The sequence below is a fragment of the Hevea brasiliensis genome, chromosome 4 (genome assembly GCF_030052815.1).
Source record: "Hevea brasiliensis isolate MT/VB/25A 57/8 chromosome 4, ASM3005281v1, whole genome shotgun sequence".
NCBI lineage: Eukaryota > Viridiplantae > Streptophyta > Magnoliopsida > Malpighiales > Euphorbiaceae > Hevea > Hevea brasiliensis.
This window is the reverse complement of record NC_079496.1, coordinates 14,492,353-14,561,523: the sequence shown is the minus strand read 5'-3', so window position 1 is coordinate 14,561,523 and position 69,171 is coordinate 14,492,353. Positions and strand designations below refer to the sequence as shown.

The window sequence follows — 69,171 nt, the reverse complement described above, 5'->3', positions numbered from 1 at the left end:
TTAATTAATATAATATATTTATAAATCAATATCACAATGAAGTTTTAGTAATTAAATAAATAGATAAATAAATAAACATAATAAAAATTATTAAATTAATAAGTATTATAATATGCGTAAGAAAATACAGGTTAGATTTGAAAAATAAACTCCATCCTTCAACTTGGAAAAAATATTTGAATTGTAATGAGCATTCAATTGAGAGAGTTTAGATATTTATTATAAATGTAATTTTTATAATTATTTAAAATTAGTGTAATTCTACTATGAAATGCACACCTATCACATATAATAATAATTCATTCAATATTCACACGATAAGATAATTTGAAGCTACTCACGCACTCAGTATGTCACGTTAATATATAAATATGTGAGATGATCCTTTATATAGCTTTCTCAATCCAAATCTTGCTAGAGAGTTCAACTCAAGTCGAACTTTCACTAAATTCAAATGTGGGGGCTAGCGAGATCAACTCAACCCGTGTCTCAACTTTTCATATCCATAAGGACCGGGATCCAACAAGACTAGCTCAAGCGCGATCATCCGTCCAATCCATATCTATATCCATATCCATATATAACACATCCAACTTCAAATTATTCTCAAGGAGGCAATCACAAATAAATAATAATAATTAATTATGCAGCAATTAAAATTTTCTTAATATATTAACTATTTATATATATAATTAAATATTTATAAAATGCATGAGCATGCTAGATATATAATTAATATTGAAATTACAAAAATAATTAATATCTAACTCATAGACTGATAGACTTGATTGCAACTGGTCTGATTGGAGAGAAAAAAGTTAGTTGGCACCGATCACCTATAAAAACACAATGACCTCCATCAATTACTGATAAAATTAACTAATTAATTTAATTAAAAAAACAAGAATAATTTTTAAGGTCTTGTTAAAATTTCTGCGGAGTCTTCCTTATAATTGAACTTAACCCCCCTGTAATAGAACGCAACAACAATAACATACAGGTGTTATCCCTTATAATAGAACGCAACAACAACAACAATATATATATATTATCTATTATCTAAAAAAGGATAATCCCAAACCGGGTGTTATCCCTCCCATATTTCAAAGCCTTTTGAAATTATAAAGCTTTTAACTTCTTCTTCCTTGAACAAACATAGAGCCAAATGATACAACTACATCCACGTAGGATTAGTCTAGGTAGGAATAAAGCCCCTAACCAAAGAAGGTCTTAACACCTCTATATTGGCTGTCCTTCGAGATGCACAATTCTATGACTTTCAAGATTCTTTGCTTAGCTCCATTGAGTCTAGTCTTTGTACTGGTCCTATCTCTTTTGAGTGTTACCCGAATTTAACTGTATCTTTGAATGATAAAAATTTGCTTGATAGTCTTGTTTTGCAGATAAAGACTCACAATTACAAAATGCTTCCTGGATTTATTCTAGTTGCTTTGATTTTTAAAGTCCATTAAAAACAGAAGGTGTATATATACACACACACACACACACACACACACACACACAAAATTTCTCACCTACCTTTTGCATTATAAGAACAAAATACAATTTAATCTCTACTTTATTTAATAATTAAGGTTAATATTAGAATAATATACTAACAATGATAATTAAGCACATTTAACATATCATTAATAATATTGTTTCTTTTGAATTCCTTAAACACATCTCAACCAAAAGCCACTCCTCAAAACCCTATTGTTTCTTAGAATTCCTTATTCTAGAAAGAGATAGATCAACTACAAAACCCTTCCATCTCACAAACTTCCAAAGCTCCAGAAAAACTTCAAAAATCACAAGAAAGCTAGCTGCAAGAATGGTTAGCAAATCTTATTAAGCAGCATGAGTTTTGTCAGGTTCTAAGGGAGTTCCTTCCTGAAGGACCACAAAAAGATGCTATCACTGATGTTTGCTTAAAAAATGCAAAGAAAGAGATTGTTTTGCATAAACCAAAGCCACTTTCTCAAACTGTTTCTCAAAATGCTTTAACTCAACAAACTGTTTGTCAAACTAATTTAACTCCAAAGCTTGTTTCTCCAATGAATTTAACTTTAAAGCCTGACGAACCAATTGTTTCTCAAAATTTTTCACAAAATTCTGGTCCCTTTCCACAATGGTTTTCCAAAGAATCTTTCCAAAATATTTTAACTGTTGAAGATAGTTTTTATGATTCTAACCCAAGTTTGTGTGCAACAAAGTTCTTTGGCTCTTGGCATTACAAACCCTGGGAACAATCTAAAGACCCAGCTTATTATCAAAGCATTTTGATTGAAACTGGCTCAGTCAAAATAAAACACTTCCCAGAAAACTCTCCCTCTCCAAATTACTCAACTTGCACCATTATTAAAGTTATCCACTCAATGGATTGGGGACAAAACCTTTCACTTCCTAAAAAATTTCAAGCCAGATATGGGAAAAGCCTTCATGCTAACCAAACTTTCACTTACTGGGATTACCACCAAGCCTGGATAAATGCCTTTTTAATCCAAAACTCCAATTTAACTCATACTTGGCTCTTCTTCTTCAACACTGTCTCTACTTTTCACTTCCCCAGATGGTTTGCTCAATAGTGAGCATGGATGGGAGCCACACCTAAAATCTTCCTTCAGAGATTTATCAAGGGTATATCGCTTCTAAAGCCAGATATGTCCCTCCGCTAGAAGAAGACTTGTTCCATCCATTAACTCTTTTTGCTTCAAAGTTCTTTGTTCCTTAGGTTCTTGCCTAGGAATATAACTTTAAACCTGGACAACTTATTCAAGGCCCTATTCTGATCCGAAGATTCAAGGTCAAATAGTGATCTAAGTTCCAGAAAACTGAAAAGGCCTCCTTAGCAATGTGGAAAAATGGCTTCTAAAGCAGTCTGAGGATCGTCAAAAGCAACTTCCCTCCACTTCAACTTCAACTTTCCTTGTACAAAAATCTCATGCAAGCGTTCTTCTTGCCCAAGCTAAAACGGAGGAAGAATATTTCATTATAATGAAGCAACTATTATCAAGCAAGACAGATTCTTCTGCAACTTCCAGCAAAACCAGCACCTCATCAGAAGTAGTCAATCTTGGAAACGACAACGAAGATGACTGTTTCGGCATTTTCTTCGCTTTAAAGCACTCCTAAATCATCACATGAGCATAGGAGTGTTCACTTTTGGCAAGGCTGCAGAAAAGACATTTTTCAGCAGACTTTATTTAACTTCTCCACTTTAGATGGCTACAGGAAACTCTACTTTCGGCTAGCTTTTTCACTTCACATGGCTACAGGAAACTCCACTCATCCAACTTTACCAACTTTTCACATGTGTAATAGTAACTCTACCAACTTTTCACATGTGTAATAGTAACTTCCAATTATTGTACAAGACCCTCCTTCATCTATAAAGGAGAGGTTCTACCCAATACTTGGACATAATTTTTCCATAAGAGTTTTTCTTTACCAAGTTCTAGTTTTCTCCTCTCTCATCTGACATCCTTTTCCTTGTATTATTACCCTTTTAACTTTAAATTTTATCTCCATATGTAAGTAACTTTCAAGCTTTAATCAAAGTCTATTTTCTAAAAATTTTGTTCTTACTATTAATTATTTATCTATCAGTGGCTAGTTCTACCGGCCATACTTTATATTTAATTACAATTATTTTACTTTGATTGTTTAATTGTTTATCCATCAGTGGCTGATTCTATTGCCCATATTTTATGTTTTAATTGATTTATATTCTATGCTTTAATTTATCTATTTTGTTACATATTATCTGTGCTTTAATCATTATTTTGCTTCATCATCATATTATCTGTTGATCTTCCTTCTTCTTCTTTACATTAATTCTTTGATTTGTTTGTTATCCCTTCGATCTAGGCATTTATTGGTATTAGAGCCTAGGGGGAGATGGATTACTGCTCATTATCTCTGTAATTTTCTCTGTTTGATTCTCACATTCTCTTTTGAGGACTTGAGTTGGCTAGTTGTAAGTCCTAATGGTCTGGCGGTAAATCCAGGAAAGCTCATCCTACTGCAGGGAATGTGTTAATTAAATTACCTAAATCATGGATATATTTTGCAGAAATCAGTCTGTTTCCAGCTCTTCTACCTCTGGAACAGGGGAGAAGATAATAAAAAGAGAAGAATTAATTATTGAAGATTTTGAAAAGTCAATAGATAATTGGGAACTTCCTAAAGTCTAGAAATATTAGATCTATAAGCAAAGCAAGTTTAACTTCCTTAGCAAAACTGATTATAGCATCAAAACTGAAGAAAGAGATAGATCCACATAGGATTAGTCCAGGTAGGAATAAAGCCCTTGTCCAAAGAAGTTCTTAACACCTCTATCTTGGTTGTCCTTCGAGATGCACGATTCCATAACTTTCAAGATTCTTTGCTTAGCTCCATTGAGTCTAGTCTTTGTACTGGTTCTATCTCTTTTGAGTGTTATCCGAATTTAACTGTATCTTTGAATGATAAAAATTTGCTTGATAGTCTTGTTTTGCAGATATAGACTCACAACTACAAAATGCTTCCTGGATCTATTCCAATTGCCACACACACACACACACACACACACACACACACACACACACACACACAATTTCTCACCTACCTTTTGCATTATAAGAACAAAATACAATTTAATCTCTACTTTATTTAATAATTAAGGTTCATATTAGAATAATATACTAACAATGATAATTAAACACATTTAACATATCATTAATAATAATAATAATAATAATAATAATAATAATAATAATAATAATAATAATAATAATACATTTTTTTTTATAAAATCTATTGTTAATTAAAAATATACAAACTAATATTATTCCAAGTTATATCCATAACAATTTAATAATACAAATTTATATAACCTATTCTAATTTAATTTTTCTAAAATATCATTAGAATAAGTAAAAATATTAAAAGTTTAAAAGTAAATCACCAAGATAATATATTTTATTAAAATAATATTTTGAGTTTAAGAAAATAGAATTTGAAGAAAAAAAAAATTAGGGTATTACAATCTTCCTCCCTTAAGAAAATTTGTCCCCGAATTTAAACAAAAAGAGGATTAAGAAAAGAATGTGATTGGAACAAGTACATGTAACACCCCTATTGGTATAGCTTGGTATATTTCACTGTTCCGGTGACCGGTGTCGGTCTGGACAATTAATGGGATTAGGGCCACACTTAAGACAACTTGAGAAGCCATAAACACAAATAATTAGTAATGTTTAACTAGTTAAGTATAAATAAGAAAAACAAAACATAAGAGGTTAAACGAGCTGAGAGTCACAGCGATGAGTGACCTTCTCGGGAACGACTGCGAAGTCGTTTTAAACTCAAATTTCGAACCGTAAAATGTGACGCTGCGGTCCTTAGGACCATTATGAACACAGTGGAAAAGAGAAAATCACGAAAAGGAACTGTTAAGCCAGTAAAATAATTAGGTCAGGGAGCTCAAAGAAATATTGGATTATTTGCAAACCGGGATGAACCGGCGAGGGACAATTTGGTCAATTGACCCCGAGAGCTGACTCTTGACCTAACTGTCAAATAAAATCGGAGAAAAGAAAATTTCCGAATCGAGAATTAAATTAAAGAACTAATAGAAAAAATAAAAGAAAAAAAAATTAAAGTTGTCTTCTTCTCCCATCAAGTTGCCGCCCCATCTTCTCCCAAGTCCCTCCATGAAAATCCACCATTAAAGCTTACACTCAAGCTTTAATTCTTCCACTCAATCTTCATAAATCCCCAAAAAACTTCACTAAAGCTTGTTATTACAACTTGAGAAGATGATAACAAGAAGAAAGAAGAGTTAAAGATAGGGTTTGAAGGATTTAAGAAAGGTTAGTGTGCTAACTTACTATTTTACTTCTTTAAATGCATAATTAGTTGTGAAAGTGAGTTTAGAACTTGATTAAATGAAACAAATATGGGGGAAGGACCATTGCTGAAATTTCGGCCTGGTTGAAGGGAGTATGAATTGCATGAATTTAATGAGTTTGAATGAGTTTATGGACCTCCATTAGTTGATTGATTATGTTGAGAGCTTTGAATTTAGTTAATTGCAATAATTAAATGAGTTAGGGTTTGAATGTTAAGGTTTGCGAACCAAAATTTGGAGAAATGAGTAAATGGCATGTTTGACTTGTTGTAAGGTGAAAAATGGTCAAAAATGACCAAAGGAGATGTGTTTGAATTGTTGGAAGTGAAGCCAAATTCGGAGGTTGCAGCATGACTAAACCAACTTTGAAGGACCAAAACGGAAAATTTACAAGTCCAATTGATATGCCACCAATTGGGGATGAAAATAGACATAAAATGGCACAATTTTCATTAAGGAACCATGCCCAAAAACTGACCACAACCTAGTGAACCAATTGACCAAATTTGGTTGAGAGCGATGCACATCAGTACAAACTGACCAAATGAACAGTGTTTGTTCATTTGGTCATAACTCGAGCTAGGCAGGTCAAATTGACCTGAAATTTTACCAACAATTAGATAAGATATAGATCTAAAACTTTCATGAAGAACACCACCCCAAATTATGCCATTAACCTAGTCAAATTATTGAGCAAAGTTGAATTATTGAACCTGCAACTCTGCAGAATTGCCATTGAGCAGTAAAGTTCCAATGGCTATAACTCTCTCTAGAAAACTCCGATTTAGGCGATTATTGAACCGATGGAAACCTAAGACATATTATAACATTTCGTATGAAGGAAATTAGACCAAATTATGGACTTAACTTGATCAAATTATTGAATGAAGTTGGACCAAAAATCTGCTAGAACCATAGTTGCAGTATGAATAGTGCACGTGAACAGTAACTGTATTTTGGCTATAACTTGAGCTACAAAACTCCAATTGGGGTGATCCAAAAATGAGAATACACTTAAGACAATAAGGAACATTTTCTATGGAGGAAGTTTTGCCAAATTCCAACAGTAGATTGACCAATGGAACAGTGCAACTTCGGAGCATCAAAACCGAAAATTGGCAATTTTGCCAAAATGACCTAAGCTTTGAGAAAATGACCAAAACCAACAAGTTTAATGACCAAAATGTGGTATGTGGGTGAAGTTGGAGTTCCCATACCTATTAAGCCTTAGAAAGTCAACTATTTGACTTGAATAGTACAGTGAATAGTAATCCGAAACACAAAATTTAAAGAACGTCGAATTTAGCACGTTAGAGCTAGGTAATTGTGAAGCTAAATTTATTTTGGATTTATGTTAAGTTCTAGTACTGAAACATTGTAAAATTGTGTGTTTCAGTTGAAAAAAATATCGGGAAGGAACCCGAGGAACCGAGTCGAGGCTAAGGGACGACTCGCTTGAGGTTTGTGCACAATAAACCCTATTTAAGCATTTTACCCTTAAAAATTTGATTTAGTACGCATTATGAATTTATGAACTTTTGTGTTTCCACCTTGTGATCAAATTGTAACTTTGGAAATTGATTTGATTTTTGTATGCAATATTTGAATGAAATGTTTGAAATGGATTTTTGATTCATACTTAGCATAACAGTTACTTATTATTCCTCCTCCATTTATGGGGTTGAGATCGTTTATTTTCCTCCCTCTCTGGCTTGCCAGTTGAGGTTGTAGATCGGATGAGTACTCATTAGCTAGCTAGCCACCTCCTTCATTGATTTCGATTAATGAGGTTGAGATTGCTTTGTCGTGGTGTACAACACGGCATTGATCGGAAATTGTGTCATGGCTTAAGTTGCGTTTGACTTTGGCAACACTGTGTTTATGAAATTGTTTGACTAAACTGTGTTTAATAGATTATTTGACAAAATGATGTTATTATGAACTTTAACATTTGTGAAATGTGATTGAGAAACATTTAAATTGTGTTTGGCAATGAATGATTTATTTATTGCATTTTAAATTTTTATTGTGCACCACTGAGTATTTTTATACTCGGCGATAGCTTATTTTGCTGTCGCAGATAAGAGCAAGGAGAAAGCAAAGAGTGAGTCTTTGTTAAATCGAGGACTACTCTGATCATTTTGTACGGGTATTATTTTATACCCTTGTAGATAATCTTGATGTAAATATAAAAATGTTATTTGTATCAATGTAAGTTGAGCAGTTGTAAATAGATTGTAATGATATTATTTTGAACTTTCTGTAAATTTAATATTTGTATTTATGAATTTCTCATTTTATGCTTGTGAATGGAGATATTAAATATTTTGAGATGAGAAATCTTATTTTGTATTGTGAAATTATTTTGAAGTGTGTTGAACTGAGTTGATTGAGTTTTTGAAGGTTGAGAGTTGTGAAATATTTTTGGAAGTGATTTTTTTTAGGTAATTGAAGAACTGTTTACTCCAGTTTTCAAACAGAGCTTTGTCAAAATTTTTATAAAAATTGCGGCAAAATTTAAAATGGACAAAATTTTTACTAGTATTTAAGCTTGAATAAATGACTTTTAATTCTCACTAAAATGCTCACCACTTCCAAAATGTACGAAAATCGTTTTAAAATCCCTTGTAGGGTACTTAATGAGTTATCGGTAGGTGAAGTTCGGTAGTTCATTAAGTATTCTATGGGATCATGTTATGCCTTACGGAGGGGTAGGTGTGACAGTACAGATACTTGTTCCTCAAATCATACTATACCAATTTTTGTGCCTACCTCTCTTCCACTGTGCTATGACGTGTTTTCTTATGACTTCAGTCCTCATTTATCTGTCTCATCAATCTTTGCTTCCTTAAAATGTGACTTACATTCGTTGCTATGACACCATAATTTGTCCTAAACATCCCTTAATGTGTCCATTACTTGCTTATTCCTTCTTATTCTCATCCTTGTAACCAACTCTTCTTGAGCCTATCTCCTGTCCTTGGGTATTAGTTGTTCCCTTTTCTTTGTTATAGCTAGTGTTGATATATTCCAACCTACTATACTTCCACTTAATCCTTGTCTCGAGTTTTAAACTGATCATACCTGCAGTGCTTAGTTATCCATCTTGTTTATCTTCAATATTGTCCTTTTTCACCCTTGTGCCTCTTCCTTTGAATATGTCTGTCCTAACAGCATTAACTTTAACCTTCCTTCATTCTTTTCCTTTTTTTTTTTTAATATAGTCCTAACTTCATTGTTAGCTCCACTACTTTTCGAATTTTACTCTGCGATTAACTCATACCAAAACATCTTTCATATCATGTGACACTACGGTATTAACATGTTATTCGTATTATGCAACACATGCAATTCATCAGGAAATATTCTTCCTGTACTTTTACTTTTTTTTTGTTCTCACCTTGACCATCATAACATTGTCATTCCCTACTAACGTTTGTAAGAAATTGTTCATCATGGTTAGATAAGGGCTCTTGAACCTAACAGCTTCACCTGAACTAACATGGTAGTAGTAAATGTGTTTCTATCACACTCCCAAAAAAGATACTTGACACGTTCACTCTCCTTGACATAACTACATCTATTACCCATAGCCTTCCAAACTTTAGCCTCAAATTTACACATATCTCTTGATCCTCCTCTTCAACTTTCATCATCTCTTAGCAATTATTGTGCACTTTTATAAGACATCAATTATGCCTGCCCTTTGTTGTACTGTATCCCACCCGACATATCATGTTGTAATTTTCTATCGATGCTTATACTCTATTCTTCTTTCATATTATCATCATTTTTCGTGTGCCCCTTATTTCCTACCATATTTTGGAAGATACCTCTCACAAATAAATCCTCCCAGAATTAACTCCAGTCTTATTTCTCTGATCCTTGTACTTCCTAATAAGTTGTGAGCAACATCTATACCTATCTTGTTCTGTCCTGTCCTCTACTAGTGTTCTATTACATATTATCATAATGTCACTCATATTTCCTTACAAAGTTATCATGTTGGTCACACTGAGAATGTCTACCTTACCCCTTATTACAGACTCTAAATCTCACCATTATGAATTCTAACATCAAGTCTTTATGCCATTATTCCTCCTCCTTTTCTCTCATCATGCATATTTAATTTGTTAGGTTAACTTTTATTTAACTTACTACCTACTAACTTCACTTCTTTATCTGATAAGATAGTTCAAGTTATCGCTGCACACCCTCTTGCTACTATTTACTTTGGTTGCATACCTCACCCAGCGTTCCTTATACTATCAACAATCTAAAAGGTTTTGTCCCATTGCCCTTTATTCTACCTTAGGGATAAAAAATAGACAAAGTCTAATAAATTCTCCAACTCCGAGCTCCATGTTCAGGCCCCTAACACTACACTAACTATGACTTGCTCTGAGTTCTGCACTTCTAGGTTTTATAACTTGACAAACGTTCTCCCTAATGCCGTCCTTTTCTAAGCTCTCTATCCTTACTTTTCTATTTATCTCATTTACCTTTCCTTGAACTGCACTTTGCCTCCTCTGTATCTTGACTCTACTATTCCTACATCTTATTCTAATTTAGGCCTTTCAGTTTCTTCTTTACCCAACTCCTTTTATCTTACCCAAAACCAAACTTTGACTATTTTATTCTTTAGCTCTATTCTTTTTCTTGACTTAACTGTCATGTCAAGAACTTGTACCTTTTCACTGTCTCTGCCAAGTCATCTACACCTCGACGTTACTCAGAATTGGTTCTTTGACCACTCTAGCTAGTACTTCCACTGGCATTCAGGTTATCTCTCTTGCTACAATTGAACCAACTATTTTAACCTTCCTTTCTACACTCCTTCTAACTACTAATATCCTATGATTTATCTCTACTGACCTACTGCCCTTACCCTTTTCTCTGCTTAGAATATACTCTTGTTTTAAGCAGTAAGAAGCTGAGAAAGAACTCAGGGAATGGTTGTCATGCATTCATTGTAGCAATCTTTGTTCTGTTCATTAGACTACATATTATCCTTTACTACCTCGAGGAGGACATCTACAAGGATAGTATTTTCCCATTTCCACCCAATTCACTAAAACTTAAGATACTGGGTATAAACCAATCATTAAATTCAAAGCCTTTATGTCCATTATGATTTAATCACTTATGGTTCCTACAGTGAAATTCGTACCCCTCTAGGACACCTGAGCCAACAACTCTTTATATCACATACTATGGTCCCATCTGGGATGCTATTCGATAAGTCACTAATACCGGTAGCAATTTGCTATCTCTCTTGAAGGACATTACCATACTCTACAGCATAATTGATAGTAAAAGTGGTATTATATCTACTATATTGCCATAACTATGTAAGGCTATCTGCTCTCTTATCATACTACAAACTTTCCTAAAATATCTTTTCATAGGCTATGAACATCATTCGTAACCTTCGATCCCCTTTAGGAAGCAGAACCACTCTCTACATTTTATCGTTACACAAGGAGTACTATCTTTGTCAAACTCTAGGCAAAAAGTACACTGTAATGCCAAAACTATCTAACATCCCATACCTGAGACCAAATGGTCCCACTCTGCAAGTGCTACCTTTACTTTATGACTATATTGAAACCTCTAATCTTATGGCAACTCTTGATATAACTCTAGCTCAGGTGATGAGTCATTACTCTGGTTACCACTCAACTGTGATATTTAGTACTTTAGCTCAAGAGTTTTAAACCCCTAACTAGGAGTTCCAAACTCCTTTGCAGAAATAGATCTCTGTTTTGGTAAAGTTAGCTGCAAACATCCACGTAGAACACCTTAGGGATGCACATAGCTCTACACAATGATATCATGTTGGTACTATAATATGCAGCTTACAATACAAATAATGAGAGCATTGCATGGGTTACTACAGTGCGTCCCAACATACCGCATTTTTTAACCTCTTGTCTCTCTTTAACTCACTGATACTATAAACTTACTCTGACTAGGCTATCCATTAACAGCTGCTAGTAGTGCTAACCTCACCCCCACTAGGCTAGTTATATTTCCATAACTTACCTTTATGTACTCGCGCCTTGTATTAGATAGGCACGCCGCTCAGCCTCATTCTAACAAAGAAACAACATTTCTTAGAGTACGTATCCCTAAGGTGGACCTCAACATGTCTACTAGCCCAAACCCATATCATCATGTACTACACGAAAGTCGAGACACTAAATTGAAGCACTATTACACTACCTAAGGAAAAATGCAAAATCTAGGAACAATGAATTATAGAAGAAGATGAAATAGGATCCTATACTCTGACTGTGACAACTCTAAGTACACACTTTCCCATGAATCTAGAGCCTAAGCTCTGATACCATAATTATCACGATTCGATTCAACGGACCGGACCGACACTAAGACTTGAGCCACCATAAAGCCTCCCTAAGCCTGTAGAAAACTTAAGTATTCCCAAACCCATAACCAGGATCAAAATCAAAGCCCTACATATGAGCAAAATAAAATATTATATTATAAATTTATTTAGGCCAACCCAAATCGATAGCTATCAGAAATCTACTACTATGGGAGTCTAGCTCAACCCTGATACACAGCATATACAAACCATTTAATATCATTAATTTTTCATTAATTAATATAATATATTTATAAACCAATATTACAGCAAAGTTTCAGTAATTAAACAAATAGATAAATAAATAAATAAATAAATGGACATAATAAAAATTATTAAACTAATATGCACCATAACTTGCGGAAGGAAATGCAAGTTAGACTCGAAAAATAAACTCACTCCTCTTGTAATCTGAGAAAAATATTTAAACAGAAATAAACGTTCGACTGATAAAGTTTAGATATTGATTATATATATAATTTCTATAACTATCTAAAACTAGTGCAATTCTACCATGAAATATACACCCATCACATATAATAATAATTCATTCAATATTCACATGAGAAGATAATTTAAAGCTACTCACAGACATAGTTTGTCACATCAATATATAAATATGGAAGTTGATCTTCTATAGAGCTCTCTCAATCTAATCTTGCCAGCGAGCTCAACTCAAGCTAGACTTTCGTTAAATCCAAATGCGGAGGCTAGCGAAATCAACTCAAGCCATGCCTCACCCCAACTTTCCATATCCATAAGGACCGCGTTCCAGCGAGACTAGCTCATGCCATGACTACCCGTCCAATCCATATATAAATAACACATCCATCTCCAAATTATCCTCAGTGCAATAATCACAAATAAATAATAATAATAATTAAATATGCAGCAACTAAAATGTCTCTAATATATTAACTATTTATGTGCATAATTAAATATTTATAAAATGCATGAGCATACTATATATATAATTAATATTGAAATTACAAAAATAATCAATATCTAACTCACAGATTGATCGACCCGATTACAGCTGGTTTGGCTAGAGAGAAGAAAGGTTAGCAAACACCAATCACCTATAAAGACACAATGACCTCCATCAATTACTGACAAAATTAACCAATTAATTTACTTAAAGAAGCATGAATAATTCTTAAGGTCTTGTCGAAATTTTGGCAGAGTCTCCCTTATAATTGAACCTAATCCCCCTGCAAGAAAATGCAACAAAAACAATACACAGGGCCTCAGGCCCACAAGAACAATTATAATGCCCATTCGGGGCCTACAAGAAACCTAATCTAGGTCCAATCTTTCAAACTTCAGCTTAGATCCCTAACTCCTCTACCGTCTAAATGATTATTTTCAATATTTTAAAAATTATAAAAGTATTCTTGGAGGTCCACCACATTGTCCTTATATTAATCAAAGTTATTTTACTTAATTTTACTAAGTTAAGAATATTTTATAGATGTAACCAACTAATTAAATCAAGGCACAAACTACACAACTTGAGTTAGGGACTATCTTTGCAAATTCTGCTACCTGAAACACATCCGGAACTTTTAAAAATGTTAGGATCAACTATAATATTGACTATGTTCTAGGACAGATCGCTGGGCATCTGGATTAAGCAGAAAACTCAGTCCCGAGTGTCGGTGGGCTATCACCAATCTGATCAATTCTAAACGAAGCTCATAAATTATTAATAATTATCATATAATTATTTTTAATTTACAAGAATCGAAAAATTTCGAAAATCTCATCGTGCGATCTGGACCGTACGATGATCGCATTTTTTCAACTGTGTCCGATCGGAGCGAGGTTGGTACCACCTTAAAGATTTCAATGCACTGTGTCTAACGGTGGTCTTGAATCCGATCCAATGATCAGATCGTCATGGAAGCTGCTGAACCGATTTTTCTTTCCTCCTTCGTTTCTCACTATGTGTTTCCATTAAATCCGACATTAACAGCCGAAAATCGTTCTCATACCTAAGGTCTGTTGAGAGGAAGCTGTGGCATTGCTAGTCAAGGGCAAAATTACCAGAAATAGAAGAGAAAAGCTTGGCCATTTCATTTTTCTCTCGCCTCGCATAACCTTAGACGATCCACCCAAAGATTGCCATCGTTCATCATTTGAGAAACACTGCTATAGCTTGCTGGAGTTCCTGGTTGCATCGTTGGCAATGCTAGCTTAGTTGGAAAGAAAGAAAAAAATTAAGGGGAAGGGGCTGGTTGGTTGTCGGGGACGAAGGAGAAGTGGCAGCTTAGTCTGCACTTTTATTTCAACTTTTTTTTTTTTTATATATATATTTCTTTGATTGGCTTTTAATGGAAGAAGAAGCTTGTAATTGGTTGTTTTAATTGAAATTTCCCTCTTATATATATATATATATATATATATATATATATATATATATATATATATATATAATTTCTCTCAAGAAAATATCTCACCTACCTTTTGCATTATAAGAATAAAATATAATTTAATCTCTACTTTATTTAATAATTAAGATTAATATTAGAATAATATACCAACAATGATAATTAAGCACATTTAACATATCAATAATAATAATAATAATAATAATAATAATAATAATAATACTTTTTTTTTATATAATCAATTGTTAATTAGAAGTATACATACTAATATTATTCCAAAATATATACATAGCAAATTAATAATACAAATTTATATAACCTATGCTAATTTAATTTTTCTAAAATATCATTAGAATAAGAAAAAATATTAAAACATTAAAAGTAAATCACCAAGATAATATATTTTATTAAAATAATATTTTGAGTTTAAAAAAATAGAATTTAAAGAAAAAAAAATTGGGGGTATTACAAAAACAAAGCAACATATCAAAATTGAAATGTTATTAAAATTGGTAGTTCCATTATCCAACTTAATATTAATGGAATCCCAAGTTCATTCTATTCGAAATTTGGGAATTCAATAATTTCTTGTCAGATTCAAGTATTTTAGAAAACAATAAGTAGTTTTATCCATCTTTTTTATCTTCTTTTAAGGAAAAAAATTGATTTTCTTTTTAGGAAAAAAAAAATTAAGGACTTGAAAATCAAGAACAATGTAATATACTTGTTGTTCTTAGCACCTCAATTTCATAATTTTTCTGGGAGCTTAAGAGATTTTTTAACATGCAATAAAGTGCTTTTGTAAACGACAAGGTATCTAAAAATTATACATGTGTCATTTTGATAAGTTTCTTTTTTTTTTTTTTTTTTTTTAAATATCATAAAATAGGATGTTTCAATAGAGATGAACACAACTAATATGTTAGAGATGACTTAAATTTAGGGTTGAAAACTGCAAAACCAATATCATAACTTAATTACACTTTAATCAAGCGAATGTTGAAAGAATATTTGTGATATCAAAGCTCGCTAATTCCTCAATTAAACTAATATTCAAAGGTATGCACAAAGAAAAGGAAAGGCTTCATCAATTAATCTTTTGGAAGCATTTTATCAAAAGTATATAACACAAAAATATATAACACAACTCATTATTAATTAATTAGTTAGACAGAAATTGTGCTTTGCATGTGGAAAAGAAATTGTAAAGAATAAAATATAAACCCTCCTTCGAAAATTAAAGCTACCTAACTACAACTAAGAGAACAAAACTGCACGACAAAGTGGGCAGCGAGTATCCTCAGAAAGCCAAGTATCAATGCAATCTTTATGAAAAATATGGACGCAAGAAGGAACAAGCATCCTACACTTTTCTCCTTCTTTGAACTCCTCTAAACATATAGCACACTCATCGCTTTTAACGATTTTCCCATGAGCAAAGGTCGGGAATGCTTCTTCTAAGGCCTCTGCCGTCAGCCATGGTTTGGTAGGCGCAGCTGCAGCTGCAGCTGTAGCCGCCGGCACCGAATGATCATCTTCATTCCATGTTATTGCGAGTTCTATATCAATAACTCTAACTCTGCCACGAAGGTTTTTGAACCAGATATAGCATTGCAGAAAGATGAGGAAGAAAAGGACCGTTACTGCCACTAACATTGGAATCCACCACCATGTAATAATGTTAGAGCTACTGTGCGTTGACGGCTCTGTAGAGTAGGTGTAAGTTCCTTCGTTTTGGAGTGAAAAAGAAGGCAGTGGCTGCACATTAAGGGGATGCGAAAGAAGACGATGGTAACCAGGGATCCCTACCAGGATCATAATTATTGATTTTGTAAGAGTAATCAAGAGAGAGACCAATTGGGTTGATACTTTAACTTTACGCGCACACACACACACGCATATATATATATATATATATATATATATATATATATATATAAGTATATAAAAGGATTTGTATCAATGTTTCCACCTCCAGTTGGGATATATATATACATATAATCCCAACTGGAGGTGGATCGGTTTAGGTTAGGAGAAGGAAAGTCCTTGTTGGTTCAGGATAAAGAAACAGAGACCTTTTTGGACAAGGAAAGGTCATTTAAAAAAGGATAATTTTCTTCATTTAATAACCAAGAGTTGGGGCCACAGTTAATTTTAATGATTGAATGAAGTGGTTTTCTTCGCATTGGTTAGGATTAGCAAGGAGACTAATTAATAAATCATCGGTCATGTAACGAAGGTGGCTTAGAATATATGCTGAAATATAACACTGTTTCTGCCCCAAAGCTTATAGATATATCTTCCCCCTTCTGGCAGGCACCCCTAAGTAAATTTTATGTAGGTCCTGATCATTTAACTAAATGAGCTAATTTTCACTCACCGTCCTTGAATTTTGGATGTTGTATCAGTGCCATTCCCAAATTTCAATTTGTATCACAAAGCCATCTAACTTTAATTTTATATTAACTAAAGTTTCCGGCTGGATTCCGTTGGAAACTTCGAAAGGTGACTTGTACGTGCCAAGTTGACATTAACACTATGAAAAAATTCTGTCTCTCTAACACGTGACATTTTAATAATAAAAATTAAAATTCTCTCTCTATTATCTCTCTATCCTCTCTCTCTCTCCCTTCATTCAGAGGGTGTTTGATTTACCTGTTGAGTACAACTGATAGCTAATAAACACTCAAGCTGGTGAACTAGAGTGTTTGGTAAGCTTCAAAAAATAAAACTGATAACTGATAGGTAACTGATATAGTATCCATCAACTACAATTTGTATCAGCTGTATTTTTAGAGCTGTTTCTCATCAGCTGATAGCTGATTTTATTTTATTTTTTATTTTGACCATATTACCCTTTTTTTTCTTTGACTCAAAAATTAATATGATTAATATTTTTATCTTTTTCATTTATAATTTTAATATTTTAATTAATACATTTCAACTTTGTTAAAATATTTTTTTATTAAGAATATAAAATATAAAATATTTATTTATATTTAAAAACTTAAAAATTAATTATAAGTTTTTTCTTTATCAACAATAATAATTACTTTATTATTTTATCTATATTTTTAAAATTATTTAATTATTTTCTTATTTCAATAATAAAATAAATGATATAATATAATATATTAATAATTATATATTCATTTTAATAATATAATAAATGATATAATATATTAATTTAATAATTATATATTTAATTTGATAATAATATAATATAATAAATTTATAATTTTATATTTATTTCAATAATAAAATAAATTATATAATATATACATTTATTAGTCATTTCACGTAGAGTGAGCATTCGGTTCGAACCGAACCAAATCGAATTAAATTATAAAAACAGAATTATATATTTTAGAAATCGAACCGAACCAAAATGGATGAAAAATCGAATCAAACCGAACCACTTTATTTTGATTCAGTTCGGTTTAAACCGATCGGTTTTGATTTTTGATTGATTTTTTAATTTAGACTTGATTTTCAAGTTATTTGGTCTAATTTTGACTTTGGTTTGAACCTAATAACCATTAATCAATAAAATTAAACAATTAATATATATAAAATTAAATATAATTCATAAATTTTCTATTAAAATAAATTAATTCAAAAATCGATTCAATTCGATTTGATTCGATTTGAACATATAAATTACTATTCGGTTCGATTTAACCAATTTTTTTTCTCTTCAAAACCGAACCGAACTTAAATAACTGAAATTTTTATAATATAAAACCGAACTGATTGAATTTTAAAACTGAACCAAATTGACTCGATTCGGTTCGATTTTTCAGTTTGAACCGAAATCTGCTCACCCTTGATTTCATGTATAAATAGCAATAATTAAATATAGTTTTACTAAATACTTAATATAAATCAGCTATCATCAGCTACTAGCTATCAATTATCAACTAACAGTAACAACTATCAGCTAAAAGTTATCAGCTGTATTTAACAATTAAACCAAACAGGCCCTCAATATAATAAATCAAAATCAATAATAAATTAAAGCCACATGAGTTCCAATCAAACCCAATACACACAAAAAGAAAAATCAACATTTAAAAGAAAAAAAAAAACAAATGCAATATAAATCGTCATTCAACACAACACCCAAATAAAAATATAATTTCTATATTTCAATCAAACAAAAAAATTTCAATCAAACTTAGATTCACAATACCCAAATTAGTGCATGAGAGATAACCCAGATTCAATCAAACCCAAATTCATCACAATACCAGATGACAACATGAGATTTATCAAACCCAAATTCATTTACAGTGCCAAGATTCATATAAAAAAAAAGAAGCAAGAATCCAAGCACCCAAATTTGATCACAATACCCAGATTTATTTACCGATGGACACTGCAAGAACCCAAGCTCCCAAATTCATCACAAAACCAAGATTCATAAGCCTAGCTCATGAACGTGGACCAAGGTCCCAAAAGTAATGAGGTCAACAATGGAATTTTCCGGGAAGAGGCCGATGGTCTAGGGTGGCAGACTTGAGGAAAGCCATCTCCTCTTTCAAGATATAAGCGTCGACCACCAATATTAAAATCGACAAAGATGAACACTTCTCCCTAGCTAGAAGTCTCATACTCGATGGTGGTGTACTATGGGAAAAGCTCTACAGGAAGGTTGTCATCTTTGATGGAGGCATAGTGAGGAGTGAAGTGGTTGCAGTGGAAGCAAAAAGGGCAAATCCAAATCTTGGTAGCAAATCGAAGATGGAGATAGGGTTAAGCATGAAATAGCAAGTGTGGCAATTGAGGGGAGCTTAAAGGAGGAAGAGCAATTTGGGGAAGGGTTAATTGAAATGTAAACGATGGAGACTATATAGAGAGATAATGGCGAGAGGATAGAGAGATAATAGTGAGTGTGTGTGTGTGTGAGAGAGAGAGAGAGAGAGAGAGAGAGAGAGAGAATGGTTAGAGAGGGTGAGAAGATACAAAGATAATGGAGAGAGAGAGAGTGTGAGAGCAGATAGAGAGATAATATAGACAAAGGAAATTAATTTTTATTATTAAAATACCACGTGTCAGAGAAAGAAAATTTTTTTTATTATGTTAATACTAATATGGCATGTACAAATGACCTTTTGGCCAGAGTGCTCAACGGAAGTTAGTAAAAAAAACTTTAGCTAATATAAAATTAAAGTTAGATGATTTTTGTAATACAAATTAAATGATGTGTAAAAATTAGCCAGTTAAATGTCTTTTGCATCTAATATTTTTTTTTATTATTATTGAAGAGTTATATATGTATACACATATTTAAAAGAATCCCAAAGTAAGATGATATATGAGATGAGATGAGTAAGGATTTGAATGGAAGAACTAAAGTGATATTACTTTTCCACCATTATTTACACCTCATCCACTCTCTTCTTCTTCCCCCTTCTTTTGTCTCTTTAAACAAAGCCATAAAATATCAATGCTTTGTCATCCCACCCAACTCCCCCTGAACCACCCTGGTTGGCTTGTCCCGGGGAAGGGAGGAGAGTTTTCGCTTGGGCTAGTGGGCCTAGCTTGAAGACCTAAAGGGAAGGGCCACATCAGTTTAATGGGCTCAAAAGGGAAGGCCCACATCAGTTTATTCATTTTTTTTGGTTTATTCATTTTTTCTGTTAAACCAAACTGAAACCACAAAAAATCTCAAATTGGATCAAACCACCTAAACTAAAAAATTAAAGTGATTGAATTGAATTAATTTGGGTTTTTGATTTAAACTAAAAACTACGTACCCTACTTGGGATAGCGCTTTTTTGCCACCCTTCTTTTGTTGCTTTAGCAATTGCAAAAACTGAAGATGCATTGCTTTTATTGTTTCTCTTGCATGAAGAATTTTTTTAACATTTTAAAGTGTGAGAGCAAAACCAAGGTGATTATGATATGCTTTTACCCTAGTGCTTATACGTTGTTGCTATGTATATTTATTGGTTTTGCAAAACTGAAGTTGGGTTGTTCTTTATATGATTGATTATTGATTTTTAACATCTTGAAGAGCATAAATTTTTATTAATTGGTTGTGGGGTTCACTATAGATGATAAATTGTTTGATTTTGTATATTAATTAAAGGAGAAAAGAGCAGTTTTATGATGCACTATCTTTTCAAAAATTAATGTGACAGAGACATGGAGGAGAAGGAAAAATGGAAGGAGCGAGAAAGTAGAAATGGTGAGAGAGAAAAAGAAAGAAAGGAGAGAAAATGGAGAAAGGGGGCAGATGTATTATAGAAAAAAAAAAAAAAATCTCTTATATATTGAGAAAAATAGATGGAGAGATCAATGTGTAGATCAAACTAAAGCTTAGGAATGTTTTAATCTATTTTTCAAAATAGAAGAACAAAAGTATTATATTCTTTCCTTAATCTATTTAAGTTTTATTGTTTGGAAAAATTGAAATATAAAATGAATGTTATATTCTTATTTTGCCTTATTGATAAAAAAATATATATATATATAATTTCTAGGATGTTTTAGCATTTTAATTGCAAATGAATTGAATTCATGTAAAATTATATATTTTTGGGTGAATTATTTTTTTCACAATAAATTAAATTTTTTTAATTGAAATTGAATTATAGAAATTTTAATAATCAAATAAAATAACTAAATTAATTATGATTACTAAGACAGATAGAGCTAAAAGATATTGCTAAAACTAAATATGCAATCATCACGAGGTTGCTAGTCCTAGGTGTTATAATTTTAGAAAATGGTTGAAATTGTGAGGTATTTGCCAAAGTTGAAACTCCTTTGTAATTCTCTCAGCTTATAACTCTTTTGTACATATAAATATTGGTTTGCCATCTTTAATTTGGATTTAGTTTTGTATAAACTAATTAAACTTCTATTAATCATTGGTTTTTTATATGAAGGAGTTATGTAGTATTACTCCAACTCTAGAAGATGGAATTCCTAACCCTCGGTATAGCCTGGTTCAAACGTGCCACAAACAGTTCTTGGTTGGCTATTTTGCTCTCTTCGAGAAACGTTATTGCCACAAATAGGCCTCAAAACAGCAAGGGAGATGTGGTTGAAGCTTGAAACAATATTTTCAACTGGATCTAGCTAGAACCCAGATTCAACATCTTCGTATGCTGTATTTATATATGTTGCGTAAGCTAATGCAATCTCTATCATCGGTAAATGTTCTTCTTCAGATATTTTCCCTCTATGAACAAAATAACCAGAAAAATATATAACACAACTTATTAATTAATTAGTTAGACAGAAATTGTGCTTTGCATGTGGAAAAGAAATTGTAAAGAACAAAATATAAACCCTCCTTCGAAAACTAAAGCTACCTAACTACAACTAAGAAAACAAAACTGCACGACAAAGTGGGCAGCGAGTATCCTCAGAAAGCCAAATATCAATGCAATCTTTATGAAAAATATGGACGCAAGAAGGAAAAAGCATCCTACACTTTTCTCCTTCTTTGAACTCCTCTAAACATATAGCACACTCATCGCTTTTGACGATTTTCCCATGAGCAAAGGACGGGAATGCTTCTTCTAAGGCCTCTGCCGTCAGCTGTGGTTTGGTAGGTGCAGCTGCAGCTGCCGGCTCCGAATGATCATCTTCATTCCATATTATTGCGAGTTCTATATCAACAACTCGACGACGAGGGTTTCTGAACCAGATATAGCAGTGCAGAAAGATGAGTAAGAAAAGGAACGTTGCTGCTACTAACATTGGAATCCACCACCACCATGTAATAATGATAGCGCTGCCGTGCGTTGACGGCTCTGTGGGGTAGGTGTAAGTTGCTTCGTTGTGGAGTGAACAAGGAAGCACTGGCTGCATATTAAGGTGACAAAGATGGTGATCAGGGCTCGTTACCAGCATCATAATTATTGATTTTGTAAGAGTAATCAAGAGAGACCAATTGTGTTGATACTATAACATTATATATATATATATATATATATATATCTGTGTTATGTATAAATGTATGATGGAGGAAATTGATTTTATTCAAATTTTTCTCATTTTTAAAATTAATTATAATTATATATTTATTAATGTAATTTTAAAGTTTATATAAATTTAAAATTTTTAATTTTAGAGTTTGTATAAATTTAAAATTCTTAATTCTGCTTAGGTTTAACTTTAGTTAAATATAAAATTTTATAAGAAGTAAATATCTAAAATAAGTAATTAATAAATAAAAAATATTATTAATTTATTTATTAATTATAATTATATTTTTATTATTGAAATTAATTTTAAAGTTTACATAAATTTAAAATTCTTAATCATTTAATTTCAATTAAATATAAAATTTTATAAGAAATAATTAATTAAAATAAAAAATTAATAAATAAAAAAATATTATTAATCTATATATTAATTACAATTATATTTTTATTATTAAAATTAATATGAAAGTTTATATAAATTTCAAATTATTAATTTTAGAGTTCATACAAATTTAAAATTCTTATCTGCTTATACTTAACTTCAATTAAATATAAAATTTTATAAAAAAATTTAATTAAAATATAAAATTAATAAATAAAAAATAAAAAAATATTTATCTATTATTTATAAAAATATAAAAAAACATATTTATAGCAATAAATAAATAATTTTTCGCTCATATTGAAGACATTAATAAGCTAACCATATAAATTTATAGCTAATATTATTTAGCGACAAAAATATTCATTGCTAATAATTTTAACAGTTAGCGCCTTTAAGCATTCAAATCATTTAGTGACAGAAAATTTATCATTAAATCTTTTAAAATGCTAATTGTACAATATTTTACATAGTCTCTACTAACTTTTAACGACAAGAAATTTATCACTAAATATCGAATAATTTATTTTTTAATATTACAATAATTACTATAAATTAAAATTTTAATATTATTTTAATAATAATTCTATTTATACTAAAAAATATATTATAATACGTAATATAGTAATTTTATAATTATAATCCTATAAGTATTATTAATTTATTAAAATTATTTAACTTATTTAAATAAAATTAATAAGTAAATATATATATATATAATTAAATAAAAATTTAGCAGTTAATTACATTTTAAAATAAAAAATTTAAAATTTTAATCGATATTCAAGAAAATATGGGTGTTTTTATTCCTTCTTTTTTTTATTTTTAAGTTTCAATTATTTAAAAAATATTGAAAATTTTAATAGATAAATATTTTGAAAGTTAATTTTTATTATTTAAAAATATAAAAAATTATTTTTAAGTGTAAAATTAATCTAAAACAAAAATTAAAATGCACATTTCATAGAAATCTACATATATGTAAGTAAAAAATACAATAAAATCTCGTACATCAAATACACTCAATAATTTCTCTAATTTAATTAGGAGCTTTGGCCGAAAATAATGCATATATCCAATAAAAATTTTATGAATTTTTATCACTAAATATTATATTGTTTTTATTCGTATACACAATGAAGTTAAATATCTAAAGAATTTTCATGCTTACATGCATAAATAAGCAAAAATTAACTCATTCTATCCTAAAATTTATATAATTAACTTAATACATTTGACTAACAAATATAAAACAAAAAGACACCAAATAAAAATTTTGATACATATACCATGAAGTCCTCCATCATGTAAGACACCAAGAAATTTTGTTATTCTTCCATAGTGATTATTTGGAGTGAATGGACTCCAAGTAGTAATTTAAAGAAAATTATTAGTGCTCATACTAAAAAAAAAAAGGAAAAAAATTGGCATTATTTATTACCATTAAAAAATTATCTCCCATAGGGAATGAAATTGCCTTTATAGAAGTAAAAAATTGATTGCTATTTTTAAGATAAACACTTGAATTTCAAAAATTAAAATACAAGTTATATTATTTTTAACTATAATTTGTTTCACTTGATGAACATCTATTGTAATTTGTTTTTCATAAATATTATTATAAAATACTTTACTCTAATTATAATATGACTATTAGAGTTTTTATTTTAGATAAAATTGGATTGCAGTAAGAAAACTTGCAAGGTAAAGAAATTTAAATTTATATAAATTTTAAATTTAATTTAAATAATAAAAAATAATATAATTATAAATAATGTAATTAAACATCCATAAAATTTAATATTAATATAAATAAATATATTATTTAACTAATAGATGAGCGTGACTATATTTAGTTTTAGTTTCAGTCCAAATTTGATAGTTATTTTTTTAATATAAAACTTATAATTTTTTAAAAAATCATAAATTTATGATTTCTTAATTAATTACTTTCATAAAATTAATAATTTTTTTAACACTTCCATATGAATTATTTTTGCAAAACATAATTTTTATTTTAATATAACTAATTCCATTTTAACACTTCCATACGAATTATTTTTACAAACATAATTTTTATTTTAATATAACTAATTCCATTTTAAAAATCTTATTTTGAGTTCAATAAGATGATTATAATAATCATGACTTAATTAGTACTAATAGAATTTCTCAACATATGAAATTCTTTTTGAAATAAAATTTTAGAATTAAAATTTAAATTTATATATTTCATAATAAGTTTTAGTAATTAATTAAAAATAAGCTTTTACAACACTTACAGAGCTTGTTTGGTATTATTATTGAAACTACTGTTAAGAAAATTAATTTTTTAAATATACTAGCTAAACAGTATTAAAAAAATAATTAAAAGTTAAATTTAATCAATTTTAGTTATAAAAACACTAAAATAACAAAACAGTTTTTTCGAAACTACTTTTCTCATTAACATTTAAAATGGTGCTTTTATTCAGAAAAACAATTTCAAGTTTTGAAACTCAATACCAAATAAGGCTATAGTTGCGATTCAAAATTAAACCAGACCACAAGCAAACAACACATCAATCCAAATTAAACAAAACCAAACAGACGCAAGAGCAGCAAGCAGAAGAACTGAAACCCAAACGAGAAGCAACTGAAACAGGGCAGAACAACCAACTCGAAACCAAGGAGATGAAGCCAAACCAAACAAACGCAGAAGTCAAATTGAGCTGCCAACTCGTCTTGAATGTATACAGATATTGGTTTGCCATCTTTGGATTTGGTTTTGTGTAAACTAAACTGAAATTTATCATTGGTTTTTATATGAAGGAATAATATAAAAATAGATACTGAACAAAATAACATCAATAATATATAACAAAATATCATTAATTTATTAACTGCATAGAAATTTTGCTTTGCGAGTACAAAAGAAATTGTAAAGAACAAAAATTTAACTACAACTACGAGAACAATTCGACACGACAAAGAGGGCAGCTATTATCCTTAGAAAGCCAAAGATCAATGCAAACTTTATGGAAAATATGGATGCAAGAAGGAAGAAACATCCTACACTCGTCTTCTTCTTTGAACTTCTCAAAACATATAGCACACTCATCGCTGATCTGCCAACGAGTAAAGGACGGGAATTCTTCTTCTAAGGCCTCCGCCGTCAGCTGTGGTTTGGTAGTCGCCGGATGATCATCTTCATCACTTATAATTTCGATTTCTCTATCAAGAACTCGACCACCAAGTTTCCACAACCAGATACAGAACTGCAGAATGATGATAAGTAAAAGTAACGTCAGCGCCCCTAAATCTAGAATCCACAAGGACCACCACCACCGCTGAATAATGTTCTCGCTGTCGTACATCGGCAATTCTGTATAGTAGGCGTATGAAGGTTCTTCGCTGTGGAGTGGAAAGGAGAATCAAGGTTTTTCGCCGTGGGGTGAAAGGGAGACGGTGGCTGCAAAATATGGGAACAAGAAAGAAGGTGGTGATGAATTGGGTTGATGTACTTTACATTAATTACGTTGCATATATATATATATATATGTTTCCACCTCCAATAGGGATTTGTAATTGGTTTTATATTTGGCTTACGTTAGGAAAAGGAAAATCCTTCTGGGTGCAGGACGAAGATGTAGAGACCGTTTTGTACAAGGAGAGAAGTCTTGATTTTTTTTTTCTTAAAGAGAGAAGTCTTGATTAAACTACATATATAATCATACGCAGTAAAGCCCTTCAATTAGAAAAATATATACTTTCCTCCATATACATTTAAGACAGTACAAATAACTTCTAATTTGAGAACTAACTTGCTAATTGGTCCACTTTTATCTCTGGAGAAAAAAGGCAAATAATTCAGATAAAAAGAAAATTACGTTTGTATCTAACTACGAATTACACCATTTTAATCTCAGGGGAAAAAAAAAAGAATTTCAAATAAAAAGAAAATTACTTTTGTATCTAACTACTAATGCACAAGTTAGCTGGATGAGAATCCTTCTGACCACTGGGAAATCTGGTGAAAGTGATTGTGATGTTTGCTCCACTAATGCAGCTACCATAGTGAAATTAGCCAGGATAAGAACTATCAACACAATTGCTTACTTTTCATTGATCCCTCCTTTTCAGAAATTTAAGGGACTTTCATCCTAAAAGCGACCTATTCCAGATGGTTCATTCACTCTCATCATCTGAACTAGAATTTTCAATCTTCCGCTCTTGAATTGCTGGAAATAACCGTGAACGAATATCAGGAGAAATCTGTTGTTGTTGGCGGGGATCAGGAGAAATTTGTTGTTGTTGGCGGGAAGAGTGAGATGATGCAGTTGATGCCTCTTTCTTAAGTGATTTTTCTGACATCTTTTGTGCCTCTCCCACCTGTTTGCACACCTTATCTAAGATGATCAAGAAGTCCCGCACAATAACAAACAGACGTAAGCCTTCATCCTTCCCTGCATTCCCATGGAAGTAATCACCAGTGCTCTTCACCAGAGCCATAATTCTCTTCTCTTCCTCCAGCAACCACATGACGTCAACCTCAGCAGTCTGTACAAAACTTTTTAATGCTTCATGGAACTCACTGTCTTCCTCTAAGCTCTTCATATCCTTGTTCAGGAAATCTTGGGTTTTTAACAGTGAATAGCCCAGTTTGGCAACAGTTCCTGTTAAGCTATCAGCATCGATAACTGCTGCTTTTTTGACATTTTCTAGTTCACTACTCAAACGAGAAACCACCTGAAGACCAGTTTTGCGATAGTCATATTCTGTATCAGGGGTAACATCCTCGAGGAGATCATCAGTTTTCACACTGATATTTGAGAATGTTCGACTCTCCCTTGCTGCACGGGCAGCTCTCACACCTTCGGAGCGGATTATCTCCTGAACAACAAAGTGCAACAGTGTGGTCTTACCATCTGTTCCCTTCACATCAGATAATTTTAAAAGTGTGTCAAGTTTAAATGCTTGAGCACGACCCCGGAATGTTCCATCATTCATGCGGTTGCCAGTTTTAAGAACAGCTTCTAGAAGCTTGAGGAACAATCTACTGTTTTTGAGTTCCTTGCAAGCAACCTGCCCCATTAGAAGGAGTTAGTATTGGCATTTTCCCGCAAATCAATAAACACAAAAGTCCAATAAATATACCAGAAACTGTTATCAGATTATATGAGAGGAAGAAATGAAAGATGATATTGCGACATCCAGAACAAGGAACTATGAGAAACTTCAATGCTTCTGCAAAGGTTCAGTTCATAGATTATTAATATATTTGTGCAAATTTGGATGAGATATGTATACACATAAATCAGTGCACAAGCACCGTTTTCAAGGTTCTAGTGGTTGCTATCCCATCTCTCATCATCCTCGCACGCATGAAAAGTGGCCAAATTCCTGTAAAATCGGGATATATGCATGTGTTTCACAAGACATATAGCCAGGGAGACAAAAAAGAGCCAATAAATTGAAGGACCATCTAGTTTTTTTTTTCTAAAAATACTGTATGTTGGTTCTTCACAAATTGGTTATGCACAATCTAAAATATGTATTTTATCACTGCAAATTCCAAAAGTCTTGGTTGTTTGTTTCACTGCTATACATCATAGACAAAAGTTTCAAGTTTTTATTCAGCTCATTCCAGCATACTGTCTAAGCAACTTCTTATCCCTTCAAAGTTATCAAAGTTTAAAATCAAGGCACTGATACTAAACAAGCAGCAAACAAGATATAAAATCAGATGGGATACAACAAAATGTCTAGTATCCCACCTCCAAGGTTTCAAAGGATTCCTTAGTAGTGGCAACCTCTTCCTGTAGAGTACACATGAAAAGCAGAGCTTCCAATCGTTTATAAGTAAATGGAATGTCAACCAAGACCTTCAGGAACCGTTCAGCATTCCCAAGTTGAGAAAGTTCACCACTGTACAGCCTCAGCTTCAGTTCTTCATCTGCTGTAGGTGCCATTTTCAACAAAGTCTGTAGGAGTTCTATGGGAAGCTCGTTTCCTGATTATTACCTAAGAGAGGTTAGACTATATTGATGCAGTGCATCAAGGATAAATTCATGAAGTGAATCAAGGATAATAACCTTCATGAAGTGCATCACAAACTTCTTCTATTGTAACATTTAGTGCCCGCAGAAGAATTGATAAATTTTGCGCCTTTTTGGTATCAAGGATCTGAATATAATGAAATGCAGAATCATGGGAGGAAGACTCTTTCTTGCGATCACTTCTGTTTCTGTCAGTAGGTGCATATCCAAACAGTGTTTCTATCATCTCCTCATTGAACCTGTAAATTTGATTCAGCAGCACATAAATTTTAATCATTCATGAATAACTAAAAAAAACTACCTAAAGAAAATGTGACGTACTGAAATGATCCTGCTTTAATCTGATGCCAAACCATTGAATTATCAGGATTGGCTAGAACTTTATCCCAGAAAAATGGCTTCAGCTTGGCTTTAGGAGTATTGGCATCACCCTCTGCACCATCTCCTTCAACTGGTGCTGCATTAGGGGGACGCTTTAATCCAGAAGGTGGGCGAGGAACCTTTGAACCCATGGGCAACGGTGGTGGTGGTCGGGGAGGAGCTGGACCGCCCTTTGGAGGTGGTGGTGGAGATGGACCAGATTTGGCACCAGAAGTCACAGTTGGTGGAGGAGGTGGTCCAGGAGGGCGAGGACCCACACTGCCTGAAGCTCTTGCAGGAGGAGGCGGCAGTGCATGAGGTGGTGGAGGGGGAGGGGGACCAGCCTTGCTGGGAGGAGGCCTGAGAGAAGCAGGTGGTTCAGGAGGAAGGGGGACTGCCCTTCCATGGGGAGGCTTCAAAGGGAGCATACTATCAACCCTTCCAGGAGGAGGCTTCAAAGGAAGCATGCTATCAACCCTTCCAGGAGGAGGAGGTACCAGAGCAATGGTATTGCTAGATTTCCCGATTGATTCAGCAGAGAGTGCAATTTCATCTAGTGAGGCACGGAGAACATCAGACATGATGCTGTCCAAAGATGAGCCCTTTCTATGATGGCTTGAGTTCTTATTGAAAGATTGATGATCAAAGTTCTCTTCTTTAATAGAATTTAGCAAACCAAAAGACTTGTGAGAACCTGAAAGATCAAATTTTGAACCAATATCAGAAATGTGTCAAACAAAAGAAGGTTGCAATAAGAACACATCTAAGAGACTATGTACCAGTAGAGTAGTCACTTAGGCTCAGGCTAAGAAGAGGTTTTTCATCATTTAGTCTACCTCCAGAGCTTCTTCGACAAATCTTAGTACAGCAAAAAAAGAACAGTGCTGCAAAGGCAGATGTCACTGCTGCAGTCACAACAACTGCAATAACTATTACTTTACGGTTATTTCTGTGACTATCTGGCTCAACATTTGGATCAGAAACTGAACCTGCAGAAGCAACTTCCATATCTGAGGGTGGCGATTCATCACCTCCTTCAAATGAAGGTGCCAGATCAGCAGCTAGTGATTTATCGGTAAGGACAGGGTCAGAGGCACTCTGGAGCAAATTCCTTTTTGGACCATCAGGCATAGGAAATGCAGAATCAAGATACCTGCTATGCTGAATATTAGAGCCACTTTCTCTAGAAGCATGGAACAGAATATTGTTCTTTCTCATACAACCTAGAAGAGTTTGCTTCCACTGTGGATTCTGGACTTTAATCATTTTCCGAAAATGTTCTTTTGTCAGTGACCTACTCTTTGAATTACTTTCACTAGCTGCATCAGATATCTCCTCCGGAAAACAGAAGTTGAGATCCTCATTAGCTTCCTTCAAACAAATCAAATCTAGCCTGCAACTGACCCATAATAGCTCTACCTGTAATCCAATAATTTCAGTAAATCTCAAGTCTACTTTTCACTTTAAATTACCATAGATTTAAGTAGACTTAAGGTCAGCCTTAAGAACAAGGAAGCGTTCAGGTGTGCACACACATGCACAGAGAGACAAAAAGTGTACAAACATAATATGTAGACAGGTAAGCTGCAAAATGCATGCTTCACAACTTAGTTATCCATAAGCACATACAACAAGCATACAAATGACGAATTCAGGCCCTGGTTCCTAAATCTGAAAGTAATTAAAAACTTCATGATTCTTACCATCAAAGCATTACCTATTTCACAATGGCTAGCCAACTGATCAAATAAAGACCATTACACTTTTATGCCAAAACAAACTTTCAATAATTATAGTTGCAACTCTTAAATACTGGAAGCATGATTTTACAAGTATGAGTAAAATCCAGAAAGCAAATTGCAATGCCATTCTCAAACTACTGCTGAACACAACACCCCCCCCCCCCCCCCAACTCTTAAAAAGTAAATAAATAAATTAAAAGAATAAACAGCATAATTGTAATCCAACATATTCAATTATACAAAAAATTTGAGAAATCAACTAATATATTGTTCCTCAATTTTGAGCTTTGGGTCCTAAAGCCTAGAAGCCAGAACTCTAATTTCCTAATAGTTCTACATTTATTATGTATTCTATACACAAACTTGGAACCATTAGCAAGCTTACTGGCAACTTCCAACACAAGCAAAATTTTAAATACAGTTAATTACATGTATTTTTATGTGTCCAGTTTTATGCTTCTTATCATTTTAACTAATTCAATAACAGCTATGACAGCATGGATAAAATTTCATAATCATACAAGTCACATAAGGTGCTGGACATGCAAGTCAATAATTCTTGACATCACAGCATTTACTCCAAACCAATTAGTACAAATTGCTCAATGCATGAGTTCCATCTACCAAGAATTACTCGAAATGACATAATCCTGCTCTTTGCTGACATGTATTTCCAGACATCCTTAAAAAACTATGAAGCCCTTGCTTATTGACATAGAAAATTACAGTACAGAAATAATTAAAATATAAAAGCAGCAATTCTTATCCTAATCTTGTACCTAGCAAAATAGATCAACATGCAGCATCATATGCAGACAGGAATTGCAACAAAAAAAACCCTCAATTGTTCATAAAAAACTGTTAAGCTTAAATTGACAAGAGAGTATTATGTAGAGTCCTACCATGCCCTCATCAACCTCCTCAGTCATTGGATCAACTAATTGACTCAGAGACACTTCCTCTGTCCTCTTTCTGTGTTCCAAGCTCCACACCAAAGATGTACAAAGCAAAATCACCAAGAACAGGACATAATTTGACTGTATGCGAATCATTTGTTGTTGAATCACCATTGTCAGCATACAGTATTCTTCTCATTTCATCAATGGCAAAACCCCTTACTGAAACAAAACCCTAGAAAACCGTCATAACGCACAGCTACCCAAAAAGCTTCAAACTTGGAACATTCGACTCGTACCCACTGTTATTTTTGTCAAGAACGATCCCAAAACTAATCGATCACCTAAATACAAATTCTTCAAAACCCGGATACAATATGTTACCAAAAATTGAAACTTTGGATCAGCATTCAATCAACCAAACAAAACCCGGAATTTATCTTCCATAAAACGCCAAAATATCTAATCAAATGACGCACAGAATCAATATAAATAAGCTCAAAAGAAAATTAACTTAAGGAGGAGCTATCAGAACCGAAATGAACCCTTATTTTGGCCCTATAAACAGAAACAAAAATAAAAATCCCAAATATAAGCAGGAATTTCGAAAATTCAAATGGGCTTTCGATTCTGACCAAATCCAAACAAAAGGAGCTTAAAAGGGCAATAGCTGTTTATCCAGGAAACGGTGTTGACCAGTGAAAACGATGACAATAAAAATTTTCTTCTCCAATAAGGTTTCGTCGAAAAGCAGACGAAGAATTCATTAAGAAAAGTACAAAAATTTTCAACTTTTGAAATTGAAAAGAAGCTTTTCTCCTCTTTTTCCATTTTTGAATTTGATGAGCTCTTTTGGTAAAGAGAGAGACGCGGAAAGGAGGGCCGCAATTCCGCTCTCACGTGGAAGAAAGACGAGGAAGAAAACAAAAAATCTCTCTCGTCTCCTGCTATATTATTATTTAGAAAAATATTTTATTAAAATAATTTAAAATTAAATTTAATATATTTTAATTATAAAATTATAAAATAATTTATTTTTAAATTATTTTTTAACTAAATTTAAATTAAATAATAATGATGGTCTATTGACTCTAATAATAATTATATTTATTAATATTATATGCATGAAAAAATAAATTTTTATATTTTATATTTTACGAATAAAAAATAACTATAAAAAATAGTGTAATAATAAATATATGTTTTTGCATATTTTTAACATGATTTAAATTTTAATAAATTAAAATTAATATTTTATGAATTTTTCTTCTATTATTGCTATTTATCTCATACTCTTCATGCGTTATGTCTTTCTATATGTCAACCTCATCCTAACTCATTTGTTCTCCCACACATGTATTATTTATCTCTTTTTCTTCTCATAATATTATTCTTCAATATTGAGTGATGTAATATTTGAGCTTCACATTTAATAATAAAAAAAATCATATGAAATGTCAAATCAACTTTGATTTTGAAGGAATTTATTTTGATAATGAAAGAAATTTTTTTTTTTTAAGATACTCATTTACCTAATTTTTAATTTTTTTTATCTTAGGATTAAAATAGATGATGTATGTGATTTTTTAGTTGATTCATTAGTTTCTAGAGGTGAGTATTTAGCTCAAATAGAATGAAATTAAATCAAATCGAATTAAATTATGAAAATTAATTTATATATTTTAGAAATCGAATCGAATCGAAATAGATAAAAAATCAAATTGAATCGAATCGCTCTATTTCGATTCAGTTTGGTTCAAATCGATTAGTTTTAATTTTTAATTATTTTTAATTTAGACTTAATTTTTAAGTTATTTTGTGTGATTTTGACCTTAATTTGAATCTAATAATCATTAATAAGTGAAATTAAACAATTTATATATATAAAATTACATATAATTCATAAATTCCTTATAAAAATAAATCAATTCAAAAATCAATAAAATTATTTGGTTTGGTTCGATTTAACCTATTTTTTCTCTTTAAAACCGAACTGAACTGAAATAATCGAAATTTTTATAATATAAAACTAAATCAAACCGAACCGAATTATCAAATTAAGGTGGTTCGGTTCGATTTATTCGGTTTGAACCGAATAATGCTCACCCCTATTAGTTCCTGTCTAGATTGGACCATGGCCAGGCCCAGGCCTACAATGAAGCCCATGAACTTGGTTTTTTAAAGACTGGCAATACAGGATTACCCCTTGGAACTTTTTGAGTTCGCTGTATTTATTCACACAAGCTTTGTTTTATGCCCCGTTGTTTTAAGCTAGAAATTCAAGCATCCGCCAAGCAGATACCAAGCCTGCTTTTAGGAAAAGCATCTCCTCCACAGATGGACAGACCAGATGCAATGCAAAGCACAAAGCTTCATCATCAGTAGTCAAAAACTAATTGCCACTTAAAAAGAAAGATTAAAGATATGAAAGGTACATTTATAAAGAAGGAAAATGTGAACCATGACAAATAGGCATCCAATAAAAATTATTCCTTTCACACAAACTTTGCACATGAAATTGTTCTAATAATTTCCATTCACAAGTTTAACAGTTACATCAGGAAGAAAACTCAAGTTAAGAATGATCTCTAATCTTTATGGGATTTTCACAAAAATTCCAGTTTCAGGGAACTAAAATATAATTTTGCAGACAAATCACATCATGGGGAAAACTTGTTACAGCAAACCAATGTATATAATCTTCTTCCTTGTTTTGGAAATCAAACTTTGGCAGCAAATTTCTCAAATTTTAGAAGATAAACCTGTCAATAACTAAACTCCAGCTTTTCCCTCCATTTGGGGTGAACAAACCAGAAAAAGGCTACTGTTGAGAGTGTTCAGTATTCAAAGTACACACAAATATTTGTGCTAGTGTGCTAGTCATGACTCTTGGATGCAGGTTCTTGTGCCCATTGCATCAACTATTTAGAACTGGTGCTTTTTTATTCTGTTTAGTTATCACATCAAGTTGGAGACAGAAATTATTATGAAGTGTCCTGACTTTGAAATTGTGTGGCCAGCAACGGCTGATGGTGTTCATTGAAAATTGCAGAAGATTCTCATTTAAAGGCAAAATATGGGTTTCCTCCACTCTTCCACATCTGCCTGTTGAACAAGGCCCCTCATGAAAATATTCCTTCTTTGCTTTACATCCCTGCAAATATTCTCAAAGAATTTATTCTTTGCTTTTATTAAAGTGATTCTTTTCACACTATAAAAGCCAAAAGCCTAAAATCTACCACCAGAAAAAAAATTCTGAAAATTTTCAGGTTGTAAATCTGCAATGACAAGTTGCAGATTGCTTGAAGTTCATACAGAAGATCAAACTCCACATAAATGGAGTGTTTCATTAACTGAAGAACTGTTCAAAAAGTTATTCTCTCAGGGAACTCCAATCCTCCATAAGATATTTGGTGAAGGATCATTATTCAGTCCATTGTTGTTTGGAAAATTTTTTGATCCTTCAGATGCCTTTCCACTGTGGGAATTTGAGTCTGATATATTGTTATCTAATCTTCGGAGCTCTGGCAAGACTAGCGTTGATTGGTTTCAGACAGATGAAGCTTATGTATTAAAAGCAGAGCTACCAGGTAAGTGTTCTTTGTAATTCTCACTTCTCAGACATCTTTAGAAGGTTAGATAACAGAAACCAAGTTATGCAGTGACTCTGAATTTTCTTGACCCTGATGGTTTTGTAAAGCAGGAGTTGGGATAAACACAGTACGTGTGTATGCTGAAAATGGGAAGATTGTGGAAATTAGTGGGCAATGGAAGCAGCAAAAAGAGTCGAAAGCAAAAGATTGGAGAAGTGAGCACTGGTGGGAACATGGGTACGTTAGAAGGCTTGAGCTCCCAGAAGATGCAGATTGGAAGAAAATCCAGGCATATGTAAACAATGATATATTTCTTGAAGTAAGAATTCCCAAGAACACTTTGGATTGTGACACTGATGACACTAAGGCCAAAAATTCTGATCGAGTGTAAATTGATATAAGTATAGTTTTGATTTGCCAAGAACATGTTAATCCTGATATTTTATATCATAAGCATAGAATGCTACACAGGCGATAGTATAGTTAACAGTTGATTCGTAAACCTTTTCAGCTATCAAAGAGCAGAGATGTTCCCAGAAAAGGCTCAGGCATCCAAGATGATATGTTAAAGTGTGCAGAAACTAGAGATATAAGAAACCATACCATTTTCCAAGAGGTCTAATCGAAAAAAAAAATCAAAATCTTTTTAAATTTATATAATTATATCTAAATCTTATATCAATTTCAAAGATTAATTTTATAACCAAAGAATAAGTGTCATGAAAACTACATTTCAACAAGCATATTAAATAGCCAATAATGCAACACATGGCAATTAAAGCTGCCAAAGTTAAATATGTGATATTTATATATTTAATAAATATATCTTACTATATATTTTAGATTTATTATGAACTGATTTTAGATGGTAAAAATCCGTGAAGGGAATATTTTTTGATTGGTGAAAATAATTTTTCATCATCTAGCCCTGATGTTTATATAATTTAATTTTCTGTCTTTCCAAATTTCTACAATTTATTTGTATACCCAATGTGCTTTACCATTTCACTACTCATCTAAAGTCACCAAATAAAGAGTTTTCTTTTTTTTTTTTTTTTAAGCTTGAAGATGTAACAATTTATCATTTATTACTTTGCTTGACAACCAAGGCAATTAAAATTAATATCATCAAATGCAAATGGCCACCAAATTTCCCTATTGCTCTTGTAACATGAAACAAACCTACCCATTATCACACCTTGGTGACTTAGCAACTAGACCATATATATGTGCCATGCATCTGCATGCCACATGATATACAAAATATAAATATTCATTTTCTAGGCCTTCAACTTTTCAAAATTTTTTTGTTAAGCTTATACTTTAATTATGTGCTATATTGAGCTCACAAATTTCTCAATTTAAGTTCATTATTAAATTGTTTATTAAAAAAAAATGTACTACTTTCTCAAAAATGGTATATATGGCACAATGGATAAATTTCTATCTTTTATTCATTATATTATTATAACCCTTACAACAATAACAATCAAATTTTAATTTCAAACTAATTGGGTCAACTAAATTTTATTCTACAAAGTATTTAGTGTTTTGATTAGACCTCTCTAATTTAATTTATATTATTTAGCGACATAAATATTTATACTAATGTTTAAAGATTAGGCAAGTGGATCACAACACATTATTCTCCTAAGATAGTGTTTAATATTTTAACTAAGGTCAACAAATGATATCAATATTTTTATGTTTAACAATTATTTTTACTTGCTTTTGAACCATTGCATAAACAGTTAATTATTAACAATTAATATCTAATAATTAATAGTTAATAAAGTAGTTGACAGCTAATAGAACAGTTATTATTGCCGAACAGACTCTAAATTTAAAAGCTTAAATGTATAGGTGAAGTTTCAAAAATAAGTTTATATATTAACATACTCTTACATATGAATTTTCGTTGAGTTTAAGGCATGAACAATCATAAGCTCATTTTATCACGTATTAAATATTTAATTAACAAATAAGGACTACTAGAATTTTAATTCTGAATGAATCTTTTAGTCTAAGAAACTATTATAAATAACAATCTCAAAAATAAGTTTATATCTCTAAAAATAACAACCCAATAAATAAAAATAAAAAGGAAGACTCAAATTGAAATTTGAATATAAAAAACCCAAAAAATTAAATTTTGTCAAAATATATGATGCTTGATTGATGTAGCACTTGAAACTAGATAGGAATTAATGAGATGAACTTTAATTTTATTACTAATTATCATTAGAAAGGAAAGAAAGATGTTGTTTCTGTTAGGTAATAAAGGATGATTCTGGTTTTTAATTTTAAGTTGGAAAGTCATCAAACATATCAATGAATGTGTTAGAGCAACACGTTTAGAATAGAATCCAAACATAGCCTTTTCATTTTGGCCATGAAATAGAGAGAGAGAGAGAGAGAGAGAGAGAGAGAGAGAGAGTCGAAGCAAGAACTAGCAGGCATGGCTGGCTAAAGAGGAAGCTCCCAAAAGGTTTAATTTTTATATTGTTAAGAAGACCAATATGAATGGAACTCATCACCAAAAGCCAAATGGATAGAGCAGCTGCTTCCACCATATGCGAGATTTTTTTTTTTTTTTTTTCTTTCAATTTTGTTACCTAATCTACGAATGAGTGTTGGAAAAGTTTTCTAAGAAGTAAAAGTGAAAATTCTTGGCACCCATTTGTCAAAATCTAAAATTAATTAGTATTTATTTAATTTCTTTTATATAATGTAATATAATAAAACTATATACCTAGTCTGATTTGATTTAGTAATTGAATGCATATGACTCATTCGATAAAATTACATTCAAGTTTTTACTCTGTCAATTCTCGCATATAGTTAAAATTTTGAGGTCATAGCAACTCTTTAGCAATAATATCATTTTGTAGTCAATTTGCTTAAGAGGTTTTAGGACTTAATTTTATTCATTATCAATGAAAATGAAATTATTTTTAAAATTAAATTTATACAATCCCTAAATTTTAATTTATATTATAAAAATTACTTTATTTTGATTTTATTATAATAAAAATCATTTTCTTAATTTTTTTTAGAGATTTTGTATAAATTTTTTATGTTTAGGTATGAAGAAATTGTCTTGTTGTAGAATCAATACAAGAATATAAAGAATTTGGATGTGACTTCAACTAATTATCTATTATTTTTAATTAGAATATCAAAATCAAAATAGTAATTAATTAGTTGGACAGTGAGACATAAGCATCACAACAACCAATTATTTGAACCAAAATTCATCTATTAATAATTCTACTTTGTTTGGATTTTACCACACACATTTGTCATTATCATAGAAATTCTTCCGCAATTCTCTCTATTTTAATTACTTTTCTAATTTACATATAGTAGGTTTTGAGATTTTGCAAAGCCAAAAGAAAAAAAAAATTATTAGTTTTTAAGGTTAAAATTATGTTGCTTCATTATTGGGTAATTATTCTTTTTATTTAAGGAGAAATCTTTAAAAAAAAAATTAAAAATTAATAAAATATTTTATAACACTACAAGCTCAAAAAAAAAACCACTTATTTCGTCTATTTTTATCTGTATTTTTTTAAAAATTATTTTATTTACAATTATTTATGATTTTGAGAAAATTAACGAGCATTAATTAGTTTATTTTAGTTTTACCCTTATTTTTATTAAACATAATAATTATTTTCTAAAATTCATCTTAACACCTCCTTTCTATTAGTTAGGTAAAATAAAGAGTATTTTAGTCAAATTAAAATATATTTTATTATAATTTAAATAATTTATTTACTTATTTAATTACTATATAAAAAAGTTTAAATGATAAATAAAATCAGGTAAAAAGAAAAAAATACTTTAAAAATTTATAAATTGATAATTGCTTATCATATAAAATATTTTTTATTTTTTAATACTAAAAGTTAGATCATAATCAATAAAATTTAAAATGTAATAGGTCCTGAGAGGATGAGCCAATATGTGGGTGGCATACCCCACATATGAGTTGTGCACATATGGTACTCTGCGTGGAGGGCTAGTCCTTTAAGATCCCATATCGATTGTAGATAACGTGTGTGTATCTTACATGGGTTAGTATGTCTTAGTAAAACTGTTATACTTTTATCAATAATCATGTCCTATCATTGAGTCGTATGTGTGTCTACCTTAAAAAAAATGAATATAATATTTCTTATAAATAATTAAAATATAATGTAATATTATTTTGTATTATATCTTTAAAATTAGCATTAAAATAGAGTAAATGCCTATTTTGTCCATCCATTCATCAAATTGCAATTGTTTGAAAATGAAATCCTTTAATTGATAAAACAGTTATTATAATTAAAAGTTGAGATCAATAATTTCGAAAAATAATTTAATTTTAGTTGTACAATGAATTTTTAATATAACTCCATACTCATTGCACAATGAATTTTTCATTGTGCAGCCCAAAACTCAGCAAAAATGGGGAAGAAAAAGAAGGAAACGTAATAAATGAATGGTAGTCAGGTCAATTTAGTAATAGCGGCTCTTAACTGACGCCTTCTCCCTCTGAATGATGCCGCCTGAACCTATTTTAAAAAAAGTTCAAATTGCAACGGTAAATATTACAAAATTCCAATATTTACGTTTTTCTTAATTTTATTTATAACGAAAATTATTATTTAATTTTTATATTTTAATAAAATTATTTAATTAATTTATTATTTTAAAAAATATATTATTTAATTTCTTATTTTTAATTCATAAAATATTTAATTTTTTTTTTATTTTTAACTTCACGAGTTAATTTCGATAATTTAAATTATTCCATATAATTTTAAATTCTCTATTATTTGATTTTATAATTTAAATAGTATAAATTTTATTATTTAAATTTTATATTTTAATAAAATTAATTAATTATTTTAAAAAATATATTATTTAATCTCTTATTTTTAATTCATTAAATATTTAATTTTTTTATTTTTAACTCCACGAATTAGTTCTGGTAATTTAAATTATTCTCTATTATTTGAGTTTTATAATTTAAATAGTATATTTTTTTTATTAATTTAATTAATATAAGATTTACTGAAGAAATTAATTATTTTATAAATAATAAAATAAAGGATTAAGCAATATATTTTATTAAAAAATAATTAAATAATTAATTTTATTAAAATACATAAATTAAATAATTTATTATTAATTTTATTTTCTCCGTCTCTGGTCTCGCTCAGCATCTTCCTGCTCTTAAAACTTAAAAGCAACGGCTGCGATTGCAATCGATTGCTTGAAACAAAATCCATGGCCCCACCAACACTGGACCAAACTTACTTGTCCGTGGCCAAAGCAAAAATAAGAAAAATATTAATTAAAATTTCCTCTTCTCCTCCTGACTGCTCTGCTTGAAATGGCCTCCAAAAACCAGAACAAGCCTCCACTTAACTCCACTCTCATTTTTACAAGCCCTTTGCATGTAAGCCCCCTTCTTTCCCTTTTCTAATATCTGGGTCTTCATATATATGGATCTCTTCTGTTTTTCTCTTCTTGGGCACAAGATTATATCTATTTTTCTTGTTTTTTCTAGGGGAGGGACGTGGATTTCTGTGTGCATTTTAGAGTAGAATAATGGGTTTCTTTTGTTCTTCCATTTTATGTTGAAGGTTCTCTCGTTTACGTTTTAAAGTAGCAGATTTTTTTTTCTCGGTTAGTGTTTAAATGTTTAATGTTGTTTTCGCCCTTTCTTTTGGATGGTGAATGTTAGTGGATTTCTTTTCCCTCAAAAATTGGAAAGTTGTAATTTTTTTTTGGCGAATTTTTGTGGGTCATTTAGGAGAAGCTTGAGGAGGTGCCTATATTGTACTGTATATGCTAATGCTTTAGTGTTTTACACTGAAGATCATATCTTTGATAACTATTGTTTACTGGTTATTTTTTGTGGTTTCATAGAATAAGTATATAGGTGATGAGGTGCCTGTAGATAAGTGGCAACAGCTTGGAGTTGACAAAATGGTTGGGACTGCAACCAATGGCAGATTGCGACAAGCATTTTCAATTGTAAATTGTGAACAAGAACTTGCTCCGACTAGTGCTCCACCCAGTCATACCGGATCAGAGTGTGGAGGGATTGAGTTCACAAGAGAGGAGGTTGATGTATTACTAAATGAGAGAATGAAATACAAAAACAAGTTCAATTACAAGGTTAGTAAGTATTTTAAGAGGGTGTTATTATTATTCAATTGAGAGCAGTTTCTGAATAGGCTTTTTTTGGGATTTGTAGGAGAGATGTGACAATATGATGGACTATATAAAGAGGCTAAGGCTTTGCATCAAATGGTTTCAAGAGCTAGAAGGATTTTACCTATTTGAGCAAGAGAAGTTGCAAAATGCATTGGAATTTACAGAGAGTCGGTGTGCTGATATGGGTATGTTTGTACATTTTTTGTGTTATTTGCTTTTTTGGATTCTTAAATATTTGCTTCTTGATGCAAAATGTTTTATTTGATTATAGAGATAATGTTGAAAAATAAGGAAGAAGAATTGAATTTGATTATCGTGGAGCTGAGAAAAAGTCTTTCCTCTTTACAAGAGAAGGTTTCAAAAGAAGAATCAGAAAAGTTGGTAAGAAGAGAAAATTGAAAATTTGGTGTTCTTTGCTCATATGATTTTTTTTTCATTTGTTGTTGTTGTCGTTGCTTTTTTTTTTTTTTAATTATTCATTTTTGTTTGGGCACACCAAACAGGCTGCAATAGATTCTCTTGCAAAAGAAAAAGAGGCCAGACTCAATTTTGAGAAGTCACAAACTTCCCTCTCAGAGGAGCTTGAAAAAGTTCAGGGAGAGCTTCAAAGTGCTAATCAAAGGGTAATATAAAATGTAACTTGAATTCACTAACAGCTTTTCCCGTCTTTCTTTTAATCTTTGTTATTGTACAGAAGTAACCTTCCTTGTTTGCTTTTGTGGGTTCTTTGAATTCTGCAGATAATAGCAGTAAATGATATGTACAAGCTGTTACAGGAGTACAATTCAAGCTTACAGCTATATAATAGTAAACTTCAGACAGATCTTGAGACAGCTCATGAAACTGTTAAGCATGGTGAGAAAGAAAAAGCTGCTATTGTGGAGTCTCTCAGCCACTTAAGGGGTCAACACCAGGCATTGCAAGACCAGCATGCTTTGTGCAAAGTGAGCTTTTATTTTGTTGGTTCCCCCTTCTTTTTGGGTGCATAACTGGGTAATTGCACAGTGCAAGAAGTTACTTTCCATGGAGTATTTAGGAATTTGATTTCACTGTTCTCGTGAGAGTGGGTACTTGTCATAGTGAGGTTTTGCTTCTTCTTCTTCTTTTTTTTCCCTCCAGATACCCGTCTTGAGGGAAGAAACAGACTCTCTTCTTCACAATTCAGAAATAATAGCAGAATGTATTACTTCCACAGTTTTAAAAACAAATTTGACTCTTTTGGAAGGCAAAAGACTCAACTCAACTCAACTAATCCTTTATCCCAATAATTTGAGGTCAGCTATATGTATTCTCTTTCTACATTCTAAACGATTTTGGGTTAAATCCTAAAAAATGTGTAATGCTTTTAAGTCATGTTGTACTACTCTCCTCCAAGTCAGTTTAGGTCTACCCCTTCTTTTCTTTCTATCCTCTAAATCTAATGTGCTCTACTTGTCTTAGTGGAGCCTCCATATGTCTACGATTCACATGACCAAATCATCTCAATCTCTCTTCTCTCAATTTATTCTCAATTGCTACCACTCTTACCTTTTCTCTAATACTCTCATTACGGATTTTATCTAGTTTAGTATGACCACTCATCCACCTTAATATTTTCATCTCCGCAACTCTTATCTTAGACACATACGACTCCTTCAGTGCCCAATACTTACTACTATATAACATGGTCGTTACGGTAAAATTTTCTTCTCAACTTATTGGAAGACGAGACAAGTAGTCAAAATACTTTTGTAGTTGTAAAAGATCTTTGATGGGTTGTGTATTATAGCAAGCAAGCAGGCACTGTTTGGCCATCCTTTTGGTCTAAGAATTTGGTGTTGTAGAAAGAGATGATTGTAGAAAGAGATGATTCTCCTTAATTTCAATTAATCTGTACATGGGTATATATATACAATTGATTCCTATAATTGTGTTCTACTAATTAGGAAGAAATCCTAAATAAGAAATCCTAAATAGGAATATAGAATACAGAATATACAGAGAAATAATATAGTGATTGACTTTCCATAACACTTCCCTTCAAGTTGGAGCATAGATGTTAATCATGCCTAACTTGTTACAAATGTAGTCAATCCTAGCTCCATTCAGAGTTTTTGTAAAAATATCTCCTGATTGCTCTCCAGTTTTGATGTGTCTTGTTGAGATGATCTGTTGTTGAATCTTTTCACGAATAAAGTGACAATCAATCTCAATATGTTTGGTCCGCTCATGAAACACCGGATTAGAAGCAATATGGAGAGCAGCTTGATTATCACACCACAATTTCGCAGGTAGGGAGGTCTTAAAACCTGTCTCATCTAGTAATTGAAGTATCCACATTACCTCACATACTGATTGTGCCATGGCTCTGTATTCGGATTTAGCACTAGATCGAGAAACTACACTCTGCTTCTTGCTTCTCCAAGACACCAAATTTCCTCCAACAAAAACGCAATATCCAGTGGTTGACCTCCTGTCAACCTTAAATCCAGCTCAGTCGGCATCTGAAAAACATTCAACATTCAAATGCCCATGATTAACATATAGCAAACCTCTTCCTGGAGCGCCCTTCAGATAACATAAGATTTATTCCAAGGCTTCCCAATGAGCAATAGTTGGGGAAGACATAAACTGACTTACCACACTAACGGCATAAGCAATGTCAGGACGAGTGACTGTAAAGTAGTTCAATTTTCCTACCAATCTCCTGTATCTCTCTGGATCTTCAAACAATTTACTATCCCCTGCTAACAGTTGTAAAGTTGGAGTCATTGATGCACTACAAGACTTAGCACCTAATTTTCGTGTCTCTGTCAATAGATCGAGGACATATTTTCTTTGAGACAAGAAAATACCCTTCTTACTTCTCATAACTTCGATACCCAAGAAATATTTTAACAATTCCAAGTCTTTGGTCTGAAACTGGGTTTGGAGGAAGGTTTTAAGAGATGAAATATCTGCAGAGTCACTCCCAGAGATGACAATGTCATCCACATAGATTACCAGGAGAATTAGACCAGCCTTAGATTGCCTATAAAATACTGAGTGATCACACTTACTCTTTTGCATACCAAATTCCTGTAATGCTTCACTGAATCTCCCAAACTATGCCCTAGAACTTTGTTTTAAGCCATAAAGAGACTTTCGAAGCCTACAAACTTTACCCAACTCCCCCTGAGCAACAAACCCAGGTGGTTGCTCCATATACACCTCCTCCTGAAGATCACCATGAAGAAAAGCATTCTTGATATCCAATTGATGCAGGGGCCAATCATATGTAGCTGCTAAAGAGATAAACAAGTGAATAGAAGCAAGTTTAGCTACAGGAGAAAAAGCGTCAGAGTAATCAACCCCATATGTCTGAGCATATCCTTTTGCTACAAGGCGTGCTTTTAACCTACCCACAGAACCATCAGGATTTACTTTTACTGTAAATACCCATTTGCAACCAATAGCTTTCTTACCAGTGGGCAAAGGCAACAGTTCCCATGTACCATTAGCATCTAAAGCCTCCATTTCTTCTTTCATAGCATCACACCAGCCAGGATGAGACAGTGCCTCACCAACAGTATTAGGGATAGAAACAGAGTCTAAAGAAGTAACAAAACACTGAGAACAAGAAGACAATTGATTATAAGAAACAAAAGAAGAGATAGGGTAAGTACATGAACGTTTACTTTTACGAAGAGCAATGGGTAAGTTTAGATCAGAATCATGATCAGTATGAGATACAGGATCTCTCAACGAAGTAACTGGTGGAGGATCTGAGTCAGAAATCTCTAATCTCCTCGAATAAACATGAACAACGGGAGGTCGAGTAGGTCTAGGGACAGAAGGAATAAGCTGTGGGAGAGGACTAGATATTGGTTGGACAGTATATATTAAGAGATCATCCTCCTCCCTCTGACTCTCATACACAGATGATTGAGGAAAAAATAGAGTGGACTCAAAAAATGTGACATCTGCAGAAACAAGATAATGATTAAGAGTAGGAGAGAAACAACGGTACCCTTTTTGGAGCCTGGAGTACTCAAGGAAGACACATTTGAGAGATTTTGGATCCAATTTAGTAACCTGTGGACGAACATCACACACAAAACAGGTACAACAAAAATTACGGGGTTCAATAGGGAACAAAGATTTTGTAGGAAACAAACAGTATAAGGAATATCCCCATTAAGGACAAAAGACGGCATACGATTGATAAAAAAAATATGCCGTAGAAACTGCATCCGCCCAAAAGTGTTTAGGAACTTTCATCTGAAAAAGAAGAGCACGAGTTACCTCAACAAGATACTAATTTTTTCTTTCGGCCACACCATTTTGGGATGGCGTATCCACACAGGAAGATTGATGAAGAATGCCATTTTGTGTCATATAAGACTGAAATTGTGCTGAAAAGTATTATTTGGCATTGTCACTTCTTAATATGTGCACATAAATATTAAATTAAGTTTTGATTTCATTACAAAAAGCACAAAAGATAGAAAATAACTCAGAACGATTTTTCATTAAATATAACCAGGTAATACGAGAGTAATCATCAACAAAAGTAACAAAATAACAAAATATAGTTTTAGAAGTAACAGAACAGGGACCCCAAACATCAGAATGAACTAACTCAAAAGGGAATGAAGCCCGTTTATTGACTCTAGACACAGAAGGCAAACGATGATGTTTTGCAAACTGACATGACTCACATTCTAGTACTGATAAAGACTGAAATTGAGGACACAGCTTCTTCATGGTAGACAAAGAAGGATGACTCAATCTACAATGAGCTTCAAGAGGTGTTAAGGTACTGGAGCAAACAAGCGACCGCGATACATGATTTTCCAGAATGTAGAGACCACCTGACTCGCGTCCTCTACCAATAATCTGCTTCGTCGTAAGATCTTGAAACAAACACTGGTCAGGAAAAAAGAAAATAGAATAATTTAAGGTATGAGTAAGTTTACTAACAGAAAGTAGATTAAAAGAGAATTTTGATAGACACAAAACAGAAGACAAAGAAATTGACGAAGTCGGGTTCGCAGTTCCAGAACTCATAACACAAGAAGTAGAACCATCAGCTAAAGTAACAGTAGAGGAAGTGAGATTAGACTGAAAAGCAGATAGAAAACTAGAATTATCTGTCATGTGATCTGTTGCACCAGAATCAATAACCCATTTGGATGAGGAAGACACAAGGCACGTAGTGAATTTACCTGATTCAGCGATCGCAGTGACAGGGGACCAGGCTTTAGATATGCCTAATACTAGGAAAATTGTGCAAAATTCTCTGCAGATACCAAAATAGTTTTCTCAGAGGAAGATACTATAGAATTCTCTGCTGCCATATTTGCCATCTGTGATCGCTGATTTTTCCTCTGAAGTTGCGGACAATTATATTTTGTATGGATAGGCTCATGGCAATAATAACAAATGACTCCTCTTGAGTCCTGATTAGAACTAGCCTCCCCATTACGCTGATTACTTCTGTTGCCTGTAATTCCTTCTCTACTTCCTCTTCTATTAACCTGTTGTCTATTTGGATTACGGCTAATAAGAGCACTACTGGCAGGCTGTGAAGATTGGGTACTCTCTGTACGAAGGACCCCTGTGAACGTTTCATGCAAAGAGGAAATCTCAGAACTGGAGAGAATCTGAGATTTAGCAGTCTCATACTCTGAAGGAAGGCCTGCAAGAAAACTCATAACAGCTAGTTGCTTCCGTTGGGCCTGCTGAACTTTCACATTAGGACTAAAAGGCAATAATACATTAAGTTCCTCATATACCCGTTTAAAATCCATAAAATAAGCCGTGAGAGACTTATTCTCTTTCTCAGCACCGTAGAATGCCTTACAAACATCATAAATACGAGAGATATTCCCTTTAACAGAATACAGAAAATCTAAGTAATCCATCAATTCCTTAACAAATTCACAATGATTAATTAAACTAATTACCTCACTGTGAATCGAGTTCCGAATTTGCAAAAACAACCGAGCATCCTCCCTTAGCCAAGTTTGTCGTGTATCATCAGTGGGTGGATCTTTAGTAAGGTGATCATCTTTATCAATGCTACGCAAATAGACCCTAACAGTCTTACTCCACTCCAGATAATTCGAATCATTAAGTTTGTGTTCCGTGATCTTAGTCATCATCGGAATCACATTAGAAATAACATTCTTATTGTCTGCTATTTGTTGAGACAAAGAAAATTAACCGAAACGCTAATTCAAAGTGCTTATAGCAGCAAAATAACCCAAAATCACAAATCAAGCAAATACCGAAATAGGATCTGAGAGCCAAACCTTAGAAGTCCTTTAATGGTGTACTGGATCAGGCAACAGCACACAGTGGTGGAATGAGGGGGTTGAGGGGACACCGGCGATGTTGATCGGGGTCGAAACGGCTGGTCGGCAGCCAAGGTATTTCCTGAGCTAGGTGGTGAGAACAAATAGTCACCCTAGATTGATGACCTGCTCTGATTCCATGTAAAAAGAGATGATTGTAGAAAGAGATGATTCTCTTTAATTTCAATTAATCTGTACATGGGTATATATATACAATTAATTCCTATAATTGTATTCTACTAATTAGGAAGAAATCCTAAATAAGAAATCCTAAATAGGAATACAGAATACAGAATATACAGAGAAATTATTAGAACAAAAATAAATACAGAAAAATAAAAAACATTTTTATTGAATAGGAAGAAACAATCTGTACAACTCTCTTAATTCAAAGACTATTAATTGTGCTATTTATATAGCAAAAGTCTAACTAAATAAAATAAAATCCCACATAAATCTCAACACTTAGTCAAGATTAGATCATTATTTTAAAAATTAAAATACAACAACCTTAAAATCTATTATCCCTAAAATCTTGAAGGATATTATGAAGACTAAATCAATCCTGTTTGAATTAGGTTCTAACATTCTCTCCCTTAATTCAAACATGGACTTAAAATAGTTTTTTTTTTTTTTGAATGGAGCACTTCTCTCCATCTGGCAATTTGAGTCTTGGAGCACTTCTCTCCAGTCGACAAATTTGTGTGTTAGAGCACTTCTCTCCAACTGACAATTTTGGTGCACTTCTCACCAATTGTTGATGCACCTCTCACCAACCTTTGCTTTTGATCTTCTTGGAGCACTTCTCTCCAATCTCTTCATTATTGATGCACTTCAAATTTTCTTGGAGCACTTCTCTCCAATCTCTTCATTATTGATGCACTTCAAATTTTCTTGGAGCACTTCTCTCCAATAACCCATGATAAATTTGTGTTTAAAGATTTCTCTTATTTACCCATAAGATCATTGAGGCTCTGATACCACTGTTAGAACAAAAATAAATACAGAAAAATAAAAAACATTTTTATTGAATAGGAAGAAACAATCTGTACAACTCTCTTAATTCAAAGACTATTAATTGTGCTATTTATATAGCAAAAGTCTAACTAAATAAAATAAAATCACACATAAATCTCAACACTTAGTCAAGATTATATCATTATTTTAAAAATTAAAATGCAACAACCTTAAAATCTATTATCCCTAAAATCTTGAAGGATATTATGAAGACTAAATCAATCCTGTTTGAATTAGGTTCTAACATAAATAATATGGTGATTGACTTTCCATAACAGATGTTACTTCTATAATTTGCTTTGTGGGTAATGACGATTAGAGAATGTAAGATATTGAATGATAGAGATTTTATACCTAAGAATGATGAAGCTTTATGGGAATCAACATCTCTGTAATCAAGCAGTGGTGTATACTTCTGTTGGAAAAAGTTAGTTGCATTGCTGGTTTGTTGTTCTTGTCAGCTTGTCCAAATTTAGCAATCTAATGTAGAATCACTTGCTTTCCAGAAGGTCTTGAATATCAGAGTGGCAATTCCACATTCCTTTGGCAGGGACCCTGGAGATAGGTAGATAAATTAAATGGGCCTTTTACCCAATGGCTCAGGGTAGGTTGGATGCTCAAACAATGAAACTATATAAATGAGATACTTATCCTTTATGCAAGTGTTTCAGTTGTGCTTTCTTAGTTTCTTGGGTAACCCCATTAGAAGTCTTCAAATATAAACATAATATGTAAGATAAAATCATGTGATTGTTGGATGTCATTCATGAATTAAATGTCATTGGATTCTGTTGGAGCAATCTTTTCTAGAATACTGTCCATTTTTAGGCCGTAAATTATTTCAAGAAATGAACTTTATCATAGTTTAAGAATATGGAATGTTTTAGGACAATCTTCCTCATTATTTTCCTTCATTCTTCCTGATGATATTTTCTTATGAAATTTAATTGATGGATGACTTTATTAGGCATCTCTAGAGGAAGTAACAAAGCAGAAGGATGCTCTGGTAAATGAAGTTGCAGATCTAAGGGGAGAGTTGCAACAGGTGAGAAATGATCATGATCAATACCAGTCACAAGTGCAAGAGTTAATGGCCAGAGTTGTTAATTGTGAAGAACTAGCAGTAAAATCAAATGAATTAGAGGTTGGCTTTGCTTGTTATTACTAATATGATCTTATACAATTATATCTTCTTATGATGCTAAATTTCGGAACAGGAAAGATATTTATCACAAAGTAACCAGTTAAGGACACTGCAGGAACAGCTTGAGGTTGCACAGAATAAATTACGGGTATCACTACCTGGTTTCTGGAAAATTTTTGTATGGTTAATTCAATTGAATTAGTTAGTTAAGTCCAGTCCCCTTTCAGGTATCTGATATGTCTGCATTTGAGACAAGAACTGAATTTGAAGCACAAAAAAGGCTTGTAACCGAGTTACAAAATCGCCTAGAAGATGCAGAATTTAAACTTATTGAAGGAGAGAAGCTCCGTAAAAAGTTGCATAATACAATCTTGGTAAGACTCATATCTCCAGGACTTTTCTGCTTGGGTGTAATATGTATTTAGCTTACAGAATTTTGTTATGCTACAGGAACTGAAAGGGAACATCCGTGTATTCTGTCGAGTGCGGCCTCCATTGCCTGACGATATTCCTTGTGCTGAAGGCAAGGTTATATCTTATCCCGCAACAACAGAAGCTCTTGGGCAAGGCATTGATTTGCTGCAAAATGGTATACATGCAAAAGCATATTATTAGGGACATTTCTTTTGTATGCAATGCAATTCTTTTCTCTTATTCAAACTGGCTTTTGAAAATTAACAACTTTTGCTTATATTCTCCTCAGGACAAAAATATTCTTTCACTTTTGACCAAGTTTTTACACCTGATGCATCACAAGAGGATGTTTTTGTTGAAATTTCACAGCTTGTTCAAAGTGCTCTTGATGGTTATAAGGTAATTTATCAAAGTCCAAATCATTATAGTACATTACACTTTCAGGAACAGATATGTGGCGGATGGTATCTAGTTATTTCATTGGTACATTATGAGCTTGTTAATTTTCCTTTCTTAGCTGTTTGCGGCAGTTGTAACAGGTTATAGATTGATTGTTTTTGCAACCCAATTTCACTTTTTTGTTTTGTTGAGTTGGTGTCATGTTTGTGGTACCAAAGTGTAGTGTCATGCATGCTTGTGCTGCATAGTGTCATGCATGCTTGTGCTGCATAGTGTCATGCATGCTTCAAGGGATGATTGTTCTTTCTTTCTCCAGGTTTGCATTTTTGCCTATGGCCAAACAGGTTCGGGTAAAACATACACTATGATGGGCAAACCAGGACATCCAGAGCAGAAGGGGTTGATTCCTCGGTCGCTAGAACAAATATTCCAGACTAGGCAATCACTTCTGTCCCAAGGCTGGACATATGAAATGCAGGTGAATAATGTCTTCAAATTGTATACTGATAGCATAAATGATGCTTGTGATATTTATTTTGATTACATGTTTTAATTTCTACAAACAATTACAGGTTTCCATGTTAGAAATATACAATGAAACAATTCGTGATCTGTTATTAACAAATCGAGATCTATCACGAATAGAAAATGGTACTAGTGGAAAGCAATATGCAATTAAACATGATGCCAATGGGAACACACACGTCTCTGATCTTACCATTGTGGATGTTCGCAGTACTAGGGAGGTCTCATTTCTTTTAGATCAGGCTGCTAACAGTAGGTAAACAAATTCTCCTTTAGCTTTCTCTCTACTCACTTATGTATTCTGAAAATTGTGACTGTTCAAAATGGATGGCTGTTTAATAATCTTTCTTGATTTCTACATTGGCATACTGTGCATGCCTCTGTAGTTTTGCATCTGCAACTTTGCTTACAGTGACAAGGAATAGTTGGAAATGTCCTGATTATATAGAACAAATAAGGAGAAACTCATTTTCAAGCACACACTAGACACAAAAAAAGAGATTGTTGTTTACTCTGAGTACAAACATCTGCAAACAAGCACTTTGGTTTTGGTTTCTTGCAGGTCTGTTGGCAAGACCCAGATGAACGAACAGTCATCAAGAAGTCACTTTGTTTTCACACTTCGAATATCTGGAATTAACGAGGTAATAACACCTTTCTCTTGTAAGTTGTTTTCTGTTGTTGCTACAAGTTTTTTTTGCCCCTTATAAATTGAATGCTTATTATTTATTAGAGCACGGACCAACAAGTGCAAGGCGTCTTGAATCTTATTGATCTTGCTGGAAGCGAACGTCTTTCTAAGAGTGGCTCTACTGGGGATAGATTAAAAGAAACTCAAGTAAATTGACTTCATTTTTATTATTTTATTATATTTTTGTTATTTCCCTTCCATTTTATGGTTTTGTTTTTTCTTAATTTTTTCGTTTTCTCTCTCCCTCTCTTCTTTATCAGGCCATAAATAAAAGTTTATCATCCCTAAGTGATGTTATTTTTGCCTTGGCTAAGAAGGAGGATCATGTGCCATTTAGACACTCAAAGCTCACTTATCTTCTTCAGGTAATAGTTTAAGATAAGAATAGTGAAGATATTTAGTTCAATAGATAGATGGAATTTTTTTAAGCATGTCAGGATGATGTTTGGTATTCTATCTCCATATGATAGCAAAATCTCATATACGCAGCCTCAGTTCCAAGAGAAACACCAAATTCCCTATACACCTATTTAATTGATTTCCTTAATATATTGTGAAACTTCATAAACTTTTCATGCTAAGTGCCCATGTAACTTCTGATCTTTCCATGCGTGAAGTATGCTTGTTCATCATAGTAAGATCTCCTAAGCTGTCCCTTCCTGCAAAAAGAAATTCAAAATATAAAAATCTGATATTCACTACAAAATTTTTTATATTTCACCATACGTCCATACCTTGTTTTAGCAAGGCCATATACCTAACCAAATTTTCACTTTTTTTTTGGTGTTTTGGATCATGTAAGATGTTCTCATTCTTTTTGATACAATGTTCATTCAGCCATGTCTGGGTGGGGACTCAAAGACACTTATGTTTGTGAACATCTCTCCTGATCCCTCTTCATTGGGCGAGTCACTATGCTCACTCCGGTTTGCAGCTAGGGTTAATGCTTGTGAGATAGGAATTCCTCGGCGTCATACGATAATGCGGTCCACAGATTCTCGCTTGAGCTTGGGCTGATCCTCCATAGAACAATGATTCGGCATTTATTTCAGAATATTATCTGTCATTAGTATTGATAAATTGAGAAAGTGAAGAGTGATCCTAACTTGAGCTGATTATAAATTGTATAGTAAAAAAGATTGCTGCATAAGAAAGCCTGTCATCTCTTGATGAATTAATAAAATTAGACGGGGTTGTACCCTTTTTATTAATTTTGTATTATATCATTATGTTTGAGAATGAGTTTCATACTGAATTCACTTGTTGCATCCACAATTCATTCTGATGTGCATATTTCTTTCCTCTATATTTGCGCATTAGAATGTTTGCGTCTACTTGAAATTGGTGTAAAAACAGTTTTAAGGCTAAAACAAACGTTAAGAGCTAACTGGGATACACTGAAACGACTAGACCAATGATGATAATGAGAGAGAAATCCTTCAGATATCTGGCATTCTATCCATGACTTCTTGGAGAATCACCTTAGTCCCTTCATAAGATAATTCTGTCTGAGGCGGGTTTTTCCTTGAAGCATCTTCAAGATGTCAAAATCGAGAGCAATTCAACAATCAGTTAAAGAAAAGCTGAAGAAATTCCAGGCATATCAAGAATGATACAATCATATTTACCTCCTCAAAATTGTCAAAAAAATCTGTTAGCCAAATCAGCAAGAGATTGCTTATCATTCGCTGGAGCTGCAGAGATAACTTTGTCGAAATCACAGTACATGAAGGTGGACTTGAGTCTCAAATATTTCCCAACATAATTCAATGTGTCAGGTCCTATCAAATGCTCCATTGCCAAAAGATCAAATGCATACTTCTTTAGCCTGTATATGCTGCCTTCAACCCCAATATTTGCCATGTAGACTCCCTTCTTAAGAAAAGAACGGGCGCCTGTCTTCTCATTTGCAATTTCTGCATAACATAAACAACTAAGAAAACACCATTCTACAGTAGAGAAACATTGTAGCATAAAAGAAGCAGAAACTGTGCATAGAAATTAGCAAGCTTACTATTGTCAACAGGAGGCGAAACAATCAAACGGAAATCGAGCTGCAAGAAGCCGTTATCCTCAGCAGAAGAGACTGCATTTCCAGGGTTTCCTATAAGAGATAAAGAGGCAAGGCCTAATGCTAGTCTTCTTGTGGTCTGCAATGGATGTCCTTGCGCAGAGTTAACTTCGTTCTTGCCTATGAATCCATTCACCTTTATTCTCTTTGGGTTTTCTGCTTGTTGGTAATCTTCGGTGTGGTAGGCAGGGTCTCTGTAATACCATCTAAGTTTGCTAATTAGCCTTTCCAGAAAAGCTGAATGGAAGTGGAAGTTGTATCCGTTTCAGTTGCTACTGACCACCAGAAGGATATCCTTACTGAGGGCATTTTCGACTTTTTGTGGAATTTATAACTAATAGTTACCTCCAATATAAGTTCGAACTCATATAAGAATGAGATTAACCACTGTTAGATTAAATATTTGTATTTAGATAGCAAAATTAGTTAAAATATATACATAAAATGTATAATTTAAATCCAAAAATTTAATCTAAACAGTTAATAAATTTATTTTCATATAAATTTGAACTTTTTATAGCTACACTATTAACTAATCTCACCTGAACAACATATTGGTTATAAGGACAACCCTTAATCATGAGTCTAGAAAATTGATAAGCTAATGGATTTTTTTTTTTTGTCTACAGGAGGTGAGCTGTGGAAGCAGAATCCATTGACATGTGTGCTGATAGGAAGATGGGTTTTTAAATATAATAATAATATGCCTGTTTTTCCATTTTCTACTAATGTATAAGATGTGATAGGCAGAACCCTAGATGCCAAATTGCTGCTAGTTCCCCCTAAAATTAGAATAGCTAAAGAAAAGGGGAAATTCTATATCCATTAAAGATGACAAGACAAGAATAGCCTTCCAAAATTGATATTATGGATTGATAGAATTTAATTTGCTGCATTTGAGTTAATGAGTATTTAGTCGCCTGAATAAAGTCATAAAAATTGATATAATGCAAAGCTAGCTAGTAGACCTCACTTGCATATCTCTCCAAGATTTGGAAACAAGTAAAAAAGCATTCCCTTAAGTGAAATTGGACATTTGAATTCACTTCACATTTCACAACCTTCTATTTGAAAGACAAATACAATTAGCATTGTATTTAACCTGACTTATTTAATGATTAAAATCATATTATTTACTTAACAGATTCAGGTTTAAATCTTTTTAATTTTTCTTATAAAAAAAATTATTTGTTGAGAAGATGAGGAAAGAAAAGGGGAAAACAATGTTATTAAAAGCTCATGATTATGGTGACATGGAAATGGATTATGGTGACATGGAAATGGATAATGCAAAACCCCTTTGGATATATAAGTTAAATTAAGCACTTACTAGAAGCCAAAAATGGGTCCATCTTTAATCAATTCAGTCTCCTCATTTTTAGATAATACAATGTTAACTGCTTAATCCTAAACCAAATAGTGAAAAAATAAAATGGAAAAAAGAAAAAAAGAAAAAAGTTGCCAAGCAGCATCTCCATTTATCTCACCTAATATGATATTTGGTTCAGCCTCTATAAATTAGACCATCTTCTCACAGAAGAAGAAGAAGAAGAAGAAGAAGAAATGGGTGGAAATGGCCATGAACAGGTGATGAAGTCTAGAGTTGTGAAAGTAGAGTCAGAGGAGTCATGGGATTTCTTCATCTCACAAGGCTGCCCTGTAAGTACTGCTTGTTTAGATTGGAGCCTTGAATTTATTGGCTATTGAGTGCCATTTTCTTTTTATAATATTTTCATTAACATGAATTTTGAGATGATTAATATATTTTAATTTAATCTTTTAGTTTTTGGGTGGATTTGTAGGTTGTGGTTCACTTTACAGCTTCCTGGTGCATGCCCTCAGTGGCCATGAATCCTTTCTTTGAAGAACTAGCCTTGACCTATCAAGATATTCTGTTTCTTACAGTGGATGTGGATGAGGTTAAGGTAAAATTTTGTTTAGTTGCAATCACTAATTATTCACCACAAATATTTGGCCATTCTTTATTTTTTTTAAACTATATAATTTGATATATGATTTATTTTTTAAAATAAAATATTTTTTATATAATAATTTCATATATTAATATTATCATGCATAAAAATTGAATTTATAATTATAAGCTGGTTCTAATCAATCAATGAATTAACTGAATAGGGGGTGGCTAGGAAGATGGAGGTGAAGGCCATGCCAACATTTTTGTTGATGAAGGAAGGAGCTCAGGCTGATAAGCTTGTGGGTGCTAACCCAGATGAGATCAGGAAAAGAATCAATGCCTTTATTTACTCTATTCGTGCTTCCAAAACCTAGCTAAAATATCTACATCTTTAAGGTCTTTGAAGGCTTCTTTTTTAGTATTTTTTTTTTCATTTTAAAGCTGCATATGTGAGCTTGTAGCTTCTTTAATTTCTGGGTTTTGAGTTGCTTGTTGGAAGAATATGTGATTGTTTTATAAGTACTTCTATTATCCCATATTGATTTGGGTAGAGTGTTTGTATTATATAAAAGACTTGTGCAAACTTTTTCCCTTAAGTTAACTTTCAAAATAGAATTAAATGGCTTGTATTGGTTTGCAAAGTGCTAAAACCATTTTTAGGAAAACCTTAAGATTTACACAACGAATGGACAAAAATCAACCATGAAAATTCGCTTAAAATTTTCCCAAATTCAAGAGAGAAAAACTTGTATGCCATTTGTGGAATTCATGACAGTGAGTACTTGGACCTCAACCTCAATTTGTCTCCAGAATAAGTTTTAGCTAAAGGATGTGAATAGTGACTACCTTAGAGGACACTTCAAGAGCAAGAACTTGAAGGCATTGTCATCAAAAGGATTATGCAAGAAAAGAGGTATGAGTTTGGATAGGTATTGAGAATATTCTTAACAATTGACAGTCTAGTGAGCGCAAATCTTCTAAATCCACCCACCAAACAACCTACATTCTTGACCGGCATCCTCCCATGATCTCAATCCGACCAACTGAATCTTCTAGCCCCACCAACTGAATACACTGCAATTTTTTGTTTGTTTCTTGGAAAAATTAGAAGAAGAAGAAGAAGAAGAAGAAGAAGAAGTGGGATGGACTCAATAAAAAACAATATAGTTCATGAGGTGAGCAAATTCGAAGAGAGAGAGAGAGTTTATTGCGTGAGAAAAGAAAAATTATGTATCATACATGTGTAAGATAAGTATTGGACAACTTATCCACGTTAGCATTATTTTTTACACGCACTTTCTCTGGTCATTCAGCAAACTTCGCTTAATTTTAATATTTTAAAGTTTAAGTGTAAGGCGAGACGATTTGAAAGATTGGGTGCCATAATTATTTTTTTTTAATAAAGTTTAGAAATCAACTTATATAAGCTTTTTTTAAATTTAAATTAAAAGAAAATAAAGGCAAAAATGGACATACATAAAATATGGAGAACAGACAACAAAAATTTGAAAATTATTAAGATAAGAATATTGAATTATTTATTTGTATTAGCACGTGAATTAGTAATAATTAATTTTTAGGTTCATTGATAGATTAAATAATGATGTCAAATAATAAATTTAATAACTGATAATATCTAAATGGATTGGATCATATGATTGGATAAGATAAGCTATCTATAAGCTCAAGGAAGAGTCATAATTCTTAATTTTATATATATATATATATATTCTAATAATCCAATTTAATATTAAATGAAGTTCAGATAGAATTTAAATGTGTGGATATGGAGAGTTGTGGACTTATCATTTCACTTCATTTTCTTTATTTTTTATCATTAATAGAAAAATATGAATATAATCATATTTTTAAGTACACATATTCTCTAATCATGTAATTTATAACGATTTAATTATTTAACAAAATTTTAAAGTTTGTTTGTTTGTTACGGAATATTGCCTTTAATTCGTTGAATGGTTTATTACTTCCTATTTGTGTTTTATATTTAAAAAATATATATTTAATTTATTAATTAATTTCCGTTAATTACATATTTAGATTTTTCTGTCTATTTTAACAGTTAATGTTTAAAATAAATAATTATTTAATTTTTGGACATTCTTAATATTATAACTAGTTATAGTTTTTCTTCATTTGTTGATCTCTCCCTCTATCTCTCTTTTCATTTATGTCTTGAATGTATTTAATATAAGCTTAAATTCATATAAAAATGAGCATAATGATTAAATTAAATATTTGTATCGAGATGTATGTAGAATTAAGTAAAATATGTATATAAAGCACATAAATAAATAAATAAATATATATACATATATTTAATTTAATGACTCAAGCTCTTTGTAACCATATCCGTCTTATCTAGGGGTGAGCATTATTCAGTTCAAACCGAATAAATCGAATCAAACTACATTAATTTAGTAATTTGGTTTGATTTTTAAAATAATTTGATTTGGTTCGATTTTATGTTATAAAAATTTCGGTTATTTTGATTTCGTTTTGAAGAGAAAAAAATTAATTAAATCGAACCGAACAGAATAGTTTTATTAATTTTTGAATTGATTTATTTTTATAGGGAAATTATGAATTATTTGTAATTATATATATATAAATTGTTTAATTTCATTGATTAATGATTATTAGGTTCAAACCAAGGTCAAAATCAAATCAAATAACTTGAAAATTAAGTCTAAATTAAAAAATCAATCAAAAATAAAATCGATTGATTTGAATCGAACCGAATAAAAATAGAGTGATTTGGTTCAATTTGATTTTTCATCTATTTCAGTTCAGTTTAATTTTTAAAATATGTAATTTAATTTTCATAATTTAATTTAACGCGATTCTATTCGATTCGATTTGAACCGAATGCTTACCCTTATTCTTATCTTTCTAATCTTTCTAAATTTCTCTGGCTCATTTTCTTATGTCTTTAAAAATCTCTCTTCTTTTCGTTTATATCTCTCCCTTTTCTCCTTGGTTTCTTTCTCTCCCCCTTCTCTATTCTATCCAGAAAGACAAATATTGCTGAAAAAGAAAGTTATAATTACAAAATTGATCGGCAAAACTGTAAATAATTCTAGTATTAACGATAACAAAATTAAAATATTAAATAATATATTTTTTAAAATAATAAAATAATAAATTATACTAAAAAATGTGCGCTGGACCCTTATATTTTTTATTTTTTTAATTTATAAAAAAGTTCGGAGGCTATTTTATATGTTAAGACGCAAAATATTACGCAGCAATTTTATAAATAAATAAAACAATATTCGAAGCCCAAGCCCATCAAAATGGATTGCACGATGACGAAACTTCACACTCCCTGCACTGCACCAATCATCTTTCTCTCTCTTGCCCTTTTCCAAATGTCAACTCTTCTTTACCCTGAAAATTGAACGGCAAAATCATCCAGTTTCTTTGTTCTCTCACCCCAAACACTTCCTCCGCCCGACCACCCTTTCCCGTTAAATTACCTGAGCCGGAAAACCGACGGCAATTTTCCGGCGAAATTCAGAATCCACGATCATTGAAAAATGGCATCCCTAGAAAACACTAATTGGCTGATTGATTGTGGCTTGATGGACGATATCCCTGTTCCTGATGCGAATTTCTCTGTCCCAGCTACGGGCTTCAATTGGTCTTTGCAAAATCCAAACAGTTCATCTATTGTCGGGTAACTAAAGATCTCTGTCCATCCATCAGTTAGGGTTTTGTTGAATTGATTTAATTGGTCGTTTTCATTATCTTAATGAACTTCAAATTGATAATTTGAGCTGATTTGTTGCTTTTGTGGATCTTTTTTTGCTGGAAATTATCGTTTAAGGTTCATGTTAAGCGTTAATTTTTAATTAATTTTCCCCCTACCTTTTAACATCTTGAATTATAGAATTATAGATAACCATTACGAATATTATTGTTTTTGGGCTTGTAAGTTATTTTAGATCTCCAGTTTCTGAAATGGCCTCGAATAATTGCTGAACATGCTTGGATTTTGGTTATATGGGTCAATTTCATTTGGGAACATTTATTAGCATGTGTAGGTGTTTGTTTATTTAGTTTTTCCTGGCATTTTGTTGCTATTACATTATTCGGTTTAAGTTTTTGGTGATTTTGTGATAAAATTTGTGTCTCAGGTGGAATTCAGTTTAGGTACTATTGGTGCTTGCCTTTTTATTTGCATTGAACAATCTTATGTCTATAGGTTTCTTAGTAGAAGGTGGTCTTGGCAGGGAAAGTCATTTCATTCTTGCCTGCTGTAAGTGGTAGGATGATACAGTTTCATTTGCATTGTAGCAACAAACCATATAATTGCATTAATATAGTGCAGAAAATGGGATGATAAATGCCATTGTTTTTCCTACTATTTTCTATGGTATGTGATATATTGGCATGCAAGATGAGCCAGATGATGAGTACTTGTTGATACACAAGTATTTTTGTGGATTTTTTTTTTTGGTCAATTAGTAGTGCTGAGGCTATAGGTCTTATTGTAGTCCTTATGCAAGATAATGATCTTGAAATGGATTTAGAATCATTGGAAGTTATGCATTTGGACAAAATATGGAGGCAAAAAGTGAATTTGTACATGATCTTAATTATTATTATTATTTTCAAATACATGATCTTTATTATAGTTTCTGCTATTTTGAAGATTGATATAGAGAAGGTTGCTTTTGTTTTTTACTTTATAAATCATGTTCCATACTTCCATTCATAAGTGAGATCCCATTTCTCATTTATTGTAATACATGCTTGTATAATTTCTTGTTAACGGTATCCGTTTACGTAATCTTTTTCCCCCACTTATTTCTAACAATCTGTTCATAGTTTGGAAAATGTTACACATGAACAGATGTAGCGTGGACCTAAGTTGCTATTAATCTCTCTCTCTCTCTCTCTCTCTCTCTCTCTCACACCACCGCCCCCCCTCTTTCCCCTCCTTACACTTTACAGTTTTCTCTTTTCTAATGCTTGTATTTGTGACATATCTTCCTAGTGTGGAAATTGATGGACCACTTGGAGATTGTGACTCCCAGAAGGAGTCCGGTTGCAAGAAGAGGTATGCCAATGTCATTTTAATATGCACTATTAATTATTAAAGGAAATTGTTTTTCCTATTTTTTTAAGGCGTGGGAAGGGGCCAAACGTTTACCAGTTTGTGTAAGACTATAACTTTATTCCCTAACATATACTTTGTTTAAAAAGTGTTTGCAACTGGAACTGAGAATCTAAACCACATTTATGCCAATGTCATTTTAATATGCACTATTAATTATTAAAGGAAATTGTTTTTCCTTTTTTTTTAAGGCGTGGGAAGGGGCCAAACTTTTACCAGTTTGTGTAAGACTATAACTTTATTCCCTAACATATACTTTGTTTAAAAAGTGTTTGCAACTGGAACTGAGAATCTAAACCACATTTTTATTCCTTTTTATTGTGACTTGACAGCACTGGGCTGTTGTCAACAATTAGATGCTTATGTTGTGTTCATAACTTAGAATTGATTGAATTAAATCAGAATTCTCTTTTATTTTCAGTCACTAATCATGGTTGCTTACTTTTTAAGTCACTCACAACAGGCCTTTACACATGGAACAGTGCTATGCAACATTTATGTGGTGAAGAGTGCATTATTGATTCAATTTGGCTTTGATCTGTATAGATATTGTTGACGATGTGGCCTTAGTTAAATTGATCTATGTCAAAGCTATCCCATGTATACTAGTACCACAAAGATTATTTCACTATTATAATTGCCGGAACTGTTCAAGAAGTTATCATGTGCTTGAGCTTTTGTCAATCCTTTTTTGTTCTCCCCTTCCCTCCCCTAAGACCTCTCTTTTTTCTTTTTTGGATTAGGATAGAGGTGTAGTAGGTCTTCTTTTTTTTTTTTTTTTTAATTATCATTTATGTATGTAATACTTTATGTTAATGGAGGAATTTTTACCCATCTCTCATTCTCTCTTGTACTTCCTGCTGCAGGGGTAGGTCTGAATCATGTAGTGCTTCTAGCTCCAAAGCATGTAGGGAGAAATTGCGGAGGGATAGGCTAAATGACAAGTACTCCCTTATTCTCTCTTCTGTCTTTCTGCCTATTTTTCTCTCTCCCTGAGTTACCCACATCCTTTATTCGGTTGACTGCTAGGTTTTTGGAATTGGGTTCTATATTGGAGCCTGGAAGACCTCCTAAAACAGACAAGGCTGCTATTTTGATTGATGCTGTACGAAGGGTGAGTCAGTTAAGAGGTGAAGCTCAGAAGCTGAAGGACTCAAATTCAAGTCTTCAAGAGAAGATCAAAGAGTTGAAGGTGAATCGGCATTCATTTGTTATTTTTTATGTTGATAATGGAATGCTAAGATTTTGGCATGCCTATGCAATTTGTTAATTGCTTAATAGCCCGTTGCTTGAAGCTTCCCATAAGCCTGAAAAAGGGTTAGGGATGCTATTGTTAATTTTATTAAATTGTGGTCATGTCTCGTTAGGCTGAAAAGAATGAGCTTCGGGATGAGAAGCAGAGGCTGAAGGCAGAGAAGGAGAAGTTGGAGCAGCAGTTGAAAGCTGTGAATGCACAACCTAGCTTCTTGTCTCCGCCACCTGCAATTCCTGCTACATTTGCTACCCAAGGCCAAGCACCTGGAAACAAGTTAGTGCCTTTCATTAGTTATCCTGGAGTTGCCATGTGGCAGTTTATGCCACCTGCTGCAGTGGATACCTCTCAGGATCATGTGCTCCGTCCACCTGTTGCTTAAGCTAGCAACCTGTTGCGCCTCCCACTCCTAAAAGGAAGAGAAAAAAAAAAAAAAAAAAGAAACCCACATTTGTCATTGTTGTCTGTATTACATTTTGTTGCTTATTCTAACTGGACATGGTGGGTGTCTTACATGATTTGCGGTCTGGATTGTCTATGAAATGTTGCTGTTGCTCACATGTAAATTTAATAATTTTATTTAACAATTTATGTTTCAATCGAGCATTCCATAGATTTACGTAGATGTCTGCTGCTTTGAGTTCGTAAGTTGGGAATGATAAGTGGACTGACTTTGCCTCCTTAGTGAAAGCGGGCGAAAAAGCTATTCCCATAGCAGTTAATATACGTTGATAACCTCTGCTTGGACCGGCTACGGTTTTGGGACACTCCTATATTCAGTAGTGCATTTTACTGTTTTGGTGATCAGTGTTGGTCTGAATAGTTAGGATGCTTAGAACTACATTTAATTGTTAGTGATGAGACATAAAATAATGAAATACAAGAAAAGAAAATACAAGAAAAATAAAGGAAAAATAATAGCAATGAAGTGAAACTAAGTTAAACAAGCTAGCACCGCAGCAATGGGTGACCGGCGTAGGCAATAGCTGACTTAAGGACTGCAGGGAACTCTTGGAATTTAGTTTCCAGACATAATTAAAGACTTATTGAAGTATAAATGTCATTAGAAATATCAAAGAAAAATTAATTAATTAGTACAAAGAAAAACGAGAAATTGAGAAAACGACAAAAATCGGTGTTATCGAAAAATTGGGAATGCAACCCGAATAGGGGCATTGTGGTCATTTGACATCTCGAGTTGCCTTTTCACCTAAATGTTCATTAAAAATAAATGATATTACACTTGAAAAATGTCATGAAAAATTAAAATGGTGGTGTATAATCTAAATAGTAAAAGATATAAGGAAAATGTGAGAAATTGAAAACTTTAGATTAATTAATACTTTAACCATACTTAGTGCTCCACTAAGTGAAGTTAATGGACATATAATATAGTATATTGGGACAAAAAATTTGTCATCTTCAACTTCCCAAACAAACTAGCCGAAAATCCTCTCAAGCTTTCATCCATGGCCACCCACTTCCTAAGCTCAAATCTCTATCATCAAGCCATGCTTTCCACAACTTGTCTTCATTAAAGTTTATCCCCACCTTGCAAGCAAGAATTTGATAGTAATTTTAAGAGGAATAGGTGAAGTTTGGTCAAACTCACAAGGGGTAAGTATCCATTTCTTCAACTTTTCTTTGTTAAAGTTTGTGTGGGTGTTGAGATAAGTTGATATATGGAAGAAAAGTTGAAGTTTGGTAAGTTAGGGTGCTGCTCCATTTCAACAGCCATGGAAGTTTAATATGTAACTTGTTTTCTTCATGTAAATGGTAATTTGGGGTGTTGATTTAAATGTTTAATTGTATTGAAGTTGAATTCTATGTATAAAGTTTGATTTGTAAGCTTGAAAAGTGAAAATGGAAGTTGATGTGTATGTGTAATTTTTGGGCAGCCTCAAAATGAAAATTGGTAAGATTCAAATTCATGAAATGTTGTTGAAATATTGTACAAAAGAATAGCAGCATATATGTGTGTGTAATAGTAGTGACAGGTATGTAATTTGATGATGGAAGTTTGTGTGATAATTAGAAGTATTTATGTGTATATATTATTGGGATTGAACTTTGTGAATGGTGACTGCATTATTTGAAGTGGTTATATTCTGTCCAAGTTGACCTATAATGTAGAGAATGGAATGGTTTTGGTTAGTGCCAAATGCAGAATGGTATGGGAAGTGAAAATGTAATTGGTAAACATGCGTTTGGTTTGGTGTTTGAAAAGCATGTAGAGGGAAGTGTGCAAATGGACCTATAACCCTAAGTGTGTGGGTCCAATTGGTATGAGGCCAATTGGAGGTGAAACTAGGCACAAAATGTGCCAACTTTCATGAAGGAAGCTTACCTAAATTCTGCCTAGAAGGTGACTTGAAAAATGACTAAATCCGGATTAGTGACTTGAAAGCCTGGAAATTGACCAATTGGACAGCAGTTAGTGTTTTGACCATAACTTACTCAAAATAGGTCCAATTGACCTGAAATTTTTACCATTAATAGTTTAGACATATATCTACAATTCTTATGAGGACACCAAAGCCCAGAAATGGCCAGAACCAAGCCAAAAAGCTTGCACAAGTTCGGGTACCAAAACTGGCCGAACCAAAAGTGACCTAAAAATGACCTAAGCCTACCATTTTAGTGCATTCTGTCCAGTTTTAGTAAATTGACCATATCTTGGTCTACACTACTTAGAATGACCTAAAATTTTGCCCCGCGTGTAATAAGACATAGACCTATAAGTTTGTAGTTTGGACCGAAACTCGAAAACCGAGGGAACTAGGTCGTCCGGCTAGGTCAAAATAGTACACCAAAATCCGGTAAATTACAATAAAATGCAATACACTTAAAAATGAAATTGGTAACATATACCAACACTAAAGGGCTATAAAATGTGACATATTGGTAACATTAGAATTCACTCACTTAGAGTATATCAAGGGTCAATATTATAAGTTGACTAATGAAATGAATTGAAGGGAATAGTACAAAAAAAATTTAGATATTGAATTTTATGGTTGGAAACAAATTTATTGAGTACTGAAACACTTTAAATTGTGTGTTTCAATTAATAAGGATATTGAGAAGTATAAAGAACATTGAATCAAGGCCTAGGAGCGACTCAAATCAGGTTTGTGCACAACTAGTTTTTAACTGATTTTGTTCTGAATATTTCATATGATTAAATGACATATTTTTCTTATGTATTATGTTTAACAAGTATTGGATTTAATTCAATGATTATTGAAATTGTTATAATATGTATGAATTTAGCTTTGTGAAATGGTATTTCCACAAGTATTAAGCATTATTGTGAATTGAATAAATTATATTTTGAAAAATTGTGATAGAACATGTTTTGAATTGTGATGGGCAATTTGCATGGAAAAATGCAAATTTATGATTTGAATTGTGATGAGCATAAAAATTATTGGATATTGGAATTGACTTTGAATCGAATTATATTGTGATTTATGCTCACTAAAAGGATTGTGATATTATTTTATATCTCACTATAAATGCTTGACTAGGTTATTACCCGTCTCTCTCATTTGTTGAGAAGATAATAGAGTTTCTTTGAAGACACATTCAGATCAGCTCCAGGTTTGTCATAGGTATACCCATGTATACAGGTTTTGATGTATGCATGTAATAATATGTATATAAATTATTTGAGCAGTTGTATAAAAACTCTTGTAAAATATTTTGGTATGTAATTAAATGTAAATTATTGTAATGTAAATTTGAGATTTCATTTACCTGTATAATTTTGTAATATTAATTTTTGAGTCTTGTAATTAATGAATGTTTCTTTTATCATGAGGTTGGTTTAAAAATGAAATGATTTGATTATTGAGATTGAATTATGGGATGAAATGAAGTTTATTGGAGTTGTATTTGAGAAAACATGTTGGGAGTGTTTTCCTTTTCAGGTTTGAAGAACTGTTTTCTCAAAACACAGCCGGCACTTTGCCGAAATTTTTTAAAAAAATTTTATAACTCCAGATTTTAATCGATGATTTAAATTTCACGAAACTTGTTTTAAAATCCCTTGTAGTATATTTAATGGGTTATCGGTAGGCGAAGTACGGTAATTCATTAGGTGTACTACAGGATCATGTTACATCTTAAGGGGGAGTAAGGTGTGACAGGTTTGGAATTGAAATCTAGATTAAAATTGATCTTGAATTAGAAAATACAGATTAAGTCTGCTCTGATTTTGAATCAAAACTGAATTAAAAAAAAAAAAAAACTTAGCAATTGGATTTAATTAAAAATTAAATCCATACTGAATTAAAACTGAAATTGAGAAATCAGGTTGCCCAATAATAATTTCTCTTAATCTTAAAGTGAAATCTTCAATTTTGAAATCTTGCTATTTAGTTTTGATCTCCCTAAATCTTGAACTGGAACCCTACAATCTACCTCCACTCTTTTTTATGCTTATAGAAGCACACTATGAGTAGTCGGTTTTTTATTTTTTTAACTGAAATTAAATTTTATCAATTTAGGGAGGAATACAGGAGACAGGTTATGAGGCTCAAGCTCAACAAACAAAACAAATAAAACCCAATTCTAGTTAGGGGTGTACAAAGAAATTGATAAACTTATCAATCCGATTAATTCGAATAAATTCAAATCAAACTTAGTAGTCTTATATATTTAAATATTGATTAAAATTTAAAAATACTTATAAATTGAATTTTCGATTTAGATTTCGGATTGAAATAATAAAAATCAAATATATATATATATATATAAAGAGAAATACGTAAATAATTTTATTTTATTTTTTATTCTTAATTATTTTTATTGAATAATACATCTTAAATTAATATTTTATTTTTTAATTAATGAATGATAATATGAAAAATGTTCAACAAGAGTTGAATTATAAAAACAAAAAAAGTATTAAAACAAGTAAAAACCGTTCAAACTAAGCTCAACCCGCTTATTGTAAAAACTAAACATATGTGATTTTCTAATTTAATTTATTGATTTGGTTTGAATACTATCAAACTTGACTTTTCCAATTTGGTTTGACAAAATACATTGAACCCACTCAATCCGAGCCATATACACCCCCTGATTCTATTACAAGAGTCCAACCCGCTGAATGGAGGACTCATACCTTCACTAAGAGGCTATTGCAAAGCCCTCCATTATGGAGCACTATCGACAAGCACAAAGAGAGCATCCATGGTGCTAACAATGACCTCCAACATTGCTGCACACATGTTATCAAGGTGAAAAGAGGCACTAAGGCAATAGAGTACCCTATGGCCTTAGGCGAGAGGCGAGGCGAGAGCCTTTTTGAAGCAAGACGCCACAACCTTAATTGCCTAAATTATATATATGTGTGTGCGTGTGTGTAATTATAACATAAAAATTCATACTTTTAAATAGTTAATAAGTAAAAAAGCATATTAAAAAGAAAAAAAAAACATTATTTACACGATATCCATATGTAAAATAATAGAAATTGAAAATAGTACGTACCTATATTTTCAACTTAAGTATAAGATACAAGTGAAAGTGTGAGACTATAAAATTGAAATATATAGTATAAGTAACAATAAAAATAAGAATAAGAGATGTTAAAAAAAGAAATAGTTTATGCCTATATTTCAGCTTATGTATATGATAAAAGTGACACTATAAAATTTTACATAATAAATAAAAAATTAGAAATAAGTCATATATCATAGAATAGAAAATGTAAATTATAGAAGTTCAGACTTTAATAAATAAAAATAAGTTTTATGTCATAATAAACAAAATACAAGAAGTACATAAAAAAAACTTATAACTAAAACTACTCATCATCAAGATTTCCAAAAACATCTTCATTTTCAATAGCGGCCATCACAAATTCTTCCACCTCTTCATCATCATCAACTTGCGAAGAGAATGCACCTCTCATTGAATGAGGCCTTCGAAACGATGGAGTTTCAACTAGTGTTGATCTTGTAGCTGATTTCGATTCATAACAAGATTCAGAAACTCCAACTGCTCTACCAACATCACCCCAAGTCAACACGTCATCCATGAAAATAAGAGAATCATCATCAACATCATCCTCATCTCCTTTTTCTAATTCACTAAGCAACCACTCATTACTTTCATCAATATTTGTCAAATCAACAGGTGCTATGATATTCTCAAAAGTGTGTCGGCGCAGCAACGCTCTCACATATACCAAATTGTCTAAGTGTTCTTAAAATAGCCGATTTCTTTTCTTATTATGAAGCTGTCATTAATTTTACAGTAACAAATAAGTTAAATTTTAAACTCAAAAGGCTTAAAATAAAATAACAAATTAAGAATATATATATATATATATATATATATATATATATATATATATATATATATTACTTACATGCTCAAATACACTCCAATTTCTCTCGCAACCTGTTGTCCTAAAATAGTCCAAGAGAGGGGG

The 69,171-nt window shown here is 32.2% G+C and overlaps 7 protein-coding genes and 1 pseudogene across 9 annotated transcripts; 4 read left to right on the top strand and 4 right to left on the bottom strand.

Moving 5' to 3' along the window:
• Positions 1-15,928: 15,928 nt before the first annotated feature.
• Positions 15,929-16,489, bottom strand: LOC110645768 (E3 ubiquitin-protein ligase ATL9-like). Its single transcript, XM_021799012.2, has one exon. It carries the CDS (start codon positions 16,487-16,489, stop codon positions 15,929-15,931), a length of 561 nt encoding a protein of 186 aa, XP_021654704.2.
• A 5,517-nt stretch (positions 16,490-22,006) lies between these two features.
• On the bottom strand, positions 22,007-26,352 carry LOC110645767 (RING-H2 finger protein ATL11-like). Its single transcript, XM_021799011.2, has 2 exons — positions 25,946-26,352; positions 22,007-22,325 (listed from the first exon to the last, which is right to left on the bottom strand). The coding sequence occupies exons 1-2, from the start codon at positions 26,350-26,352 to the stop codon at positions 22,007-22,009; spliced, it is 726 nt and encodes a 241-aa protein (XP_021654703.2).
• Positions 26,353-26,729: 377 nt separating this feature from the next.
• Positions 26,730-32,945, bottom strand: LOC110645770 (formin-like protein 5). Its single transcript, XM_058145393.1, has 6 exons — positions 32,039-32,945; positions 30,174-30,813; positions 29,356-30,088; positions 29,071-29,273; positions 28,753-28,988; positions 26,730-28,060 (listed from the first exon to the last, which is right to left on the bottom strand). Exons 1-6 carry the CDS (start codon positions 32,213-32,215, stop codon positions 27,164-27,166), a joined length of 2,886 nt encoding a protein of 961 aa, XP_058001376.1. The 5' UTR covers positions 32,216-32,945; the 3' UTR covers positions 26,730-27,163.
• A 1,790-nt stretch (positions 32,946-34,735) lies between these two features.
• On the top strand, positions 34,736-36,127 carry LOC110645766 (21.7 kDa class VI heat shock protein). 2 transcript variants are annotated; one of them, XM_021799009.2, is made up of 2 exons: positions 34,736-35,622; positions 35,733-36,127. In XM_021799009.2, exons 1-2 carry the CDS (start codon positions 35,316-35,318, stop codon positions 36,014-36,016), a joined length of 591 nt encoding a protein of 196 aa, XP_021654701.1. In that variant the 5' UTR covers positions 34,736-35,315; the 3' UTR covers positions 36,017-36,127. The 2 variants fall into 2 exon arrangements, with proteins under 2 accessions (XP_021654701.1, XP_021654702.1); XM_021799010.2 differs by having other exon boundaries at positions 34,951-35,622; positions 35,736-36,127.
• A 4,799-nt stretch (positions 36,128-40,926) lies between these two features.
• On the top strand, positions 40,927-53,559 carry LOC110632731 (kinesin-like protein KIN-14N). Of its 2 annotated transcripts, none has more exons than XM_021781059.2 (17): positions 40,927-41,077; positions 41,551-41,802; positions 41,882-42,026; positions 42,113-42,222; positions 42,345-42,464; positions 42,582-42,785; positions 50,143-50,220; positions 50,393-50,467; positions 50,547-50,693; positions 50,770-50,908; positions 51,023-51,132; positions 51,449-51,610; positions 51,705-51,913; positions 52,220-52,301; positions 52,391-52,495; positions 52,609-52,713; positions 53,186-53,559. In XM_021781059.2, exons 1-17 carry the CDS (start codon positions 41,012-41,014, stop codon positions 53,363-53,365), a joined length of 2,289 nt encoding a protein of 762 aa, XP_021636751.2. In that variant the 5' UTR covers positions 40,927-41,011; the 3' UTR covers positions 53,366-53,559. The 2 variants fall into 2 exon arrangements, with proteins under 2 accessions (XP_021636751.2, XP_021636750.2); XM_021781058.2 differs by having other exon boundaries at positions 50,143-50,319.
• Positions 53,560-53,575: 16 nt separating this feature from the next.
• Positions 53,576-55,771, bottom strand: LOC110632738 (photosynthetic NDH subunit of lumenal location 3, chloroplastic-like; annotated as a pseudogene).
• A 113-nt stretch (positions 55,772-55,884) lies between these two features.
• On the top strand, positions 55,885-56,870 carry LOC110632705 (thioredoxin-like protein CXXS1). Its single transcript, XM_021781025.2, has 3 exons — positions 55,885-56,078; positions 56,222-56,344; positions 56,556-56,870. Exons 1-3 carry the CDS (start codon positions 55,983-55,985, stop codon positions 56,706-56,708), a joined length of 372 nt encoding a protein of 123 aa, XP_021636717.1. The 5' UTR covers positions 55,885-55,982; the 3' UTR covers positions 56,709-56,870.
• A 2,771-nt stretch (positions 56,871-59,641) lies between these two features.
• Positions 59,642-63,325, top strand: LOC110632720 (transcription factor ILR3). Its single transcript, XM_021781042.2, has 5 exons — positions 59,642-60,031; positions 61,355-61,417; positions 62,341-62,418; positions 62,504-62,666; positions 62,842-63,325. The coding sequence occupies exons 1-5, from the start codon at positions 59,892-59,894 to the stop codon at positions 63,106-63,108; spliced, it is 711 nt and encodes a 236-aa protein (XP_021636734.2). The 5' UTR covers positions 59,642-59,891; the 3' UTR covers positions 63,109-63,325.
• Positions 63,326-69,171: the final 5,846 nt, after the last annotated feature.

Coding starts and splice junctions, on each gene's coding strand:
- LOC110645768 (XM_021799012.2), bottom strand. CDS start 16,489: ATGATCCTGGTAGGGATCCCTGGTTACCATCGTCTTCTTTCGCATCCC.
- LOC110645770 (XM_058145393.1), bottom strand. CDS start 32,215: ATGCTGACAATGGTGATTCAACAACAAATGATTCGCATACAGTCAAAT. Junction 30,089..30,173: donor CCTAAGTGACTACTCTACTG/GTACATAGTCTC, acceptor TTGATCTTTCAG/GTTCTCACAAGTCTTTTGGT. Junction 29,274..29,355: donor ATTAAAGCAGGATCATTTCA/GTACGTCACATT, acceptor TCAAATTTACAG/GTTCAATGAGGAGATGATAG.
- LOC110632731 (XM_021781058.2), top strand. CDS start 41,012: ATGGCCTCCAAAAACCAGAACAAGCCTCCACTTAACTCCACTCTCATT. Junction 41,078..41,550: donor TTTTTACAAGCCCTTTGCAT/GTAAGCCCCCTT, acceptor GTGGTTTCATAG/AATAAGTATATAGGTGATGA. Junction 42,465..42,581: donor TTCAAAGTGCTAATCAAAGG/GTAATATAAAAT, acceptor TGAATTCTGCAG/ATAATAGCAGTAAATGATAT.
- LOC110645766 (XM_021799009.2), top strand. CDS start 35,316: ATGACAAGTTGCAGATTGCTTGAAGTTCATACAGAAGATCAAACTCCA. Junction 35,623..35,732: donor ATTAAAAGCAGAGCTACCAG/GTAAGTGTTCTT, acceptor GGTTTTGTAAAG/CAGGAGTTGGGATAAACACA.
- LOC110632705 (XM_021781025.2), top strand. CDS start 55,983: ATGGGTGGAAATGGCCATGAACAGGTGATGAAGTCTAGAGTTGTGAAA. Junction 56,079..56,221: donor TCATCTCACAAGGCTGCCCT/GTAAGTACTGCT, acceptor GTGGATTTGTAG/GTTGTGGTTCACTTTACAGC. Junction 56,345..56,555: donor TGGATGTGGATGAGGTTAAG/GTAAAATTTTGT, acceptor TTAACTGAATAG/GGGGTGGCTAGGAAGATGGA.
- LOC110645767 (XM_021799011.2), bottom strand. CDS start 26,352: ATGTACGACAGCGAGAACATTATTCAGCGGTGGTGGTGGTCCTTGTGG. Junction 22,326..25,945: donor TGTCGTGTCGAATTGTTCTC/GTAGTTGTAGTT, acceptor TATCTGGTTCAG/AAACCCTCGTCGTCGAGTTG.
- LOC110632720 (XM_021781042.2), top strand. CDS start 59,892: ATGGCATCCCTAGAAAACACTAATTGGCTGATTGATTGTGGCTTGATG. Junction 61,418..62,340: donor GAGTCCGGTTGCAAGAAGAG/GTATGCCAATGT, acceptor TTCCTGCTGCAG/GGGTAGGTCTGAATCATGTA. Junction 62,419..62,503: donor AGGGATAGGCTAAATGACAA/GTACTCCCTTAT, acceptor GTTGACTGCTAG/GTTTTTGGAATTGGGTTCTA.